The sequence below is a fragment of the Micropterus salmoides genome, unplaced genomic scaffold (genome assembly GCF_014851395.1).
Source record: "Micropterus salmoides isolate LMB-PRFRI ecotype aquatic unplaced genomic scaffold, ASM1485139v1 Ms_hic_scaffold_2, whole genome shotgun sequence".
NCBI lineage: Eukaryota > Metazoa > Chordata > Actinopteri > Centrarchiformes > Centrarchidae > Micropterus > Micropterus salmoides.
This window is the reverse complement of record NW_024041150.1, coordinates 13,190,700-13,262,788: the sequence shown is the minus strand read 5'-3', so window position 1 is coordinate 13,262,788 and position 72,089 is coordinate 13,190,700. Positions and strand designations below refer to the sequence as shown.

General features: G+C 42.3%; 1 protein-coding gene across 4 annotated transcripts; it reads right to left on the bottom strand.

The window, feature by feature from the left end:
- Positions 1-15,162: 15,162 nt before the first annotated feature.
- Positions 15,163-70,747, bottom strand: afap1 (actin filament associated protein 1). Of its 4 annotated transcripts, none has more exons than XM_038730680.1 (18): positions 70,480-70,747; positions 54,987-55,115; positions 53,811-53,893; positions 37,883-37,991; positions 37,522-37,733; positions 37,220-37,399; positions 32,159-32,245; positions 31,477-31,549; positions 24,828-24,974; positions 24,107-24,318; positions 23,381-23,526; positions 22,951-23,065; positions 21,957-22,187; positions 19,316-19,445; positions 17,199-17,363; positions 16,811-17,001; positions 16,558-16,725; positions 15,163-15,670 (listed from the first exon to the last, which is right to left on the bottom strand). In XM_038730680.1, the coding sequence occupies exons 1-18, from the start codon at positions 70,514-70,516 to the stop codon at positions 15,644-15,646; spliced, it is 2,442 nt and encodes an 813-aa protein (XP_038586608.1). In that variant the 5' UTR covers positions 70,517-70,747; the 3' UTR covers positions 15,163-15,643. The 4 variants fall into 4 exon arrangements, with proteins under 4 accessions (XP_038586608.1, XP_038586607.1, XP_038586610.1 ...); XM_038730679.1 differs by having other exon boundaries at positions 31,477-31,552; positions 70,480-70,746; XM_038730682.1 differs by lacking the exon at positions 21,957-22,187 and having other exon boundaries at positions 70,480-70,743.
- Positions 70,748-72,089: the final 1,342 nt, after the last annotated feature.

Below are 72,089 nucleotides of genomic sequence, written 5' to 3'. Positions count from 1 at the left end.
GGTCAGATGATAATTAAGTCTGATTTGTTACAGTTGAGATTGAGGAAGTTGGCATGAATCAAAGACTGGATTTTAGTGAGACAGTAGCAATGGTATTTGTACAGGTCTGATGGTGCTGACTAAAACTCCATAAAAAAGAACTGAACAGCCTGCCACACAAGTTTGTGTGACAGCTCACAATTAGATACAGAAACATTTTGTAACTCACAGTACTGCCTACAATTTGTAGATTAAATTTAAGACCTTTTGATACAAGATAGAAATTAATTAATTGTGTTTTTAAATTAATTTGTGGCAGAATTGTTTTGTATTTGCAAACCTGCAATAACAACAGATATGTCAGATATGACAGACAATAATTACATATACGCTGTACTTTTAAAGGGGCTATATGTAGTTTTTCTACTAAAATGAATCCTTTTTTTATTGCCTGTGTGTGAAGGGATTGTAATCTGATATTAAAATGATCCACTTGCCGGGTTTGGCTATTAACTCTGAAGGCAAGTATTCCTGTTCCTATTTGAAGGCTCCAGGTCGGATTTTCTGTGAAATCCAGTGACTGACACCAGCATGCGCGCTCCCGAGCCACTCGCTTTGTCTACTGACTTTGCACTCAGCAGCGACGACACTGCAACTTACGACATGGAGTCTGCTAACACTAAGAAACGACCTTCTCCCAGCACAACACAGACTCCAACACAAACTCCACATAAGGATAAAAAACAAACAAAAGTTTTATCTGCAGAAGATTGTCAGGCCAAATGTGAATCGGATCAACTATTGCCTTTTACTGATACTCAGGTACACAGCTTCTCCACCTCTCAGTCTCTGTAACTAACATGACCCACATAATATGCAACCCAGAGGAAGAGCCATCCACTAACACTACAGTAAAGTTACTTACTGGTCTAACTGCTATAAAGTGTGACACAATCTCGTTATAATATTCAGTCCAGCTCACTAACGTTAACAGTTGCATTATCATCCAAAACATGTAGCTGTGCTGAAATTGCTGAGCCTCCGGTGACAGATACACAGACAGTAAAGACAGTTACTGAAAGCAGCAGGCGAGCTAACGATGTAGCACGTCGGCTAAATGCAGTGTAACTTTATCATGTAACGAGCATGGATTAGTTTAACATCAAGCCGATAAAAAATATTACTGTAACGTTGTAGTGGGAGTTTACCTGAGTTTCCAGCATGTTGTGTGAAGCTGGCTCCCTGTCTGTCTATAGCCGCTCTCACTTTGCCTTTTTTCAGGAGTACTGTGCCAATATGCCGGTGTCTCGCTGCACTGAATGAAAGGTACGGCGCCGGTGTCCATCCACCTCTGAGATGGTAACGTTGAAGTAACAGAGCCTGAACATGTCTGAGTGAAAAGCCACAGCCTGCATGCTGGTGTTCCTGCGTTTTTTGCAGGATTTTTGTATGATGGATTCTGCTCGCTCATGAGTTCAAGCGAGCACACGCCTGGTTGCAATCTTAAAACCGCACCGCTAGTGGCCGCTGGAAACTACATAATGCCCCTTTAAATAATAACAATAAACTTATACTGCATTCATCAAAACAGAGTTACAAAGTGCTTTACATGTTTAAATACACATTAAAAATATTTCAGAGTAGAGGCAAGTTGAATCAAGGAGCATAAAATTACATAAGGTTAAAGGAAATACAATTTCTGCAACAGTGATACAGATAAAATGGACATTAAGGTCAGGATAGAAATGGAAGGAAGAACTTAAATCACAGTTTTTCTAAATTGCTTTGGCTCATTGTCGAATGATTATTAAACTTTGTCAAACTATTTGAACATTAGGTCAGTTGTTCACGTGACTATAGTCATTTATGATTTATGATCACAAAATGCACAGAGTAAACCTTGCAAATCAAAATACTTTACATTTGTTTGCTATTGAATCATATTTCTCTCAGATGCAATTATACACATTTATTGTGTAAATCTCTACATACTAAAAAGAGCGACCAACAATCACAATAACCTGTCACATATACTGTACATAAGATACATAATAGTTCAGTGGTATCGTTGTAAAGGTTGTCAGATGGATAGACTTATGCTAGATGGGGAAAAATTCAATTTCCTCACAATTTAGAGAAACCAAACACAACTGCTGTTCAATTTAGCTGACATGTAAAACTCATAACCTATCAGTTCTTACAGTTTTGTCACCAATTGAAATTTTCAAAACTAATTGTTCAACCTCCACATCATGTGTCTGCTTCAAACTGGCAGCCTTGATAGGTGTGAAATGACTCTGGCGAGCCATGCTGTCTTATGTATTCCTCAAAAATGCATTTTAGTAGCACACTGGTCTTCTAGTGGGAAAAGGTTAACATAGCTTATGAAATAGTCCATTACTACCAGAATGTACCGGTTACCTTGGTTAGTCACAGGTAGCTCAGTGCTGTCTGCAGCAATTTTTTTGAAATGGTCTCTCTGCCTGGATTGGCTGCTGTGGGGCTCTTTCATGGGGAGTTGGGTAGCCCCGTGTTTGACATGGCAAGCACTCAGCTCAGAACTTGTAAATGTCTTTTTTCTTTACAAGAACAGATGAAGACCAGGGGCTACAGCTTCCGTCGATGATATATTGTGTCAAAAGCTGCGGGACCTGCCTGTCGATCTCTTCTCTGATGTTTGGTGAGGTTCTGTATGCTCTCTGTGTGATAGGTGGAGCATCTGCTGTCTTGATACTGTGTCTGACTATGCTAGCATCCATAGTCTTGGTCATTAGCACTATAGGACAGTAGCAAAGCCTCAAGCTGTTGTCTCTGTTTGTCAGTAAGTGCTGACTAGTTGATGTCAACATCTGGTAATGACTGTTGAGGAGAGGGTTCTGTCGTCGTAGTAACAGTGGCTAGACCTGCATCCACTATAGAGTAGCTGTCCTCACTCTCTCTGCCTAGTGGATGAAAATCTCCTAGCTTAATGTCACATCGAACATGCAGGTCACCATTAGTCAGGTTGATTACTCTGATGTAAGTGAGTCCTGACTGTACTGGAGCAAGTGTGTGTGCTACGAACAGGCCCTGAAAACTAGGTGGACCTGGCTCTAATACACTTCTCAAAAAAATAAAGGGAACACTAAAATAACACATCCTAGATCTGAATGAATGAAATCATCTCATTAAATACTCCTTTCTTTACATAGTTGAATGTGCTGACAACAAAATCACACAAACATGATCAATGGAAATCAAATTTATCAACCCATGGAGGTCTGGATTTGGAGTCACAGTCAAAATCAAAGTGGAAAACCACACTACAGGCCGATCCAACTTTGATGTAATGTCCTTAAAACAAGTCAAAATGAGGCTCAGTAGTGAGTGTGGCCTCCACGTGCCTGTATGACCTCCCTACAACGCCTGGGCATGCTCCTGATGAGGTGGTGGATGGTCTCCTGAGGGATCTCCTCCCAGACCTGGACTAAAGCATCCGCCAACTCCTGGACAGTCTGTGGTGCAACGTGGCGTTGGTGGATGGAGCGAGACATGATGTCCCAGGGCCAAACGCACCAGCATATGGTCTCACAAGGGGTCTGAGGATCTCATCTCGGTACCTAATGGCAGTCAGGCTACCTCTGGCGAGCACATGGAGGGCTGTGCGGCCCCCCAAAGAAATGCCACCCCACACCATTACTGACCCACCGCCAAACCGGTCATGGAGGATGTTGCAGGCAGCAGAACGTTCTCCACGGCGTCTCCAGACTCACGTCTGTCACATGTGCTCAGTGTGAACCTGCTTTCATCTGTGAAGAGCACAGGGCGCCAGTGGCAAATTTGCCAATCTTGGTGTTCTCTGGCAAATGCCAAACGTCCTGCACGGTGTTGGGCTGTAAGCACAACCCCCACCTGTGGACGTCGGGCCCTCATACCACCCTCATGGAGTCTGTTTCTGACCGTTTGAGCAGACACATGCACATTTGTGGCCTGCTGGAGGTCATTTTGCAGGGCTCTGGCAGTGCTCCTCCTGCTCCTCCTTGCACAAAGGCGGAGGTAGCGGTCCTGCTGCTGGGTTGTTGCCCTCCTACGGCCTCCTCCACGTCTCCTGATGTACTGGCCTGTCTCCTGGTAGCGCCTCCATGCTCTGGACGCTACGCTGACGGACACAGCAAACCTTCTTGCCACAGCTCGCATTGATGTGCCATCCTGGATGAGCTGCACTACCTGAGCCACTTGTGTGGGTTGTAGACTCCGTCTCATGCTACCACTAGAGTGAAAGCAACGCCAGCATTCAAAAGTGACCAAAACATCAGCCAGGAAGCATAGGAACTGAGAAGTGGTCTGTGGTCACCACCTGCAGAACCACTCCTTTATTGAGGGTGTCTTGCTAATTGCCTATAATTTCCACCTGTTGTCTTTTCCATTTGCACACCAGCATGTGAAATTGATTGTCAGTCAGTGTTGCTTGTGGACAGTTTGATTGAGTTACATTGTGTTGTTAAAGTGTTCCCTTTATTTTTTTGAGCAGTGTATACCTGTGTAGTCAGCTTTGAGATCTGGCCTTAGCTAAAACAGTCATCTGTGACATGGCAGGGACAACGACTGGAGATTAGGTTACAGTTCAGGGGAGCAGTGTGATTAGCACGGAGGAGAGGGAGTGTGGTACAATTCCCTACTTTTAAGACACCTTCCCTCAAATCTAGGACTGCGTGATGTGCGTGTAGAGCCTAAGCGATTATTGGTTGCATGCTTATGTACTGTTTCTGACCACATGAACAGTGTGGGTGAAATCCTCATTACCTAGCCTGATGGTAATAGGAAGTTTGCCTAGACTGTCCAAATAGTCACCAGTCACTGCCCAAGGGAAAAGTTGAGAGCATTGCATGGCCTTTGTTCTTAGAGATGGAACAGACATCCTAACAGCCTCGCTAATCAGTGATATGTCTGAACCTGAGTCTAGAGAGACTTTGGCAATATTCTCAATGATAGACATCACATAGCGTGTGGAGTTTTTGTGTAAATGTGATAACACCTGTTGTGGGGCCTCAACACCATTAGTAGCGGATGTTATGCCCCTGAAAATGGGGAGGAATAATCACAAGAATGAAAAGAGATGTTTCCTCAGCGAGAACTTTTACTCTAATGAGGAAAATACCGCGACATCCCCTGGCATGTGGGCAGAGACAGAAGGTGCCAGTCTCCAGATTCTAGTCCAAGATCACCTTGTAGATCGTAAATTACAGAATCAAGAACAAAATAAACATTAAGATAAACCACTTATTACCCTTTTATCATCGCCGAGAGGCTTGTTCAAGTCCTCAACATCATCCATGAATGACTGTAGCGACATGCTCGAACATACTAACCAACTCTAAGAGCCGGGTGGGAAAAAAGCATCACTTTGCTATTCAGAAAAAATATTTGCACGCATGTAACACTGGGATTAACTCGCCGACTGCACCTGTAGACTGCGTCCACTGACCAATAAGTTCCGCCAGGTTTAAGCTAGTTGAATTCCTTGGCTAATTAAGTCGAAGATAAAGAAAAAAAAAACCCGCTGCTGCCAGTCTGTAACGGTACTTTCTGGATTGGTAGCGTTCTCCTGTCCTGTGGTAATAAGGGGCTACAAGTTCTTATTCAATAATCTTCTTTATTTAACACCAAGATGCATGACAATAACTGCACACGTTGTGGCACGTTGTCACACTCCTCAGACTCTGTCACACTTCTCTGTCTCCTCCTGGAAACATGCAGGTGGGAACCAAAATACTCTGCTCTGAATTAACACGATTAAGAAATTAAAAAAAATATATAAAAAAATAATTTTCCTATACTGGCACTTTATGCAGGCCCTCATTTCAGCCTCTGTCTGAAACAAGCTGTAGATGCTCCTGTCTCTTTATGGCCTCCCCTCTCAAAGCCCACTGTCTTCTGATTGGCTAATGTCTTATGTGGTTGCCAGGTTGCCGCAGGGATATCGCTGCATGTTCATGTGTGGGCGTGGCCAGTATTCTCTGCCTGGAGCAAATGACCATATATGGAAATCCAGCTCGGAATGACATCATACCGAGCCTTTAGATGAAAAAACAGTTTAAAACAGAGCGTTCAGAACAGGGGGATATCTGAGGATTTGGCTCACGGGGATTTCTTTTAAATACTTTTACCTTATTATTTGAAGCTTTGGTAACATGAACATCTGACATTGTAACATCATAGAAATGCCACAAAATATGAAAAAGCATAATAGGTCCCCTTTAAGTAACCAAAATCTATAAAGTATACTGTAACTAAGGTTACATTTTTAATACCCATTAAGAAAAATTGTTACTTTCAAAGGAGTAATAAGTGAATAATAAATTCTCTTCTGAGTAACAATTTCGGAGTAACTTTCCCAACACTGACTGGTATTATGTCAATGTGTTGATTTTAGCCTGCAAGAAATTATGTAATGGCACAAAGCAAATGTGGAGCAATTTGTTTATACTAGCCTATAGTGATGCAAGGCAGGGGCAGCAAGCTAGATTAGCACAGATCTGCAGCTGTTTGCTTTGTAACGTTCAATTTAGATATAGTGTCGTTTTACCGATACTCAGGTACGCAGCTTCACCACCTGTCTCTGTCGCTGTAACTAACCTGACCCGCATAATATACAATAATGCAACATAACGGCTGTTACAACCTGTCAGGTCTATGAGTTGCTGTGTGCTGTGTTTGTGTTGCTGTGCGTTCAGCCTGACGCTGCATTAATCCCGCAGCTGGAGCTGATCAGCGGCAATCAGTGGGGAACATAAGCTGAGCCAGTGAATCGTGTGGTTTATTGCGTGGTCCGTATTGGTACATGATCTGCTGGGTGCCGATCTTAACTTCTCCACGTGTCTTGCGTCTGGTGACTCTGTGGAGGCAACCGTTGGCCCGGCGTTCCCGACCAGCGTGGTGAGCGGCGGGTGACCTCCACGTCTGCTTCACCAGCGTGGTGGGAGCCATGGAGAGTGTATTGCGTTGCATATTTTCCGCTGAATATTTTGTGTTAATTTTACATAACATACCTCATATTGTCTTTGATGTGAGCAGAGATCGCTTTCAGTTGTTAAACACCTTTTTTGTTACTTTCTTGAAAGAAATACATTTACTTGACACGTGTTTTGGGTCGTCCTTGGTCTTTCCACCCCATTTCTTTTTTCTGTTTATTAGTCCCACACCCTTAGACAAGCCGGGGACGTAACAACGGCACAGGACTACACAATGAAGGACCAAGTGAGTACAGTAAAGTACTTACTGCGGTCTAACTGTTATAAAGTGTGGCAACAAGCTCATTGTAATATTCAGTGTAGCTCACTAACCACTTTCATCCAATACATTTAGCTGTGCTCACATTGCTGAGCCACCAGTGAAAGATGCACAAATAGTTACTGAGAAGCCAGCAGACGAGCTAACAGCGACATGTGGTCTGAATGCAGTCAATGTAATCATGCAATCATGGATTAGTTCAACATCAAGCTGATAAAAGTATGACTATAACATTGTAGTGTTAACCTGAGTTTGCAGCAAGCTTGGTTAGCTAGGTGCATCTGTAATTCACGTTATCTGTGATTTAACGATTAACGATTCTTAACGTTCATAAAATATATACTGATCATTTATCACTATTGATGAACCCCACAAAGAATAGTATAGCATTTAAAAGCAGAACTCTAATGCATTTTCATGCAGTTCTCAGCAGGCATGTAAAATTCGGCATAACACCTGTGACTGTTGACTGCTACTAACTAGCTTGGTTAACTAGGTGCAGTAATTCAGTTATCAGTAATTCTCGGTAACTGTGATTTGGCCAGCAAAAAAAACAGGCTTAAAACTGAACATAGTTACTAGAAAAAATTAACAGCACTAACCTTAAAAGCTTTTTCAACAGCGTTGATTAAATTTACACTGTGCAGTGGATTCTTAAAGAGATAGGAGCATCTACAGCTTTAAACTTTAAATCATGTAAAGCTACCATACAGGAGTCAGAGAACCCCTTTAATGTTTGGTTTATTATCTCTGTCATGTTGATTTGTGGGCGGTAGGCTTTTTTGTTTTTGTTTCATGCTCCGTTTCTCACAGGTGGCTTTGAAGATGGAGATAAACTGGCTTTTCTGGTCCCAGCAAAGGTAGTTGGGAAATCCCCATCTGATACGGATTTCCTGGATGAATATTCTTGATATAGTTTATACAGTCGTTCCAGCCAACTGGTATAGTAGTCCACAAATACCAGCAGGTAAAACATTTTCCTTGGAGCTTCAAAGTAAGCTAAGTCAAACCGGCCGGCTAGTCTCGCCCCCAGGGAGCCTTGGGGCCTGTACCACGAACGAGTTCAACCCAGGATATGTTTTTGTTATCTGGCTTAACTAACCCTAACAATCGGTACCACAAAGCTGGTTATCAACTCGGTAACTCAACCCAGGGTTTCCCAATCCAGCCATGAGCGTGTTCACATAAAAGAGGCGGTGCTAGCAGCAGATGACCAATCGCAGACATGAACAAGTCTACTGGCATCAGTGTCATATTTTACAAACGAGCAAACTGTAACACTACAGAAATGCGACATAGGCCTCTAAGTAGCACGGCTGCAGCTGACACATGCAGGAAGACAGAAAATCGCCGACAGTGTAAATGCCTAAACGAACAGGCGCAGTCTATAATACTGTGTTGATTGGATGTGTTCTTATGAGCTGTATGAAAATATCAGCCTTCCTCTTTCAGCTCGGCATTTCCACAATAAAAGACTCGGGCACTGAAGAAGTGGTCGTTCCACCTCACTTTAAATAACTTCTCGTCACTTCAAAAATGAGATTAATTTATTTAACACACTCAAAAGTGTTCCAAACATTGTTCTAAATTAACTTCATAAAGCAATGAAATGAAAGATCCATTCATGCCATAAAAGGTGCTCAAATAGTGGTTGAAAGACTGAATCTCAACATTTAGGCTGCTGAAAACTCACCTCATTACCTGCGCCCACATCGCAAAAGGTGGGGAGGTATGGCCTACATGACCAGTCTCTGTAGTAGGCCTATAAGAAAGTTACTTACCTAAAATAAATAGCCTATGTTCATATTAAAATTTAGCATCCCTACCAAACTGCTCATTATATTCAACCTAATATAAGAAAAATGAAACCCGTTTTTTTTAACGGCTGCGACAAGCTGTGTGAAACGGACTGGGAGCAAATAAAAAATATTAAACACATTTCAAAGAGTTAGTAGGTTTATCCTACTGTAAAAACCTACAGCAGAAGCTTACCAGGCTTTTTAATCAGTCTCTGTAGGGTGATATCGCTATTCATAGTTTTCACGTGACGTCACACTCCATAGAAAACGCTATTTTCCACTGCCTGCCAACCAATATGCAAATGATACACTGTTACTTTGAGTTTGTTACTTTTTGCGTTGCCAAAATGCTGGATGGTTGTTGAGCTTTTGGATTTACTAATTGAGGAGACAAACTGTAGGTGAGGGATTCCCCAGAAGGTAAACGTAAACACACCGCAGTCAAGCGGCGGCAGGTAGGCCTACCTGGCGGTTTTTAACGGTAGAAATGCGGCAGTGGATGCTGTAACGTTATATGGATCTGATATGCCAACACTTTCAGTTTATCTTTCTTTTTCTTAAGTTGAAAGGTGATCCAAATCAAATTGGACTGCTTTTGCGGCGTCTCTACGGGGGAGTTACGGTGTGAGCAGCTGTGTTGGTGTAGGTCACTGTGCATGTCACGTGACTGAAAACTATGAATAGCCTAAAAAAGGTTAGCCGTTCAGCATAAGTTACCATGGCGATCTACCTCGGTAAGAAGTGAACCACCTTTGTGGTACTGAAAACCCAGGGTTTTCCTGGATAAGCTCAAATCCTGCTTCGTGGTACAGGCCCCTGGTCCCAGTTATTCAGACCACGGCAGCAGCAACAACAGAGCTACAGAGACAGAGGAATGACGGTGTTTCCCATACGTTCATATATTTTTGTCGGCCCGCCACAATATCAACGATGACCGCCACATTTTTTTGTACTAGGCCTATTTAAAATCTTATTTGATTGCAGATCAGCACCATAGCACATTTGCGCAGCACATCCTCTCACTCGTCTCTCTCTCTCATGAACACCGCAGCACAAATCTGTCCAACACAAAGCTGCCAATGTCGGAGCCCAGCTTTAAAAAAGTTATTAGTAATGAGTAATGGTTTAAAGTAGGCCTACATCAAGGAACATCTGTCTCGTGATGTAGCCTACAGAACATTCTCCACTGAGTTATTGCCTAAAACCTACTGTACTTTTGAAAAATAAACTACAGAAGTAGTATGAAAGGGGCTGTTGCTTTATTGTTCTAAATAGACATTACATTGTTAGTGTACAGTTGTGGTTATAGTACTTCCTTTTAATTTGCTTTTATTTTAAATAGTTCCAAAGCAAAAATCTTAGTAAAGTAAAAGGTTTTTAAGTTTGTATCAGTGAATTATAGGAGTATCCTACGCTGTCTTGTCTTCTTCCCTGGTTTCCCCCTGGCGTTGATACTGGTGTTCATTCTGAATAGTAAACCTGTGTGAGGCTGTGTGTTGGAGATCAGTAATTTTCTTGAAAGATATTTAGTTAGTTAAATAGTTTAATTAGGATTAGGTTTAGGGGGTGCCAAAAATAATCGTGACTAGTCGGTTGATCGAATAAACCGTTAACAGATTAGTCGACTACGAAGATAGTCATTTGTTGCAGCCCTAGTTATTTCAGCACTGTGGACACCTCCTGCACTCAGCTGTTTGTAGTGACGTTTCAGGATTTTGACAATGACAGCACTGGCCATGCTCCTTATAACTTTCTGTTGGACTTTTGTACTTTGCAAATACAAAAGTCTAGGTGACACAGTCCGACTCTATAATCCATCACATGATGGTACTTTGCTTTAGACTGCTGCGCAGCACAGCCGCAGCAGCAGCGTGTGTGTCGGAGAGAGAAGCACAAAGAGAACTGTTGAATTTAATGTGTTAAAATATGGAAAGAAATCGATTGAAGGAGCTTAAAATTTGCTATTTACTGCATCTAATCTTATCAGTTGTTAAACCCGTGGCAAAATGAGGAAACAAGGCACATAAATTTGCCAATATAGGGTTCCCTTCTAGACACGAATGCAGTGTGTGTGCTTCGTAACGGTGTAGCCCAAGGGCGCATCATAACAGCCTGCCCTGGGGCCCATTGTTCCTACTTTATGCCACTGCACGGAAGTGTAGCACAGTATGGTAGTAGGACTAGGCAGTATACTCATGCAAACACCAGAGGGCATTGTTGCACTTGAATTCCCTGACAGGTCCTTGAAGAGCTCTGTTTGTGTTCATACACTCATCATTCAGAATCATGATAACCATGAATGACCAAGGATATATTATCATTTCCTCAATAACTGACAACTTCTCACTGAAACGGATGAGTTGCCTCGCCATCACTGCCCCCTTCACCGGAATCCTTCTTCAATCCTGTTAATATTTTCCTCTCAATATTTTATGGGCCTCATTGTTTGTGTCAGTTTTCCAGTGTTAACATTATGTTACAGATCAAAGCACATGAGTAGGTTAAGTCAGGTTTGAACACTGTGGAATAGTTTGTTCCTGTATTATCCAGTATTTCCTGTTTTTATGGTATATGTGATGTCATGGATGACCAAACAAGGGGAGGGTTGTCTATTTTTGTAGGATTGTTTCTTTTGTTTGTTTAATGAAGTGGTTCTCAAACATTTTCTGTCACGCCCCCCTTTGGAAGCCGAAAGAAGTTCAAGCTGCCCGACTCCAACAAAAGTGGATTTCATTTTTTATCAAAGATTAACAACACGGCTAGTGCAAATAAAACACAAAAAATCAGGTTAGCAAAATAGTCCTGCTTGCATCAGAACCCATTTTTTGTTTATACCACCACGAATCACATTCATGCAACTTTAGGTCTACTCAACATCCATGCCCCCCCCCTGCAGTGGCACTATGCTCCCCCAGTTTGAGAACGTATTCTTGAACTTTTGTAGAGCGGTTTGGTGGTAGTGAACTCAGCTTGAAAATTAAGTAAAGAATATTGAGTTCCTTGTATGAAGATTACTGTGATACAATACTAGCTGAAGCAGTCTATGTGTGATTTGAACCCTATATAGTCCATGAGATTGAGTTGGTTTCCTTTTTATTGTTTTGCCTGATTTACATGTGTAACTGCAAATAAATATTATATATTATACCTCTAGGAACTCAAGATGTCTGCTGAGTTTACCTACCTACCACGCCATTTGAGACAGACTAGTGTACAAGTGTCTCAGAAAGGATTTTGGAGAAACACCTTATTCGGGATTTTTATGCCTTCACAGCAGGGACATTCAGATCCATTGAGGATTCCTCTTGTACATCCTCAGCTTAAGAGAGGCTGTAATATTTATTTTTTACCTTAACCTTTACAGCATGCTGTTGCTCCAATTGAGCAACTTATGACGCTCATCCAGGCAGCCAAATGGATGGTGAGTGTCTGAATGAGGAGCCACCGCCATCTGACCAGTGAATGTGAGGACGTCTGTACAGCTGATCCATGCTCGATCTCCGCTCGGCACCAGCATCTGCACATAACTGCCATGGTCTGTGTCAAGTTCTCCGTGCAGTACCTCAGGTAATTGCACATTCCCATTTGTTTGGAAATTCTGCTTAAATGCAATGTCTGACAGTTTCTGCAGAAGTGGCATTAATATGAATACTTACCTACTAATGGTTAAACAGCAGCTTCTCAGCATGCTGCAGTGATGTAGAGGTGGTCAGTACGACATCAGTAGTTGATAGATCATTACGCACCGATTCATGCTGTCTGACATTTCAGTGTATTTGGGCTGATTATTATTATTTGGGGTATTATTGTGTTTGAGACATCAGCAGTGTTGCACAGTTGTGAATCATGATCTTCATCAGAAGATGGAGTTTGTCCACTTGTTTGGAAATGTACACATTTAAATTTCCATTTAAATAAGACTCAACTTCAACTGTTTCTCGACTTGAATCTCAGCCTTTAAGCCAAAAGAAGTTTTGGAAGCTCTGGAAAATTAAAGGAATTGATTTTTATTTAGTTTTAATTAATATTCATAAACAACCACCAATAAAGCACAAAGTCACTGAGAGCAGTTTGTCAGGACGTTTATTCATTTATGTATAGCATGTCTGTCACCGAGGCGGAGACTGTCTGAGAATACAACAGAGTAAAAAATGTATAAGGTGCAAAAACAAATGTATAAGTCTGTAACCCCCCCACAACCCCCACCCCAACGAGGCCAAGCTATGTACAGCAGGTTCACATTTACTGACATCAGACATCTCGCTCAGTTACAAGCCATGCTGAGCCGACAGGGAATCAAAATGAACTAAATACTTGTAGACAGAACTCCCGTACGCCCCCCCACCCCGTCTTCATGCTAACATGCTGACTACACTCTAGCTTGTGGAGGAAACAGAAGGGGACAGAAAAAATTTACAAGATTAAGGAGCAGTTGGGGTCCATGTGCCGTATGTAGCGTTGATTTCCAAACTGCAGTGGTGCATGCTAACGCTACTTATGTCAAAACTCAACACCCACAAGTGAACCATTTATACTTGGCAGTATCAACATGGCAGCAAAGAGTAAGCAGCGGAGGATAAAGCCATTTAAAAATCACCATAAAATGTGACATTGATTAGTGTGGGTGTGTGAAGCAGTCTGAAAATCAAAGTCACAGTCTTTGATTTAGCAGAACACACAGCAATTGGAGTTTACAGCAAATGCCTCTATTTCAGTCAGTGTATTGTTGTTGGGTTTGGAATGTGCCTTTGATACATATGAGCGCTCGTGCACACACACACAAACACACACACGCAGTGAGATCACAGGGCTACAGTAAACCAGTGGCGTGATTAGAGGAGCTGGGCCGAGGCTCTGGGATGAGGGACTAACGTCAGCCACATTGGTTGAGGTTTCTGAGTTTTCCAACGCTAAGCGCCAAATCTAAAGGCGGCCACGCCTCTGGCTGACCTGGTCGGCTTTCCGAGCGCTAACACACACCCGGTCCTGCTACAGCCTAATGACAGCCATCCACCGTCACACTAAGGGATACTTAAAGAAGCACAACTACTCCGTTGAATACTGGTGGCTGCAAATGGTAACGACAGGTTTTACTCAGGGGTAGCCACCGATTATGTTCATTTCCAGTTGTAGCCTGCCAAATCTGTGGTTACTGGTTAACTGCCAGTCTGTCTGACCTTGTGTTCACATGAGTTGTTTCCTGTTTATTTGTTTTGCCCTAACCAGTCCTTTGAGACTGACAGTCTGTAGAAGTGTGATGTTGTTGCGCTATACGAAAAAGGTGGTATTATGCTCATTTTCAGGTTCAAAATCCTATTTAGGGGTTGTACCAGAACAGGTTTACATGGTTTCATCTTAGAAAACACCATATTTTTTGTCATACTGCACATTACTGCAGCTCCTCTTTGCACTCTGTGTGTTGAAGGCTTGTTTTTAGCTATGGAGTGATGCATCTTGCCTCTACATGATCTTTGTTGGGAGTTGCTCATGCACAGTTCCTGGTTAAGGACTACTAGCCAATCAGAAGCAAAGAAGGGCGGGTCAGTGAGACACGGCTTCGGTTCAGCTGTATATCCCCTTAGCAGCTTGGCAACAAAGACTGGAGCAAGAGTTTCAGAGTGGTGAGTTATTAATCTGTAGCAAAAGTATCTTTCATCCATAAAGTTTTAATTGAGCTCTGTCTCTACATCACAGGAACAACTTTATGTCCACTGACTGCTTGGAGGGTAGCTAGTGTTTGGAAGGGAGAGGAGAGCTGTGTGCTGCAGCTCAGTGTGTTTTTCCACCGGTGTTTTTGAGGGCGTGTCGGAGTAGCCGCTTGGCAAGCGTTATATGTCTTTTATTTTTGTTTTCGGATCGAAATTACATAAAAAATAGGATTCACCAGAAATAAGTCCAAACAATTACTGCCGTGTTATTAGTGGTGAGATTATCAATTAAAAAAGGTACATTTTCTGCAACTACACTGCTTTGAATAAACCTGTCCTCTTCAGTGGAACATGTCAACATGTCTCAGATCAGCTCCCTTTAGTTGAGTTCATTAGGATGGTGTTATTTATGCTTCTGGAATATCCCTTAGAGTGGAGCTGCATTAGTACTCAGCTGATGTGTGTTCTGATTATTGTGAGCCTTAAAGATGCACTTTGTTTGCTGAGAACCATTAACGGTGTGGGAATGGATTATGTGGGGCACCACAAATCCTACAAAAAAAACCCTTTAAATATATATATATAAATAAACAAAGGGAAGCTAGTATTTCCTTTAAACATTTACAAATAAATATTTGGTTTTGACCTTTAACCCTTTTGACCCCAAACTGTCAATCTGCTGGACAGATTTGAATGAAAAAACAAAAGGCGGGTGCTTGAAAGGAGTACAGCGGACAGCACAAGTCGGTGCAGTACACTAAGCATGCTCAATAGTAAAAAAAAAGTTGCTATATTAAACCCAGCAACCTGTTTTGGTTCATGTGAATGCTTTGCTCGTGTCCTCCTCAACACTCTCAGACTGTATGAACAGTTTTAAATAAATATATACACAATTTATTAAAAAGACAAAAAGAAATGAAAGTAAGACTCGTGAGGGGGTGGGGCCGTTTATGTTCCGCTCTTCTGCTCCCACTCCTGCAACACAAACAGAGAGCCGCTTCAGAGACACTTTCATCACCAGTATCAGAGGAAATACAATCGTCCTAATCAGTAGTAACAGTACGTGTCTCATCATTCTCAGTAAAGCAGTAAAGCAGAATAATATGAATCAAAAGCAATGTATGTTTAAAAATAATAACATTTTCTGCCTCATCCTGCCTGAGACGGCATCGATTGCAGTTTTCCTGACCAATTTCAATTTACAATTTTTTAAGAGTCTGACCTGGAGCTTCTCTCACTCAGAAACATTTGTCTGTTTATGTTTGACCCTATTCCATTAGGTTATTTCTTTTCTCACCACTTTAATCCCACTTAATTCTCCACCTTATTTTAGTGTTTCCTCACAGACTACTTTATTCTGCTCACCTTGCTTTTCCCTTCAGACACACACCTGCACCTCTCTCTCTCTCTCTCTCTCTCTCTCTCTCTTGCTGTCTGTCTGCTTGGGTGACTTTGCTTTTGGATTTTTCTTTGCACTCCTGTTGTCACAGGAGCAGGTGAGCCGTGTGGAGGAGGATTGTTGTTAATGACAATTCCGAGCGACATCGTCACCACGGAAACACGGCTGATCTTGGCCTAACAGGCATTACAGCGAGCGTCGTCTTCTTCACCTATGATGAAGAACTTGCACACTGATGACCACATGTTTTAGCGTGTGGGTGTGTGGCTGTGACAGTAGTCTGTGTCTGTGCTGCTGTGTGCATGACGTGAAGTCAAGTCGTGTCTCACACCTCTGCTACAGACACTACCAATGCTCTGGTGTAGTGAATGCAAATATATAGCTACAGCTACATTGTTGTGACTGCCTCAGCTAGCGCAATGTTATATTAACCATTGCCCCAGTCTGCATTGTGACCTCTGACCTTGGCCTTCCTGAGGACGTGTCCCCGGACTGGCGAGGCCTTCTGGCCACCCTGCTGCCGGCGGAGCAGGGAGGCGCTGTTAACCGGCAGGGAGCAGGACTCTGTGTCACTGGTGTCGCAGCTGGAGAAAGGAGAGGACTCTTGGGTCCGTCGCAGCATCGCTGGTGACTAAAGACACAGTGTTAGCAACATTTGATGTATGAAGGCACCACAGATGAACCACAGGACAGTACGGGGGCCAAGGGGCTCTAACCTGGAGTCCAGGGGAGCCAGCTTTTGGTTCGATGGTGAGACCCAGAGTGACCCCACCGTTCAGGGCTTTCTTCAGGCTCTCCTTCACCTCTGTCAGCTCCAGTTCCAGGTTCACGCGTTCCTCCTCCTTCTGCCTGCAGTCCTCCTCCACCTTCTTCAGTCGCTCCGACAGCGAGGCCTGTGAACGTTTGCCTAATGGGAGAAGGGAGGGGAGTTTCTCAATTTAATAAACTTGCATTTGGCAAGATGTTGAGCAGAGAGGTTGGAGCTTTTTCCAGACACTTGATTATTTCCCAAACACTTTTCTTTCCTGCTCCTTTAAATTTCAGACATATCTCCTTGAATGACAAGCAGTTTTTCAACAGAAAAGCCTTCTCGCTCTCTCTCACCAGCAGCAGCCTCCACAGCAGTGCGCAGGTCTCTCCTGTCCTTCTTCAGCTGGGTCAGATGGTTCCTAATCTCCTGCTTCTTCTTCATCAGCTCTTCCTCTTTGGCCTGCAGCCGCTTGGCATCAGCCTCCACGCGGTTCTTGCCATACTTACACTGCTCTGCATCTGCAAAACAAAGGTTGGGGGTAAATAACCTGGATACAAAATGATGAAACGGAGTCATCCACCTATTATTAAGTGTTAAAATGAGATGAGGCTGACTCACTCTGTTCTGAACTAAATACAAATCTGAAAAAAAAAAAAAAAAACTGAAAGATACAGTGATACTCCAGGACACGGCCTGACTGGTGATTTTCAGCCCTTTCCTTGATTTAAAATATGAATGGGATTTTCACTTTTAACGGTAGAAATGTGGCAGTGGATGCTGTAACGTTATTTGGATCTGATATGCCCAACACTTGCAGTTTGTGTTCATATCTTTCTTTTTCTTAAGTTGAAAGGTGATCCAAATCAAATTGAACTGCTTTTGGAGTTATGGTGTGAGTCGCTGTTATTGGTATGTTTTTTTGCCCTCCAGGTCACCGCGTATGTCACGTGACTGAAAACTACAAATAGGTTTAAATTAGGTTTATTTTCAGACTGCTTCACACACCCACACTAATCAATGTCACATTTTATGGTGATTTTTAAATGGCTTTATCCTCCGCTGCTTACTCTTTGCTGCCACGTTGATACTGCCAAGTATAAATGGTTCACTTGTGGGTGTTGCATTCTCTTTAAAATGAACAGTTTGGGCAACAATTTAATCTTTTCTTTTCCAAATTTTTACATTTCTTGACCCGTCAGGTTTCTTTATGTAATATTGTGAGGAACTTTCCCAGATCTCTGTAGTTAAGTATGAAAAATGAGACCGAAGTCTTAATTAACCAGAATGATCCTTTAATTTCTCCACTCTTTTTTATTAGCAATAATGTATAATGTTACTCTTTCAGCTGAATTGCAATATGCTATCAATCCGGCAAAACATTAGGATCTGAAAAATCTGGTTATTACTAACTCCATTAGTAAGTTAAATGTTAAAAGATTTGATTTTATAGGAAATTAATACTGTATAAAGATATGAATATAATGCCAGTGAACCCAACCTTAAGGATCTGAGCTGGACGATTGCTGCATTCCACGACAACAAGACCCCAAACCAACACATGGGGGGGAAAGGAGAGCACGGCCTTTATTATGAGGGCACTGGGAAGACATGAACTGCCCAGAAACCCACTGAACTCAGAGCCACAGCCTTAAGCAGTTATTAATTAAACCAGGACCATGCCTTCCCTCACTGGAAAATACAGTGAGGGTAACCATCCACCATCTGTGTGTCTATGTGCGTGCATGTGAACTTTGCTTATGAGGAATCACTCAATCAAACCGCTGCTGACATTTTCAAATTCAATATACCTATTTGACATTGGAAATATGAGAATTGTGTGGCATATTCTAAATCCAACATGACACATATTTGGTATTTCCATTCCAACATCTGGAGCAGTGACAACCCTCCTCGTTCACACATTAGGCAAAAAAACACTATTCTGAACCACATGGATTAACACGACCACATCTCAGCCTCTCCCAGCAATCTGGGCTCCGCTTCTGCTATCGCGTCAGTTTGACGTTAACCCCAACGTTGGCAGGAAATACAAGTCTGGCCCACGTGCATCACATGGATTGTCTCCAGGGTAGGATAGGTTTTGGGTTTTCAAGTTATTTACTCCCCCTACTTAAACCAACTGCAATTTGGACATCCTGCATTTTCCAAATTGCTGTGGAGCGGAGTTTTGCTAGAAAGCAATCAGCAGTGGTGAGGCTGGGACTCGGGAGCAGACACACTGTCTAATGCTCTCTTACAGCACAAGAACTGACCAGGAAAGGTGGACTACGCTCAGAAGTTACTATTTCAATGATATTTCAATTCTGACATTATGGAAAAGTGGACTTTCTGTCCAACGTTTTTAGAGTTTAAGTGTGATAAACTCGTCTGATATCAACACTTAGCTAGTGTGTTAGTAGTAGTTAGTAGTTAGCTAATGAAAGTAAACATACTTTTTATTGGAACTTACTGGAGTTGTTGCGTTTCAGAGAAGCTGTCCCATTCATCCCATTGACTCCATTCTTCTTGGGCTGGTTCTTTGGCTCTGCCTTCTGTTTTGATGCCACCCCATTGGCCACTGTGCCCTTCTTTCCCTTTAGCTGATTGGAGAAGAGCAATAAGGAAATGATTGAGGATATGTTAAAAAAAAAAATTGTGTTTTTAAGGTTAAGCTATTTGCATGTATTACGGGGGTAGTAGAACAAGCTGAAAACACAACACTGACAAATCCTTATCACCAATATCAAAGTTGTTATGGCTAACATGTTAGCAAACAGTTGCACATTTACACATCCAATATTCACATTATAGTCCAATTTTAACTCTCCTGATAGCTCTGTTTTGCTCTCCACCTTGAGGGAAATATCTGTCTCTTTAGCTGCTAAATGCTCCACTATGTTCACCAGCTAGTTGCTAACAGAAAGAGCAGGTAGTGTGCAATTTATCAGACTTTATTGCTAAAATCAGCTGCCTACTGCTGCTGGAAATGGCGCTGTCGAGATAAGTGAACCAAACAGTAAAGTTGAGGGCTGTAAAACCAAAACACAGAGGTTTAAGATGCAGAGAAAGCTGTGTAGAGCTGAGAGGAAGTGCAATCTGATCATTGTTAAAGTAAAAAATATTGACCTGTGCAGCTTTAAGCTGCTGTTTTTGTACAGTAGGTCCATTGTTTGCACTGGTAAAGTATGAAAGAAAATATGCAGTATACTGTATTTATTTTGTGTAATTATTAATCATTCATAGATTAGTTTTTTCCCCCGGAGGGCTGTCTAATAATTTTTATTGACGGTCTGTCTTTCAAGGATGGAGCTACTCTGGAAAAAGAGAAAAAGGGAATCAGAATCACTATCATGTCACCCTGTCCACGATAACAATGCTTTCAAGATATAACTTACTTTCATAGCCTGATACTTTTCATATTGCTAAAGTGAAACCACAGTATGCAAGCAAAACAGCTGCATACAATAGCTTTCAACCTGATCTGATTGTTATGACACATATGGCTTTTGACTTTGGCTTGCTGCAAAGGATACAGTTATAGCAGGAAACTTTACAAACTCATATTGCTTTGGTCTAAAACTCATAAAATCATAAATATGCTGCTTAACCAAGCAAAATAGATCTGGAGTTAAAATAGGCTTTGATATGGAGCTTCTAATATCAAGCTTGACGTTGCATTTGCAGGCTGGCAGTGCTCTACACCTCGATGGATGAAAATGTACTTCTTATACTGGGGCGGTACTTTGTGGTCTTGGAAGCGATGTTAACACCTCTTGGCCACGCCACACTCAGCATACACATCAAAGGGGCGGTGGGGAGGCAGCGGAGCTCCATACAACACTATGTGGTGACTTATGTGGCCACGGAGGCAGGGCGGCACTTCGAGCAGGGCTGTAAAAATATAAATGACCCACACAGCTGATGCTCACTGTAAAGGAGAGGCGGATAAACACTATGTGGGACTGCCGCACACACAGTCCATACATACACACTATACATATCCTGTACTCAGACTGTACATATACTCCACACAGAAGAAAAACCTTTCTGTAGAAGGATTTAAGAAGACAACTTCTTGATTGCTGTTTCAGATTGTACTGATATTAAATCAGTTATCTGTATCAAATCTAAAAAGAACTGAATGGAGCATGTCTAATTGGAGCTGAAGCACATGCTGAGAATTTCCACAGCCTGGACACAGGAGTGATTTCAGACCCAGCCGTGGTGATAATTGAATTACTAAGAACTACAGCAGAGGGGGGAACATGATTCACAGGCTGATGGGGAAAAAAAGGTGGGTTTGTGTGTGGCCAACATCAACCAACACATCTGGTGAGTCAAAGCACGCTCTCCTGCAGGAATAATAACCTCTTCAGCCAAGCACCTCTCACTTTCACTTGTTCACAGTGCATGTGAGTCGCACTGTCGTGATGGTAAGGGCACTTACACAAATATCAACTCCAGGTTTTAAGCATCACTCCTGTCTATTTAAAACAACATGTCATCATGGCTAAACAACAACAGCCATTGTGCACTCTGGCAGGGAAAAAATTAACACCTACCAAACAGACAAAGTTAGCGACTACCTGCGGCCAAAGGAGGGCAGCGCTGCAGAGAGGTGACAGTCAGGAAAACGCACATGATCACGTGTACGTAACGGGCCAGGTGGTGTGGAGGGTACAGCTATTAAACGGTACAAAAATGTGCAACAATGCAATAAAATGAAGAATGATGTCATTATGGTTACTATTAGTGGAACTCGGCATGGTTAAAGAAGGTATCTATATCTAGCTTGTGATGATCAAATTGAAGTTATCTTTAGCTGCTTGTGGTATTCTGCACGTGTGTTTGTAAGTAAGTGAATGTACAGTACAGTACAAGTCATGATATTTTTTTTGCAATTCATACACGGAAATCGTCTTCATGGCTGTTGTTTTCCAGAAATGAGACCAACTTCAATCCATATTCTGAGTTATTCAAACATGAGAAACATACATAGGTGAACAAGAGGCAAAGAAAAAACACCAAACGTACACACATAAAAAAGGTGAACTAACACTAAATGTCCAAGTGTAGAAAAGGGAAACAGTGAGGGATATGGAGTTAGTCACCTGAGCAGTGCCTTTAGTTTTAGTATCAGTGGAGAGGAACTTAGAGGAGATTTTAGAAACAGGGGTTTTGTAGTGACTGGTAGAGGTGGAGGAAGAGGAAGGCTTGGGAGGATGGCGAGTGGCCAGCTTGGGTGAGGGCATGTTCTCATAGAGGTCAGCGTTCTCATAGTGCACCTCCTCTTTCAGCTGGAGCCCCCCTGTGCCGGGACGGGAGCACAGTGCCTCTGGCTCCTTGGGTTAGACCAGGGAGAAGAGGACAGGACAAAAGGAGAGGAGAGCCGAGAGGCAAGGCAGGGCGAGGCGATGAGAAGAGACATAATACATTTAAGACAGATAAAGAACAACAGTATATTGCAGAAAGTGTTATTGCAATCTATGAAATTTATTAAAGTTGCTACTTATGGCATTTTAACATCTCGTAAATCATAGCAGTGGAGGGCGATTTGGCCTTAATTAAAGGAAAACTCTTGAGTTATTTCAAGCTGGCATATAAATATAATATAAATAAATAAAATAAACATGATTTCTACATGAATTAGAAACCACTTGTCTCTGAGTCTGACCAGAAAAGATCAGAAGAAAATAAGTCACCAGGAAAGGCTATTATGACTGCATAGGGATCTACATCCAGGTCAGCCTGCTCGAACCATCGAGTCACAATGGCCACATTTATGGGAAATACTCCAGAAATATACCATATTATTTCCCTTTAATGATACATAATTGTATCATTTTAACTAGCGTGGTCAGATTTATGCAGCCAGTCTCTGGGTTGAGTCTGGTCGAAGCCTGGTGGATATCACCAGATGTTAAAATGCTACATGTAGCACCCTTAATGTTACACAGAAAAGCAGTTAGCAATGACAGCAAAGATCAAAGTGGAGCTCAGCCAAGATTTTTGAAAAACAACTACAAGGGTTAGTGTGTGTTGAGCTGCTTTAGCTTACGTGTTCTGTATGCACAGTAAATCACCTTTGAGCAGGTGAGTCCTTACCGTTCCGTTAATGGGCACATCATCATAGTGCAGAGCCATACCAGTGGGGCAGGCATAGCCGTTGACTGGGTTGTCCAGGTACGGGTTAGGAGAGACAGCGCGCTTACTTGTGAAACTGAGGAGAAATTCATTAATCTCTTCAATTAAGTACTTCTATAACTCAAACAGACCCAATAGTCTATAAAATAGACTCCACATGGATCAATAACTGCAGTGACATTAAGACTTTGGTTATTGAATATTCATCATTTCAGCATCTACATCGCATTTTTACACATCTGCAATATTCACACTGGAAACGATGGCATGTAAAAAAGCACATCGTACTCACTAAGGTGTCCCATGAGCCACTTTACTGCTAAACAAATCATAAAACGCCTTTTGTTTGCATGTTCATCAGTGATCACTAGAGAAAATGGGAATCCCTCACCAGAAGGACTGCTTGGCCAGCTGGATGACATTGGCGGTGGTCTCGACGTCGATGTAGTCGTAGTGCAGGGTGGCTGGGTCGGTGGTGGAGCCAGTCTCGGCCAATAAAACCCCCAACCAGCGACCCATCTCCTCAGAGGAGGAGGCCTGGAGAAGGACACAGTTACAAAGCTAGCCCTTAGGTGGTATTCATGTGTGCATTTGAGGAGGTGGTTAATGTATAGAGAACAGCTGATGGATGCACTATACATGTCCAAATGGAAGCTTAGATTACATCCAGTTCAGTCAGTTTTTCATTAGTTAATGTCATTTCTTCAGAGCTCTTTTGGTTTATTGTAGGAACTTCTTGCATGTTACCACCCATCAAAGGCTTAGTAATGATATGGTTTCACAGGGAAAAGCAATTGAAGCAAATGTCTAGCAGAGGATAGCGTGCAGACTGTGAGGAAATAGAATCAAAACAAACAAAATGGCAAATGGAGGAAGTTTCATATCCACCGACATCATCAAACACACAGACACAAGTCACTATTGGGTGGAGGAGACGTTTTACCACATGAGAGGAAAGGAAAGGAGGAAAACATGAGCAGCAGTGTTTGCAGTGTTAATATATTTTCTGCTAGTTCCTGCCTTATTTAATGGGTGACATTAGCGTTTTAAGAGCTGCCTTTAACACAGGAATACACATCTCTTCATATGCAGAACGGATTCTCCAAACGCGGCTCACCTCCAGTACAGCGACCTCCTGGCCGTTGCGAAGCAGGCGGAAGGCAAAGGGGTGTTTCTGATCGAGGCCGGGGCTGACCTCGCAGCCTCGAAGGGGCAGCGAGGCGATGTGGCTCTTAAGGTCGTCCCGGTCCTTATGGAGGAGCAGCTGGTTGTCTTTCAGGCGGCACCAGCGCTCCCGCCAGCGGTTATTGGACAACACGTTCAAGTAGCCTGTCAATTAAATCAAATACTGTCAGTAAAGACCTTTCCCACACGGGGCTCAAACTTTCAAGTGTTCCTGAAGACAAAAGCCGGTGCATTTTTGTATCGGGACATTGTTGACGGTCTTGTTTATTAAAACAATGTGGTGCCAATCTCCTCAGCCCACAGTTTGTTTGGCTGTAAACAGATACACCCGGCGCTCTTTAGCCTCTCCAGGCGTCTGTGTCATTGTGAACATGATTAAAACGCACTTAAGGATGTTATCACCAGCACCACAGATGTTGCTTTTTGTGTGCACACCCATCAGGAATGCTTTTGAGGAGAAACTGTCCGAAATTATCCCCATTTATACAACTCCCTGCATTGAGACTTGAAAGAGTTGTTGGAGAGAGATTAGGCAGGCGGTGGGAGCATGTATAAACACTTTCACCTTTAGACTCGGTCAGATGACACATGGTACCATGTGATTTGTTTGAAGCCCACTGAGACCTTTGGGATAATAACTGTCTATGTCTTACCACATGTGGGTACGTCTTCTTCTGCGGACGAGGTCTGCTCATCTGTGGACGGCTTCTTCTTGCCCAGTCCGATGATTTTAGTGATCTTCTTCCCCGCTCCTTTCCCCACCGTCCCTGTCTTCTGCTCTGACTTCTTCTTTCCTTTTCCTGGGAGACCGAGACAGAGTTTAAATGAAGGTGACATTAGTAAAACACCATGTAATGTCCTTCTTGAAGGACTGCTGCAGACTAAATGTGCACATTGGAAATGACTAAGATAGATGTTACATGTTCATTTATGTTGATTCTATTATGTTTGGATGCTTTTGCAATACTGAGAAGAGAGAAGAGCAACCTTAGACTCTACTATAAACAACCATGAGTTCAGAATCAGCCACATTGGGTTTAATCAGACCCGTCTGGGTTGTTTGTTGGTGAATTAGACTCAGTTTGCAATCCCAGCATCCCCACTGGTCTGAGCAGGCTGCTTTCAGCTGGCCTACTTTGTTTTCAAAAGAGAGAAAGAAAGAGAGAGCAATGACTGTGCACATTCTGCTGGAAGGAGGGCTAAAGTCGAGTAAGCCAGGTCTTAAGAGGCTATGTCTGAGTTCCCAAGTTATTCTGTCTGTCTGTCTGAATGAGGGAAATAGCTTCTTCTTGGCTCACTTGTTTAGATACTGTGGTCTGTGGTGTATTTAAATGTGTGTCTATGAGACAGAATCAAAGTGAGAAATGAGAAGAAAAAAAGTACTGGTCCAGATACGTGATTGTACATAACAGTACAACAGGACTTTTAGCTTTCTCAAATGCCAGGTATCAAGGAAAGGAGACTGTGGAGAAAAAAATATAAAGGATGTCTCTTCATTAATGTCACCAACATGGAGTGTCTGTATGGATTCTAGATAGACACATGGACGCACACAGTAATGCGCTGTATATATTCACCAGAGCTGGTTTGCACACACAGTGCTCCTGCGTCGCACGAATCGGCACCCAGCTGCTGAAAACTAATGAATAGTAGTCCAGACTGATCCGGTAATGACAGAAACTCTTTGGATTCAATTCTGTTCGGCATCCATAAGCATCTGTTTCAACATTTTTCCATATTGCATTTTCCTCCCTGATATGATGTGACACTACCATGGCGACAGCCTTAATTAATTAGGAAGGCGCCTGCACTCAATTTCAGTTGCAGGGTTTTTCTTGTAATACGAAAAGTATACAAATGCACGTGACACGCGATGCAGGCCTGAGGTGGAAAGCAGACACACAGATGTGAAAGTGATTCGAAGCTTTTTAAAAAAGGAGGAATTCTTACGATTTTTCCCTTCAGGAGACGAGGAGGAGGAAAACTCTGATCAGGTAAATTTGATTCCAGTACATCAGCTCTTTTTGTTACCAGCCACGGAAAGAATGTGGCTGATTAAGCTGAAAAGACAGGATGAGAGAATGAAGCACGAGGGGGTGAAGTAACACCAAGGACTCCGAGTTCCTCCTGTTGTATTTAACAGATAAATCTGTAGTGTTTACTGCATGACATAAAAAGACAATGTCTGAGTTATATATAAGACTGAATGAAAGTGTCCTGATTCAGATTTTCACCATGTGACAGATGGGAAGTGGTCTAATCAGTGTTACAATAGGTAAAGATCAAAAAGCCAAGAGTCAGAGATATGCCTACATCGATGTACACCACAAATCTGAACCTGATTGTGTGTGAAATCTGTTAAGTGTTAATATTTCTGACAATCTTTTTTATAATGCCAGATTTCTATATTGGATTTGCAGTCTGCAAAAAAAGCACAGTGGCCATTGTCGCTGCCTCTGAAGTCTGGGCGCTCTTCCCTGGGCTGTGAATTGCTGCAAGAGGGGCTGGGGTCTTGTAGAGACTCTCACCATGGCGAACGAGCTCCTTTTTGTGGAGCTCTGTGAGGGCCCCTTTTTGTGGGTTTGGTGGGAGGGGCATGCCGAGTGATACGACCAGCAGAGAGAGAGGCGGAAGGTTTTGCATTGTAGGTTTATTTGTAACCAACTGTTGCTATAAATAAAAATGTACAAAATCCTGTTGAATCTGAGCTGAATCAATTTGAAATTACAACCATTAAACTGCACTGATTCAGCTTTAAATCTTCTCGTCTTTTAATAAAAATGATTGAGGAAAGTGAGTTTAATGTTTGAATCAGATTTTGCCTACAGTATGTTACCATAACAATAAGTGAACATTACATCTTTTTACTTGAGACAGTTTGGAGAGAAGTTTGGTGCCATCACAGCCGGGCTGAGCCAGCATTAAGATTGGAGGATGACGACTGCTACATACTGAATGATGGTTTTATACATTTCTATCTAACAAGCCAGAAAGCTTAAGACCTACCTCTCTGGAGAAGTATTCAACAATTTGACATGATTGCATTAAGCTCATCTGGAAGATCATTACTGAGCCCATTTCTACATACTCCACAGCTGCAATTTCACAGCAATGACACATAAACATAACTTACAACACCAAGTCCATGAATCACTGCTCTGTGCTGACTCCATGAAAAGCCAACTGGATTGGAGGTCTGAAATTAACTGCTGGTGTGAAATCTGTTTCAGACATAATTTTGGAAAAATGAACCAATCTTAAAGAGGAACAAAAATAAGAGTGTTAAATTTTAGTTGACAATCCAAACAACTGAGCTGACAAGTAAAATTAAATTTCTCTCCCCAAGGAATCCTGCCTGCTGAGCAAACAAACGGTAAATAATCAGACACTAGTTCATCCTCTTTATTTTGGCATGTAGTTCAGCGGGGGAAGACCATCTCCACGTTAAAACCCATGTAAAATAAATTCTAATGCTCATTCTTCATGCTTCATGCATTATTATTAAAGGCTGACCTTTTCAGGGCTCACAGAGTTTCCCCTCTGAATCAATTATGAGACAGATTAACGAGGGAAATATCTCAGGATTTAGAACTGGGTCCAAATCGAGAACAATTCTTTCTTGGTTTCAAGAACAACACTGATGATGTCCCACCCCTCATTAACTTAACTATTAGTGTTGTGATTCAGGGCTACAATGAATGGCATTTTAAAATTGCAGTGGACAGGAGGGGCTATTCACAGATGGATCAGTGTGTATGTGAGTGTGAGTGTAAGAGAGAGAAAGAGACAGAAGGGGAACTGGCAAGAATGGGTTGAGCAAATTAATGTGCATTTTATAAGTTAAAAACAATAAAAAAAAAACGTGCTGGGCAACAATTAACAATTTTAATCACGATTAATCGAATGATTTTCTGTGATTAATCGCATTATTACGCGCAAAATTGAGATTGTATTTGACACAATTTCAATGTACTGCTATGTACACAAAAGTGCAATAAAATGTGGTTTGCACTTTAAACAAATAAGGTTCTTTTTCCCAGCAGTTTTCCCTTTACAAAGTAGCAATAAAATATTTCTTGTAAATCTCAACTTAAACATTAATGTAATCAAATCAAATATAAAACTAACCATTTGGTTTTATATTTGAGTTGATAGGCGCAGTGTCAAGTGGGCGCGTTCCCGTCGAACTGTCACTGTTGTGTTCACCTCAAGCACACGCCAGCTGCTGAAGTTGAATTTCCTTGAGCTTTTTGTGTGCGATGAGGAACACAAATCACTGGAAGAGAGACTGATCCTCGCTGTCTGTGAGTTTCCAGAATCTATTACTGTTTACTAAACCAAACAGCTGTGTGACTTTCTACAGAGCAATAGTTTATTTGAGGATTTTCAGTCAAGATTTAGAGTTCATCATAGCACAGAGACAGCACTGGTGAAAATAAATAAAAACCTCCTAATTGCATCAGACAAAGGACTTGTCTCTGTACTGGTTTTATTAGATCTTAGCGCTGCATTTGATACCACTGACCATCAGATCCTATTGCAGAGACTGGAACCTTTCATTGGCATTAAAGGAACCGCTCTAAGCTGGTTTAAGTCCTATTTATCAGATCGATTTCAGTTTGTACATGTTAACGATGAGTCCTCCATGCATGCCAAAGTTAGTCATGGAGATCCTCAAGGATCTGTCCTCGGACCAATCCTCTTCACTTTATATATGCTTCCTTTAGGCAATATTATCAGGAAATATTCCATAAACTTTCATAGTTATGCAGATGATACTCAGTTATATCTATCGATCAAGCCAGATGAAACTCATCAGTTAGCTAAAGTTCAAATGTGCCTTCAGGATGTTAAAACCTAGATGACCAGTAATTTTCTAATGTTAAACTCAGATAAAACTGAAGTTATTGTTCTGGGGCCTAAGCACCTCCGTGAGACATTATCTAAAGAATGCTGCAGCACGTGTTCTGACAGGAACCAGGAAAAGAGATTTCCCACATTTCTCCTGTTTTAGCTTCTTTGCATTGGCTTCCAGTAAAATCCAGAATAGAATTTAAAATCATTCTTCTCACCTACAAAGCTCTTAATGGTCAGACACCATCTTATCTTAAAGAGCTCATAGTACCTTACTACCCCACCAGAGCACTGCGCTCCCAGAATGCAGGGTTAGTTGTGGTTCCTAGAGTCTCCAAAAGTAGACTAGGAGCCAGAGCGTTCAGCTATCAAGCTCCTCTCCTGTGGAACCAGGTTCCAGTTTGGGTTCAGGAGGCAGACACCATCTCCACATTTAAGAGTAGGCTTAAGACTTTCCTCTTTGATAAAGCTTATAGTTAGGGCTGGCTCAGGTGACTCCTGAACCATCCCTTAATTATGCTGCTATAGGCCTAGACTGCTGGGGGACCTCCCATGATGCACTGAGCTCCTCTCTCCTCTACTTTCTCTCCCTCTGTATGCAACCTCATCCCATTATTGCATGTTACTAACACAACTTCTCCCCTTTCCGGTAGTCTTGTGCTTTCTCGTCCCTCTCCTCTCTCCTCCTATCACTTCCTGCAGGTGTTTCTGGCTCTGGAGCTGTGGAGTCTGGATCTGTGGTTTCGAGTCACCTGCTGCCCCCGTGTTCCTGCTCGACACCCTCTGCTACAACTATTGTTACTAGTCCTATTGTTATTATTGTAATTATAATCATTAACATTACTATAAATATCTGTACCATTTTTCATTCAGGCTATAGCAACATTACTGTCTGTACCTCTGTGTTTCTATTGTGTAGGCTCTCTCTCTCTCTCTCTCTCTCTCTCTCTCTCTCTCCCTCTCTCTCCTTCACCCCAACCGGTTGAGGCAGATGGCCGCCCACCCTGAGCCATGGTTCTGCTCGAGGTTTCTGCCTCTTAAAAGGATTTTTTTCTTGCCTCTGTCGCCTAGTGCTGCTCTTGGTGGGAACTGTTGGGTTTCTGTAAATAACATGAGTACGGTCTAGACCTGCTCTTTTATGAAAAGTGCTCTGAGATAACTGTTGTTGTGATTTGGCGCTATATAAATAAAATTGAATTGAATTGAAATAAATAGTACATCAACAGGAGGGAATTCGCATGGTAGAGCATCCCCGCAAAACTAGTTGAAGGCCTATCAGGTCAAGTTTTGTAGCCTATAATTTTAAATAGGCTACAGCTGTTAGCAAACAGAAGCCGTTGCCATGGTTACAATCCATAGAGCGCCTGCTGTTTACTCATGGAGTGCTTATCTCCTGTTCACCCGAGGAGCACAGAGCAACCCTGGGGAGCCAAGCGGCTACATTGTGATTTTAAGAACGTTCCAAAGACCGACATCTTCCCCACTACTAACCAGCATGCAGTGTGTAGCTCTCCACTTCACTATGGCATTTGATCGCTTGTCTTGCTTTTGTTTATTACTTCTCCCACACGCTGCATCCAGCGTAGTCTGCTGAAGCCTCCCTCCGCTGCTTGTTTGAGTGGGTGAATTGCAGGATGATACCATGGTCCCATGGTCCCATGACCCATGGTTTGACTGTATGTGTATTCAGAGCCAGTAAGATGCGGACTTTCAAAATAATAATATAAAAATAAAAACTGTGTTAATGTGAGATAAAATAATTGTAATTAATTAACGGGGTAATATCACGTTAATGTGCCCAGCTCTAAAAAAACCCCAAAACATCAATGTGTGGTGTATGGGACATAAAGACTATATGCTGCTTTTAAGAAGTAATTTACTCTGACCTATTTATCAGAATAAATTTTTACCCTTTTTTGTTTCTCAATCTAATGGAATTCAAAATGCTTTTCTCATAACTCGGGATCCTTCTAATAGATAAACATGTCCATGGTAGACAGGGATGAAGGATTTGTAAAATCATTAATGGAGGTCAAGTTTCAACACACAACAGCAGATGCTACATTACATTTTCAATGTGTTCGGCCAGATAGAACACGTTATGGATCTATTTCTTTGGAGGGTAATCTTATATTTCTGTATGACTCATCTGTTTATCTATTATGATAACAGAGGTGGTAAGCCTCTCTATGATTGTCTAAATAATAAATCAGGGTCACAATCAGCTTTATTATTATTATTAAGTATCTGGAATGTGACTCTGGTTTTTGGTTGCTCTCAGTGGACTCAAACACAGCTCCAAAAACAATTTACAGGAACAAATATACAGCTGTTGCTGTCTCATGTAGTGCCTTTAATCGTTTTACGCGAAGGTCATTTAAGTTAGTTAAGGGTGTCATATTTCTGATGGTAATAGAGAATATTTGGTTTTTGCTGCTGTGGACTCACCTTGGTCCTTGCCTTCACTGTGTCCGTTCTCATGAGTCACCTCACCATCGGAGCTCGGCCTTTCACACGACGCCTTCTGGCAGGCAGGAGGACCATACACAAGAAGAAGAATGGATGCACAAGAAGGAACAAAGTGAACAAATCTGTACTTTCCTGAAAAAAAAGCAGGTTGACGAGGGCATGAACACACAAACGCAGCTGTCTAATTACAATGTACATTTTAAAAACCCTTAAGAGCATCTGCAACATGTTATAGATGAATAATTAGGTTGGGCTTGTGTTTGCTGTGCCAACTTGGGAGAGGTTTGTCATTAAAGAGCCTCTGATGTGGATCATTTTCCACCACTAAACGCACATGCATATATACAAGCACGCACATGTGCGCCAGGGTACAGTATGTCTCCAGCCATTTTTCCTTCAGCTCCCTACATTTCCCCTCCTGTGCCAAATGGAACAAAGTGTTATTTGACAAACAGGTTTTATTACGCAGTGTGATTGTGTTTGATTACGCCAAGAAAAGAGGCCCTTACGGACCGGAGGGATCCAGGTATCTTACCAACCTGGAGCCAGCTCCAACATGGAGCCAGCTATTTGAGCCCAACCCTACTACAGAAATAATCATTTATGGGAAAGTACAAAAATCTGCTGATAAGAATACAGTGTTTGGTCTATGGTGTTTTACCTTTTCCAGTTCGGGTCTGTGCACGGGTGATCCAGATCCAGTTCCATCCATGTCTACACTCCCATTAACACACACCTCTCTCATCACCTGGACAACATAAGCAAATACAAATGAGGCTGCCGTTCACATTAAGCAAGTGGAAAGTCCACATATCCTGACCATCGCCAAGGGACATTCGGTGGATTGTTGGGTCCTAACTGTGATCACAACACACATCTGGATCTGTTATTTAAAAATCTTAAAATATTTCCTCACACCCTTGCCACATAATTAAACAGCCTAAAAAGCATGCCTGGGGTAATGTGGGCCTCCTCTCTCATATCCCATCATGCTACTGAATGGCAGCCAAGGAGTCATAAGGCAATACAGCCATGCAGAGGAGTAACTACAGGAGGTAGAGAGCATGCATGCAAGTGTGGAGTTGGTGGAGGGTTGGGGGTGTCTGCTACACACATTAGATACCACAGAGTTTTACTACGTCCATGGAATCCTTATGCAGTACGGTCCAGTAGGGGTGAATGAGATCTGCAGGGCTCTGGACGGGGCGCCAGTGTGCATTACCGTGACCTTTTTGCACTTCAGACCTGGCAACCCACCGTCAGATCTGGCAATACCAGAAGTGTGGCGGTGACAGGGGTGTGTGTAGATGAGCGGTGGGCAGTGGGAAATGAGATTTCAGCAAGATAATGCAGTCTCTGACGCGCGCACACAGACACACAGACACACAGACACACACACAGACACACACACACACACACACACTCCCCCCTCGTCTTCTCCACAAGCATTTTGAACCATCGCAGAACTCCTCAGCTCATTGGTTTTGGCTTGGAGGGAGCGTAATTGGGTTTTGCGGGGGAATGACAGACTGTGGCTCCATGGGTTTGGCACAGAGAGCGGCTCAGATGCCGGAGAGCGGGACAGACAGCAACATCATGTCTGTCTTCCACTGGAGAGCTACGTTGCCGGGCTGGGGTGCTACGTAGGCCTGTTGATGTGCTACAAATCAAACTTGAGGAGGCTGTGGGACTGTGTGCGGTAGTTTTGGGTGCTGAAACACCATTTTCAATAAAGGAAAATGCTGATGATTGACAAACTGCTGCTGCATTCTTAATGCACTGAAGTGGTTTTAATACACACATATCAAATTTTTCATGCTATAAAATGAACTTGAAGCCAACATACACTGGACCATATCAAAGGGTAGTGACAATTTGAAAACTTTATGTATTCCAGCAACAGCTAATCTGAATAGTATTTGATGCCATTACTCACTTGAGATCTGGCAAAACATCAAAAAACAGTCAGTCTTTATAATCTACCAATGCTGAGAGCTTTGCACTCATGACAGGGTTTGGGTTTTGGAGGGAACTTTAATCATTTCCATAAAAATGATGAAAAATAATTCTCCATGCTCTGTGAGCTTAAACCATTTGCCTCTGGCTGCACTCACCATATACCATTCATGCATGAGAGCTGATGGTCTTTTTTATGATGGTAATTTTATTTGTTCCTTTCTTTATAACTTTAGGCTTTATCTTTGTGCTGCAGAATGCTGGAGGAGTGTAGAATAGCTGCGCTACTTCTTAATTTTTTCAAAGGAAACTGAACCTAAAGGGGTTTCTAGCTATCGTCTTTCTGTTGGGGGTGAACTGCTCTCCTTGGATTTTTGTAAAATTAATTTTATTATTGTTCTCTTTTGGGCCATGTTATGCATTTATGCATGCAGTAGAGATGACCCGGCCAGACACAAACCAGGGGAGGTTTTGGTCCACGCTTGGCACTTTAACTGCAAGGCCAGCAGGACGTTCTGTTCCTTTACAGTGATTCCACTGCTATATCGAAGACACTTTGCAACTGAGCAATACCTCCCAATATACAGTGCACAAGAAGTCCATAGACCTGAGTAACCAGGCTCCTACAGTGTTCAGTGACACAGTGATACCTCTCAGAGTTTCTGGCTCAGTAACACAGGATCTATAAGGTCCCCTTTTATAAATCTTCAATTAAACAGAATTCTCTTCAGGGGATCAATATGTGGAACTCCTTACCCACAGAACTTAAAATTGATCACAAATGGGATCATTTTAAATTGAAATTGATTTCAATGAGGGATTAGTGATGTAGTCACGAATGAGGCTGATCAAGAGGCAGGCATTGCAAATTAGTTTGGGCTATAAATGCAGCGGGCTATAAACTTGTCCCTATAACAATAAACATTTAATATATACCATATTGGGCACATACACTGGGTGGCCGTGCACTGTCAAGCAGTTTGCACCAGGGGTTGGCCGAAGGGGTCCCTGAAAGCACACTTAAGCACATAAGCTGTGAAAGGTGAACGTACAACTTACTTTCCCCAAACTTGGTGCAGAAAAACAAGGAGAAAAGGAGTTAGGAGGGAAGATATGACATCAGTCAGAGATGGGAAGAAAGTCAGGTCATACTGTAGCAGGAGACAAAAAGAAGACTGGAAGGAGGGAAAAGGGGGAGAATGTGTACAACGACTTGGAAGGTTTAGGGGAATGAAGTAAGGATACAATATGGACATGTGTGTTCCATAAACACATCGTTAGCAGACAACGTCTGGGAGAACCATTACTGTAACTAGCGGGTTTTGGAAACCCTCAGGTACTCTCTTAGCTTTTCCCTCCATCTTCTTTCTTCTCCTCCTCTTCTTCTCCTTCTTTCTCCTTTTTTCCCACTTCCTTCCTGCTCTCACCTTGCTTCCTCTTCCCTCTTCTTTCTTTTCATTCTTTACCAGCTCTCCCTTCTTCCATCCCTCATCTCCTTTTGCTAAATGTGATTTAATTTGGCTTCGCTGTTTGCACAAGGATACGCTGCTGGCCAGCTGATTCAACCAGGGTGGGAAATGTCGTAAGAAATCTTTGTTTCCATTATCCAAATTGGTAAAATGAAATGCAAGAGCGATTGTTATTGAAGTTTCAGGTCTCTGTGCCAGAGAGGTGGACAAAAAAAACAGAAAAGCGGGAGAAAAAGAGATCAAGAGACAAAAGAAAAAGACAAGAGGGCAGATGGAGCGCCCGGGGAGTTAAACCCTCTCTCACTCTGCCGCTGACGACACAAATACAGCACATGGACTTTACATCAGACTTGATTTGCAGAGCAGGGTGTGAGCTCAGAACCTCCGCCAACTGGATGCGATGACTGCTGACTGCAGCGGCATGACGAACTACATGTGCATCGATTAAGCAAACAAAACCACCAGAGTGATTGCGAGAGTGAAAAACAGACTGACATAGTGTTATCAGTTCAATGTGTTTCCAACATCCAGGCAGCTGACTAAATATGCAAGAGAAACCGTTTCTCCAAGCAACAATTAGTGCAGTCCTTACCAAAGTCTGGGTGGTGCAGAGGTTTGTATATTTTCACGGGTCTGGTTGCGACTGCCTGCAGACACCTCGGCCCCGACGAGGTTACCTGCCTCAGCCAATCAATAAACATCTGCTAATTACCATGCAGAATGAGTAACTGAATCAAGTAGAAAAACACAAACTGTTTAGATCTTTGTTTCCTTAAACATGAAACTATTGGAACAAACACTGCAAATAATAAGACTTGTGTTTCCATCATGGGTCTGTGGGCCAAAGTTGCTTAAAAGAGTCCAAAAGCATGATGGTAAAAATGATTTGGCATAGGCCAGCGAGCACAAATGATGACAACAAAACAATCTTACAAATTGACGGGGGGTGTCTTAAAATAGCACATAATACATAGTCAAGGACAAACAAGAAATTCCAGGAGACTCAGAGCAGAGGTGAGGAGGAAGAGGGGGCTGTGGGGTTTCCTTTAAATCCAAAGACCAGATGAAGACCGTCTTTCCTCCTGTGATTGAAACAGAAAGAGGCCAGAGGTGCTGGCACCACACAAACAACAAATAGACGCAGGGCTTGAAAAGCAGAAAGCCCCGGAGGCTATTTGATCTGCAGGGTGGGTTTATTTTGAGGATGAAAGAGAAGATCAGAGTGAAAGCAGCAGAGCCATCTGTTCATAACAAACCAGTCACACAATATCAGGAAAACCTGAAGAACAACGCCACGTTCCTCTACTGAGAGCTGCTCCCTTTATTACAGCGCGCCTCTCTCGTCTTCACCTCCCTGACAACAACTTCCGAAATGAAACTTTCAGGCTGATCCCAAGAACTTCGCTCCGGTCTGAATTATGCTGCAGTCTACAGTGAGGGCAGCAGCTGTGTTCAACAGCCCTCTACTTGATGCAGTGAGCCACGTGAGGCTGTGGTTGTAATCATTTAGGCCACTGATCAGCAATCATTGTGCTTTGAGAAAGGCTGCTTTGGTAAGAGAGTTTGTCCTAATATACTGTTTAAATATTATCGCTGAGGGGTAGACCAAGTACACACAAGTACCACTATAGTAATTAGTGACTCTTTAATAATATAAATAAATTGTAATGCAGTCAAAAATGTCTGTTATTTTACAACAGCACTGAACGAGATTCAGCCAATGAGAACTTAGATTTTTTTAAAGCTATTTTAAGCTGAGCTATCATTAATTAATTCAGCAGCCAGTGTCCAACTATCAAAGATTGTAGAAATGACACTGCTAACACCACTCTCCGGGATCAAATGGGTCTCAGTGGTTCATTTGAGCACTTGACAAAACTCAAGGACAACTTACTTGTTTGTAGTGGGGCTTTCAACCTTATCACATGGTCTTTATCAGCAAATGAAGTTTTTTTTGTTGTAATGAAACTGTAAATGTTCTGCACTTTTAGGATAGACAGATATTCATCTGCTGATTAAGACCAAGCGACGTGGCTGAATGCTCCAGAACAAGCAAGCATGTGGACCATGAGTGCAGAATGTTTTGTCATGCGCTGTAAAATGTTTTACATTAAGCATCACAGACCGTTACCCGGTCCAAAGTATGTGAGTGGCCTTTGAATGGAGACAGAATGAAATGTCTAAATCAACTATGTTTTCTTTAGCATCATGGAAGCATGTCTCTGCTCAGACTGCTCTTTTTCTACATTAACGCAATAAGGAAATATGTAGCAGGGGTTTGGGGCTCATCGAGTTACCTTCAGCCACTCCTCGGCCTGTTCTTTGCTCTGCACAGCCAGCACCAGGGCGTCCGCCCCCTGGTGGACGATCCTCAGTTCGTGCTTCTTCTTCTTGCCGTCTTTGGGGATGTGAGTGATGCTGCACCCTGACAGGGTGAGCTCCATCTGGGGGGTGTGGTCTTTGGAGGACTTATAACACTGGGGGAAGAGAAGAGGGGAAAGTTAGAAGAACTTTTGTCCGACACGTATATAAATGGATCTTACTGGCAACCCTTTCCACTGAACCTGGGTGTGCTGACATGCACACAAGTGTCCCTCACCAGCAGCTTGTTATCTTTGATGACACAGAGGAGTTTGGTCCACTGGCCAAAGCGCTTCTTGCGCAGCAGGAACGCACAGATCCGAGAGTCCTTCACCAGATCCATGGACGCCTCTTCAGATGGCCACTGGTGACGCATCTTCTGGCCCTTCCCGTCTTCCTCTTCCTCATCGTACGACTCATAGGAGCTGCTCATGGCGTCCGAGTCATAGTCTGAGAGGGAAGTTGTGTTTGATAAACTGCCTTTTATTTTTTAGTCATTAAATTACAAGTGAACATGAAAACTGGACCAAAAGCTATAATTTGTTTTCACGAGCCACTGTCTGTACGTACGGCTATGAGTAAGTGCGTAAGTCACTCACTGGAGGTGATGTATTCAGGAGCCTTTCCCGGACTTAGAGGAACGGCTTCCTCATAGTAGCCTTCTGGAAGGGAAGAGCTGGGCAGAGGAGGAGGGCCGTTGTTTGGAGGCTGCAGACAGAACAGACACTTGTATGAGTATGACGCACATCGATGGACTTCTCTACTGTTTTCAGCGCTAAAACTAAAACGAATATTTTAAGGAACCCATTTATATTGTTTACAACTGAAATATTCAGCTTAGTTGCTTAATATTATTTATTAGTGTTTTGCTACCTTAGTGGTGCCCCCCAGTACCCAAGCAGTGATCTTACCCCCCACATTAATGCAGCTCCTGCCTTTGCCGAGTGATTTGTGCTTCAGTATTGAGGTGTTTAAACAAGACAAATGAATGAACGAAAGTTTTTTAAGTCCAATAATTGTAACTCTTATCATATGGATCAAAATGTACCAATAACCACACTGCTAATTGATTAAATTTTTCTGTCACAGGAATAAACAACCAAGTAAATTGAGAGAGTTGTACACTAAAAGAAGTAAAGATCTAAAGAATCGTCTCGCTGGTGAAAACAATCTAAAACGAACATCTGCAATTTATCAAGCGTCCGGCTTGTGAGACAAGAAACAGGTTGCTGTAATGTGTGCCGTGGGAGAGGAACAACTTCCAAGAGCCCTTCTTTAGATCAGAGCGGGACAATAAACAAAAAGGGAAGCCATCTAGGATCTTATCAGGGCCTTACAAGTGTCACTGCAAAACAGAGGCGGCTTCTGTGCACAGACATACTGTTAACGCAGGATGTGAAAAAAGAATAGAGGAGAGGGAGAAAGCATGCTTGTGAGGAAGAGAATCCAATCATTTGAAGGTAGCGTGTGCCAGAAAAAACCAGCGAGTGTGTGGCCAAAAGAAGACTAAAGACTCTACAGAACGGTGTTGATGTTATTGCATAATGAATAGTTAGGCCTTTAATGGATTTAAGATATTTTATGGTATTATACTACAGAGCTCATGTAAGGAATGGAGAGAGAGACGCAGGGAGAAATGGTAGATAGAAATGAGGCCTCCTTTGTTTGGACGTGTTCTCTTTGGCACCACACAGTCCAACAAATCCAGTTGTTAGAGCGGGGATCAACTGCACAGCCTGACGTGATCCGACTTGGCCAGCGCAGTGCACCATTTCTCTAACGTTTCAACCCCCCCCCAAAAATTACTAAACTGTGGTGATAAGCTTAAAATGTGATCATCTCAGAGCGCATTAACAAACATTGTCTCACTGGTTTGAAAACATCAACGTAGGATCTGCATTACAACACTGCAGAAAAAGCAAACGTAAATGTAAAGTGACTGAAGGAGTGAATTTTAATTCGTTGTTGCTAGCTAGCAATGTATACTCCTGGCTAAAACTGATCTCCTGAGATTTTTTAAAGGTACTTTATTGTCACACAAAATTGCATCTGCATTTAACCCACCCTCACTGTATAGCTCCCAGGGACAAACTCCAGAGTCCTGGTCAATGGCACTGACTGGAGAACCAAACATGTTTTTAATGGTTTGGGGAAAACGGACCCGGAAGAAACCCATGTAGACAACATGCAAACTCTACACAGAAAGGCCGAGGACGACCGGGGTTCAGACCCAGGACCTTCTTGCTGTGAGGCCACATTGCTATCCACTGGGCCACCACGCCACCCTTCTTCTCTTTGTATTTATGAAGTCAAATTTATGAAGTTTTACTCAAGTTGAAACATTTTAAATTGTGATGATACATCTTGGCATCACTTGTGTGTGCCCGCTCCCATCTTCCCCTATAATTTAGTATTCAATCGTGGTGCCTTGAGAATTTAATTTGCATTCAGTCTGAATACAATGGAAACATCGACAGTGACATTTCTGGCTGTATGTACCTGTAGGCTGTGTAACTGCTCCTCATTGGGTTATAATCCCTGGATTTGTATGCAGCCAGTTGGCCTTTTTCACAGCAGACATTTTGAGTTGTTATAGTAGGTAAAGAAAGGTGTTACTAATAACATTAACAACAGCTCTGTTGTGTCCCAGTAAACCATGACAGCGTGACAGTGAGTCGGCATGAACAACACCAGGACCCTGAGACTGAAGCAGCTAAATGGAATCCAGCCATCATAAATTCTGTTATTACACCTGTGCGTTTCCCTTCTCCTATTGTCCTCTGTGAAAAAGGCCTATCTGCAGTGTTTGTCAAATGATTTAGTGGGTTCCTAAGAGACTATGTGTGACGTTACCAATGGCCTTTGATCCAAACTAGTGGAAATAAGGATTTTTTTTACAGATGTAAATTAACATAAAAAGATGCTTTTAACTGAGCCCTGTGGAATATAGCATGGACCATTGAAAGCAATATTTCTTCTGGAGCCTCATTCTAATGAGCACAAGCCAGGACCAGACAACTTCAAAGTGCGTGAAATGTTGTCAAACTGTAAAGACTTATAAGGCCACACTCCAAGTCTCCCTGAAAGCCCTTTTCACAAGGACCATGACAAGCAGCGAGGGCCGCAGACTTCTTTCCTCTTATGGAAAACCACTTTCAGTTCTCTTTTTATTTTATTTACTGGTGGCAGTGCAGATTTTCCGCTGGTTATAAAGGGGAGAAACTCCATAGCTGTTATGAAACTCCATGTGCTACGGGCCATTGGTTATAGCTGACCCAATGAGGCGTCAGTGCTGCAGTGATGTCAGCATCCATTGCTGTAGCAACGTGGAACATTACAGTCATTCTGCTAGAATTTTGGCTTCACTGTCATGAAAGACAACTATTGAATAATAGTCTAAACAAAGCGTATCACAGAATCAGAGAAGATGACCTGTGACTTTCTCGTTGGTTCATCTGTGAATGTTAGAATTTAGATATTTGGCGATTCTGTGGCTAAGTATAGATATTTAATAGATGTAATATGTGTCTAAGCTGACTTTGGGTGTGCAGCTGATAATTCTGATCCTACTTTTGTCGTGTGAATTTCACATTTGCTTTTCAGTGGTCTTCAGCTTGTGGAAAAGGCAAAAGGTGTAAAATGCTAAAGTCAGACGGCAAAACATGGCTCAACAACGCCGCCATGGGAGACTCTCGGCTGCCTGTTTCACCAGCCTGTAACTCCATGTCCATCTGACCTGTCACCATCTCCAAAACCACCAACAGTGTTATTACTCCTGTCAAATCAAACATGAAGAACTGGCCTACTTGTTAATATTTCAGCCAACTCTTATCCATTCAATAATAAGTTGGGAGTCCAGCCCTAAAGAAAGATAAATGCTGTTAAACACCAGGATTAAAACAGTTTCAAACTCCCTGACCTTCCTCATTCTATTTCATCCCACCTTCCCAATCATTTTCTTTCTCAAGCCAAGTGCCATGGTTTTCCTTTCCTCCATGTTTCTGTCTTGTTTCACTTTTGCACAAAAATGATCCATCTTAACAAGTCATTTTGAATCTATCCTGAAACCTGTGATTTCTCTTTAAAACAACACTACGGCACTCTTGGTTCACCGTGCACAATGCAAAGTTGAGTTTCTTCTTCTTCTCTCAGTCAATACATCCCCTCCCCCTGCATCGATCCTCCTCTTCATTGAGTCGGTTTCTCTCTTTTCATCTGTAAGTAAAGTGGCGGGCCAGGCCTCTAGCAGAAACCTTATCACACCTCCTTAGGGGGAAGCAGCGGTTCGGTGAACTCATTTCTTGGCGTGGATCCGCTGCCTTCCAGCACCGCCAGCGTTCTCCTCCCTACCTCAGCCCTTGAAAGAAAAAAAAAAATCCCCCAGAGAGGAAGACAGAAGGAAAGAAGGGCAGGGAAGCGAAAAGAATGAAAGTGCTCAACATCGACGGCCAAACAATGAGGGCACAATCCCAGGTTTAAGAAGTGGATGTGAACGTAGACTTGTTCGCGTTGGTGGAGGGAGATTGTTGATATGAGGTCTGCAGCTTCGTATCTCACATCATAATGACTTCCTTTCTTACTTTTAAGTAACAATACCATTAATAATCATGCAGAAGCAAATTGTTTGGTTAAGCATTTTTCCCTGAGTGCAGCAGAATACATTACACTACACTCCAGAGAATGTGATCCCATTGCTCTGCTATGTAGTGACTCAAAGCTTTGAGGCACTGCAGTGGGGAGAGTGTGTCTGCATGCACTACACACACACACACACACACACACACACACACACACACACACACCTGTAAACACAGGCACATATAAACAACATTTCTTTTGCTTTAATTCCGTGAAAGAACAGCACGGTCGCATCACACCTGCAGGTCAATCAGGCTGAAAAGCACTGATGGTTCAGGAGTCCACCGCAGCACGATGCAAACCGCCCCTCTGCTGACTGCAAACACACACTGCATAAACGCCAACAAGTAAAGGCCCAAATCCCTCTGCAGTCTAGCTGTGATGAGCTTCAAATGCTCCACAGATCTTCATACGGCAGTATCCTATCTAGCAGAGATCAGTCAAGTCTTCACAAACCAGGGTCTTTACTGACAGATTTACAAATTCAATAGAATATTTTGACCAAAAACTCTAAACTCAAGGTCCACTTACTAGCTTTTTCCTCAGGTATTTCCAATTGACTTCAAAGTACTTACAAAAGCCATTATTTCCAATACCGAGAGCAGATACGCTCTCAGAGAGCTGATGTTTCACCCAGTTTAACATTTTTAAATTCAACTAAACTGAACACTGACTATATACTAACACTATATGTTAACTCCTTAGCGTATGCCAATGGCCCTGCTGTAAAACAATTACTGGATGGAAGGATGTCAAAGTGTCCATTGTTACATATTCATTTTAATACATGTAGACATGGGACAGTTTATGTACTACTTGTATCTGCCTGCCTGTGTTTGAGAGTTGTTGTCAGAGAGTTGTGAAGTGAAAGTAAAGAAAAACACAATGAAAGGAACATTAGAATAGCGACTCATCATTTTTTCATTATTATTTTCATGCTTTATGTAACTCTTAACCCACTTAAAGCAATTACATTTAGTTTCAAGGAGGTTTTCATGTCTTGTCATGGTATGACTGCTGTTCCTCCCTGACAAGAATATATTTCTAGAGGAAGTACTGCTGCAACCATGAGAAGAGCAGCATGTACAGGGCATGAGCATGGATGCATATCAGAAATGTCAGAATTCCACAGTCAGTGTGTAATTAGGTAGTGGTAAAGGAGTCCTGACCTTAGTTTGGATACTCTGAGTGGGAGGTTTGTCTGCTGCCTCGGCCCTGGCCTGAAACTCTCCAAACATTTATGTCAAGTATCAATTTTTGCCCTGCGTAGGAGGACTGGACCTGAATAAATGTTTCTGCCACAGTGCCAGTGGGACACTGAAATGGATAAACTGACTGGACACAGGGAAGCCATTCCCTTAGGAGGGGCTTTGGAAAAGGAAAACTTCATTTCCAGTGATTCTTGGCAAATGACCCAATGTAGAAGCACACGCAAAATGGATTTTTTAAATTTAATTTGAAGGCAAACAATGCTGAGTGAAACCAGTTTGACTTGTATGTATTGGTGAATGACCACGTCACTAAATGAACAATGTATTTTTTAAATGTTTAATTTGTTATACTGATGGTCAACAAATGACATAATGGAATGTACCTAAAAGAGTTCAAATACCTCACTATGGTAGAAATCTATCACATGAGTGTTATTTAGGGCGTCTAAGGGTCATACACACTTTTATGTGGCTAGCAGCTGAAGCACTTCCAAGGCCTGGATGGACCTGACACTGTCCTGGTTGAACTATTAGGACAAAAGTTGAATAATATCTGGTTCTTTGACAAAACATCAAAAAGGTACAAATCTATGAATATAACAACATAAAGACAGAAGACTCCCAAGGTGCAATCAAGTTTAAAATGAAACCCCAAAATACATCCAGCCATTTACCTCTGTTTACTTTTGGATTCTGGGTCAATTCGTCAACTACGGTGTGGTTTTTTGCTCTAAACTGTAACAGCAAAGTGTTCTTAATTTTGCTGCAGCTACAGAACCAAAGTATGCATGTTTAATGCTTTCAAACTGTACCATTCAAGAACGGTGTCAAGAAAGAAAGGAATTTAAGTTACTTCCATTTGAAGGACACCTTGTTATTAAATTAAATATTGTCCTGACCTTCATTTCCCTCCAAGGTAAGGATTATCGGTGAAAGACCTTTTGAGGGTTTGCTCAAAGCTTTATTTTTTCTGAGGAGGGTTTTGCTGAGGCCTACACCCTTTTCCAGCACCACCCTGCTTCAGTTATACACACACGCATCTGGGAGCTGCACAGTGCAACCACAGTCTTCTACTGTTGGCTTCTGGTCCCATCTCTGCTTGTAGAGCGGGAGGTTAAGTACCATGCTCAAGGTCACCTGGATTGTAGTTATTTGAAGGGGGGGGGGTTATTCCTTCACTGTTCTTGACCAGATTTTTTCAGCTGGTCCCAGCTGCTCCTCTCTTTTCCAAGCTACCTACACCTATATTTATTCAAGCACATGTGTTTTCAGTCTCTTGTCAATACTCAGATGAACCGAGAACTGACCGAATGTTTCAGATCAACTGCTGCGGTATCAGCATAAACCTCTGAAAGGTTTTCAAGTAGTGTCCAATAGTATGACCCTTAGTATGACCCTGCTGTAATACAGGCATAGAAAGCACAGATGAGACAAAATGTGGACAGAAATCCATGTGCACGCACCCCCCTCCCTCCACACATTCTTCAAAGCTTAGGCATGAGGTCAAGCTACGGCAATGAGTTACAAATTCATGCCAGACGGCAGGAGAAGATGAAAGCCCAAAGAGCAAAAAGCTGTGGTGCTAGCTACCCATCAGCCTCAGGGTTGACCCAGCACGTCCTGCCTTTGTCCCGGGATAACCTTGAGACTACTAGCTTGTAAAAGATGGAGTAATGGTGACATCTTACAGCTTTTACTGGATGGAAAACTGGAAAATGTTGTAGTGACAGTTTACTTATCATGGTATATTCTGGCCAGGTTTATTTCACTCATTTTAAATGAATGTACTTCAAGTTAGTCTTCACCCTGTTTGTATGTAAAAGAATGCATCGATGAAGCATCTCATGGGAAAAGGCAATTGCATTATGTTGGATAGTCAGATACACTGACATTGAGACATGCCAGGAAAGTGTACAAATCTGGGTTATCAGTTGGAATATTACAAATCATAGCATACATATAGTATAATAGTAGCTTATTTCTTATTTCTACTTCATTCTCTTTTCCTTGCACACACCTACACCGCAAACACACCTGCTCGCCCTGCCTCTTCCTGCCTCTCTCTTCCTGTATGTGTCTGCTCTGCTGACTTTCTCAGCAGTACGTTTCAGTCCGAAAACACAGAACTCATCTTCTGGATTTTTCCACCTGCGATTCCATTTTCAGCAGAAGTGTGGAGGAGGCTGGTTAACGACGTGACCTATCAAAGCGGAACCAATAGCACAGTAAAACTGTGTTTCTGAAAACATCTGAGGCGGGAAAGGCAGTAAGAGAATCTTGATTCATATTTGACCAGTACAGCCTAGTTTGACAGTTTTGGGAGCCTGGGGCGTTGCATGGGACGGACCTGCGTCCACTACGCAGGTCCAGACAACCAATCAGAGCAGCAAAGATCTGTCTGAATGGGAAGAGGGCCAGACGTATCTGCCAGAGCAGATGAAACATGAGCTTGATAGATGCGTCTGGTTCCCAGGCTATCATTGTGTGAGAGAGGAAAACATAAAAATCACTAGCATGGGAAGAAAGAAGAAAGTCAAAACTAAAGTCAAACTACATTAAGAGGCTAGCACACAGATACTAAAGCTCTGTAAAAATCCCCACTCTGCAGGACTCAAGGCCTCATCCAAGCGCAAGACCTGCCAACCTCTGTGATACACATATAAGTGTCCCACCTCTCTGTTTATACACGAACCACCCATGCTAGTGTTACCTCCGACAAAACAAAAACTTTCTCACAACTCCCATTCCATTCTTCACTTTCCCTCCTTCCTGCCTCAGGCTGGCGCTGTAAATGTGTATTTTGCAGGACAGGTGCATTCACCAGAGTGCCGTTACTGACGGATGTGCCAGCTTGCCGGCTGTACTGAAATAATAACTGCAGAGTGAGATTGGGCTGGGTGTTTCCTGCATTTCTCTCACCTCACAATGAGGTCTAAATGTGGGTCAGCAGAAGCTGGTGGGAGCCGGTTGGGGCTGGTGGTCCACCACTCTTGACCAGCTTTGGAAGGGTGGGGTGGCCCTGCTTTTGCTGGAAGGGAGCCCTGTGTTATAAAATAGGTCCATAACTGGAATGGAATTAGTCTACTGTACTAGAACTGAGAGAAAGTCATATTGAGAAAATATTAAAACAGGACGTCATTGTTGGAGTCACGATAAACTAAAGCTTCAAATGATGAGGTAAAAGTATTTATAAGAAATCCCTGTGAGCCAAAAACCTCAGATTTCCTTCTGTTCTGAACGCTCCGTTTGACGACACACGGAGCTACACGGAGCCGGTATTCCATATATGGTCATGTATGTGTTTAGATTGTTTCAATGTCACTGTCTTGTCTTTGAATGGTTGATTTAGATAGTTACCACATCATAGGGATCATTATTGCACTGTTTCCTCCATTCCTGTGTGCTGCACGTGTAGCAAACCAGCTGTCCGAATGACACCAGTCGGATCTGGACCATTATTTCACGATATAGCTATAATTAGTTGACCATGAATATCAATAGAGAATTCCGTTAATGGTGAACGTTCTTTTAAACTGTAAAATCTAACCTAAGGTTGGCTTGTTAAATCTACCGTTCTCTTGCTGTCTTTCTCCTTACTCGCCTTTCCCCGCCTCTCCTTGGATGCATGTTGCGAGGGCTCTGGTGTCGCTAAAAGATTCTAGAGTGTTCCACCAGCACGTTTTCACTGTCCTGTCAAACTAAAAGCCTTTGCAAAGTTGTGTAATTGCGACTGCACGACATTTCATAAAATTCTGAAGCAGCGGTGGCAATAATGTTGCAGCGACAGTTCTTTGGACAATGATTACATCACAAAGACATGCAATGAATGGACATTTCCAATTAAAGGTATTGGTGTTGAGCAACAAATCTGTCACCAAAAAGAGTCTATTTCTTTTATCTATGAACAGTGAACTGTATTACTTCTCTAACCGCTCTGCTTTATTAAGTGACTTCGATCACATCATGTGTCGGAGAAAAAAAGCCTGGCATTGTAAAAAGCCTTCTAACGCACTTGAGTGGGGGAAAAAAGTAGTGAAATTGGTTTTCCATTCGTGGCCCAGTTTCTCAGTAGGGACTTTTTCCAGAGTTTTAAGTAGACTGAAACAGTTCGGGCCCTCAGGATTAACCATGCTGTGGGCATGTGTCACTTAGTAAAGTCCCGCTGCTCACTGCAGTTAAGACTTAATCAATCTCCAATTTGCCACTTGTTTTGTTACACCAGTGACAAAGTGCAACCCTTTTCAATATGATCTGTTAAACAACCTCATTTCCTGTCTCAAGTCAATCACACAAGTGTGCTGATGTCACTGAGTGCTTTGCTGTGGTAGACCAAGCCACAGAGTAGGGGAACCCCACTGAGGGATTACGTAGAAATATGAAAACAGATTCATCAGCACCAAATGGAGACCAAAACCTGCCACGCAACAAACTCCCACAGACAAATACTCTCCGGAGTCGTACAAAAGCAGGAATTCAACTGTAACCGTGTGATTGGGAGCCAAACGCTTGTTGCGCATGCAATCCATAGCTTGACACAGCACAGTGACACATTTACTTGCTACAATGTGTTTCCCCTTCAGGCTAGAAAACATTTGGTTTGGCAAAATACAGCAGGCCTACATTTATTACAAATACAGACAGGGCTCCACAGTGCGAGTCTTTTACTCGCATTTGGCCCTAATAATAGATATTTGCGAACTGCAAAAATGATTTACGAGCACAGTATGCAAATAAAGACTACAACCTACATTAATCTTCCTCCTGCCCACCTAGTCTGCAAACTGTTTAAAACATATTGGGGCTAAACGATTCAGAAAAAATATCTAATTGCGATTATTTGATACTGCGATATTATGTGGGCATCCTGGCTACTAGAAAGAGCACATATGGATGTGCTACTTCTATCCGCCTCTTCCTGAGAGCAACACATTACCGGTGTTCTGTTTGACATCTGTTTTACTGCAGCTACTGTTATAGATAGGCTACTGTTGAGTAGTCTTATTTAAATAAAGTGTGGCGTGGGTTGTGTGGGTGCTGCTGGTGTATCGAGTGTTTTCTCTCATCACTATGATGAGTGAAAAAAGCTTTGACAATATTTTAAGGCCAATGCCGAGCGTCCATATACCAGGGTCTTCACTTCCATAGTCCTCCACTGGTTTTGATATCATAATTACATACTGAGTATAAATATTCACATGTACACCTTGGAAAAAAGGTTAGCATAGAGCCCTGAAAACACAAAAACCACCAGTGATAACTAACACTACATAAGATTGCATGGAGAGTAGACTTTGACTGGCTACATGTGAATACAAAGCTTGGGCCGAGACACAATGCTGAAAGTGCTTGGGGGTGAGTGGGTGGGCCGTCTGATTCAAAATGAGAATGGGAGGAAATGAATTCCAAATGGGACCCAGACTGCTATGGATAACACTAGTGTGTATACAGTCTATCACATGAACACACTTCTGTACATTTTTTTGACTTGGGTAGCGAGGGAGGGTCTGTTTGGGGGAAGACGAGGGTTGGAGAGGTGGACGGGGTGGGGGGTGTGGTCGTGCCACAGCTGTCCAACATCAACACACATGGAAATCATTTGTGTCTCAACAAGAGGACTGGTCCACATTCTCCTGCAGCGGAGCCGCCGTGGAGCCTCGAACAGCCCACAGGATGCAACTGGTGATGAGACTTAAATGCAACCGTTGCAGAAAGCATCAGAGCTAAAACAATTAGCAAACACTGCTTCAGACCTAAATCATGTTTCATTCATTTTCTTGTGTTGGTGTATTCATTTTGAGAATGACATTTATTTGTTTTTGCAAATGATCTATTCAAATGTCACACGATACTGATGCTCTCACATGCAAGACACTAATTAAAAGGGTTCATGGCCATTAGCTGGGGTATTTAAACATCTCTCTATGTTCATTTCCTTCTTTTTGTCAGGGGACAGCAGGAAGTATGTAACAAATAACCAACAATTTCAATTGCTGAAAAATCCTGTTCAGTGATGCAGCTCTATTCTCCATCTGAATGCACCACTGCAGCTTTACAGAAACACCTAATTTATGTTTTATTTTTCAGGACTTTTGATCAAACTACTTGACAGCTGGATGGAAACCGTTCATGTGGCTGAGGCAGTAAGCTTGCTGATGACAGGAATGTACTTCATGCCAAAGATTAAAGGGCAATATTACTGTAGCATAAATCTTGAATATGAAAAGAGACAGAAAGAGAAAGAGAGAGATTCTTCTAGTCCTACAAGGCTTCAGTGGGATTTTGTCACACTTAGTGGTCATTATAATCTAATTAGAGCCAGACCTTGTTTTTTGTGTGTGTGTGTGTGTGTGTGTGTGTGTGTGTGTGTGTGTGTGTGTGTGTGTGTGTGTGTGTGTGTGACATGTAACACGTTGTAAAATGGCGCAGTGATCCTCTTCCTTGGATCACTCAAGTGATTTATAGGGTGAGGGGTGTGGAGAGGATCAAACTGACTTGAAAGGTTCCTGCTTCTCTCTCTGAGAGTGTATGCAGTATGTGTGGATAAGAAAAGCCAACCAGTTTGGGTACTTTAACCAAACTGGTGTAACTTTAAACACACACACACACACACACACACACACACACACACACACACACCTCCAGACAACACAAGGAGGATTGCTGTCATCATCATCTTATCATACACCACACTGGTCCAAAGGGAAATTGAAATTACAGTTGCAAAAGTCTTCTTATTAGTCCTAAAAAGTTCTTTTATTAGTTGATTAACAGAAAATGATCATTAATTTAATTTATAATAACTGATTATAGAGATGTCTTTTACCAGAGCTAAAGGCTTTAAAAATCACATTTAAAAGTGTTAAATATAGACACATTTATAATAAGTGTTGCCAATGTGGTACTTTTAACTCTATGGTTTGTTGTGTCTTTATTGGAGTCAAAAAACATTTCCCAATCTTATTTCAGGGTATTCATTTTAAACTCATTTATGGATACGAGATAAAACCTAATGATTTATTCTTTTTGTAAAAAGGGTAATTTGACACAGAAATGCCAACAAGCAAGAGGAATAAAAGAAAAAAAGAATCTCCGCTAAATAGTCTGTTGTATGTGTGGCACATGTTTAACCCAGGACAGGAAAATACCCATGTCTTAGTCTGTATGAATTGGATACATCTTTGCTATAAGACGTTAGCAACCCAGAAGCTTAATGTGGGCAAGAATTATTTTATGTCCACATGATGACCTAAAGACACATAATGTGTAACTCTTTCTAAAAGCTGTGTGTGAATGTAATAAAACCCCATTGCTTACTACAGTATGCACACAGGTATTGTATCAGCGGTGTGTAAAGGGGTGGTGATGGCGCAATGGATAAGACTATGCCTTTGATGTGAGAGACCCAGGTTCAAACCCCCACTGTGACCCATACACCATTGTGTCTCTGAGCAAGACACTTAACCCCTAGTTGCTCCAGAGGCGTGCGACCTCTGACATGTATAATGTCATGTATAATTGTATAGCAATTATAAGTCACTTTGGATAAAAGTGTGATGAATAAATCTAATAGATAATAAGGAATCAACATGCTTAGATGTATTGTGGATATCTGGGTCGGGGTTAGATGCAAAGATCCCACGCAGGGCTGAGAAAGTAAAATATGGCCTAGATAATGTGTAACTGTGGACAGAGCCAGGCTACTGGTTTCCTCCTGCTTCCAGTTTTTATTAAGCTAAGCTTACAGTCTCTAGTTTAAAATGTCATGTTAAGTAAGGGAAATTTTAAATTATGAATACAAACTGCCATTCTACATAGTGTACAGAGTTATGACGTGAAATTATAGTAGTACTAGTTCTAGATACAATAATTATAATGTGACAATCATCATCAAGTGTTAGAATAGCTGAGATCGTGTTGGTTGTTCGTGGTATGTGTTGACAGTTGCAACATTTGTTAAACTTTCATCATATCCAATATAATTAAGAAATAAATATAATTATTGTTTTTAGGTTCATAATCCATTTATCGGCTTATGGAGTATAACCACCAAAAGAAACTGAGCCAGGAGAATTGTTGCTTGAGTATATTGGAAGACGTCACTGGCTTGGAAGGAGAGGCCCCGTTCAAAGAGTACTCAGATGCACATGCAGCATTTTGCATTTCTGTATTTCTACCTCTTAGTGACAGAGTTTGTGGTATGGTTGGGAAACAGATATGTGTGTTAGCAATGCATGCTAGCAGGCTACACCTTAACATGTGAGGTGAACACATCACTGAATGCATTACCTTACAATGCTTTTAGACCAGCTAGCCTAACAACTAAAATGGGTTGATTTAGCCGGGAGTTTGGTCAAAACACATCAAAAAGTACTGACACTGTGTTGAAGTACCAATGTAAATGCGGTGGCTATATAACACCTAGTCCTGCTTTTCTACCACGGAAGTATTGGAAAATGTTTCTGACTGGACAGTATCTAAACAACTAGCAAGTTACACAGAGTTGTAAAAGCCTAAAGTAAGATAAAGACAGCGCCCTACTTCTCTGTTCATATCCACCTCTGTTGCTAGGATAGTGATTGTTAATGCAGTGGCTAAAGTTAGCTGTTTTATTATCCTGCACTAGACATAGAAGAGCTTGTCAGGAGGTAAAGGGGTGTGTGTGACAAACTGCGGAACAATTCCACACTGAGTAAATGCGTCGTGGAGGTCTGTAGGCCTGTAATTTCATTACTTCCTCTTTTGTGTTTAATACACAAGCAGAACTTTGTGTAAATGACAGTCCTGTGTTTGACTAATTTACGATTAGTACACTAACACTGTCACAACAACACTAAACATTTACAATTGCATTGCCAATCCACAAGACTACTCCAAACTAATTATTCCTTATATAACAGGGAGTAATCAAAATGGCCGCCACAAGCTTTGGAGTTGACAGAGCATTGATGTAGCTTCTAAAGCCGCAGGCTCTCAGTCTTGCAGAGAGTGTTGGTTTGGCTCGGCACTGAGCCTTGACGGGTCACAGACAGACCGTGGCCAAGGCCGTCTCTTCCTCCTCCACACTCCTGCATTCTTCCACCAGATCTCTCTTGTCTATTTACTGCACTTTGTCACCAGCAATGACCAGACTGACGCTTTATAAAATATTCTATTCTGCAAATGAACTGCATTTGACGCGTTAAACCTGACAAAAGGTGACAGGGTCGGAGTGTTTCCTCTGCACTAAATCTTATTCTCCTTTGTTTCTTCAACTCCCTTCTCTGTTTACTCCCTTCTCTTCTGCAGCCTCTTCCCCTCTCTCTCCCTTCTCGCCCATCTATCTTTGTGTCCATTCCCGCAGGCTGAAATTTATACAACTTAAAGGCCTGGAGAGTGGAAAGAAGGAGCAGAGCAGACTTTTTTCTGTCTCTCTGGCTGGACTGCGCATCCAGAGGTCAGTGTGGAAATGTGATGAATGGTAATTTCAGCACAGAGAGACAACAACAGAGAGACAGAGAGCTGGAAGAACAGTAGCTGGGTTTCCATGCACGTCCATTTGTGAGAAATGTACTTTATTGTGGTGATTCAGCACAACCTGTACATATGTTACTTTTAGATTAAGAAAAAATATACAGGCTATATTTCCACTTAGTATATTTAAGCCTTATAATTGTTGGCTTCACTATAGAAATGTCCTGAGCTGATCCGGGCGTATTTATAGATCGGTATCAGCTAATAAAGCTGATCAAAAGCCGGTCCTCTTTTACTGGATTATGCTGTATTTTGTCCTCTGCAGAGTGCCAGTGTTACGCTGCTCTCCTTATATAGACGTGAAAATTAGAGTGACGAATCTGTTACTAAAAAACAACAAAACTTGCTTTAAAGACAGGACCAGCGGAGGGAGCCAAAAACTTGAGACCTTTCTCCCCCTCACTCCCCCTCACTCGTATAGTTTTCCGGGAAAACCTCGGCTGTGATTTCCAGACACACACTGGGGTCACCGGAGGAGGCTGAGGCTGTGGACTGGTTCTAATTACAAAGTGCACTGTAAGGCCTTGTGCCTCGGCGTGTGTGAGACAGCGAGTGAGAGAGGATGTAGAACAAGGTGTTGTGGCTTATTGTTATGGTGAGAAGGCTTTGAGAGCCATCACTGCCACCTGCTTTCCATCAGAGGCATCTGCTTTGACACACTGCCTGTGATTCCTTGCGCTGGGTCTCTTTACACTTGCATGCTCCTCTGTCACTCACTATATCATTTTCTCACATACACACACACACACTTGTCATAGTAGAGATGTTACAGTCCTCTGTGACGAGTTTCTAATGTATCCTCAATTTGAGCTGCGTCTGATGTTTTCTAAAATAAGCCATGAGAAGATGTCCAGAGCTGTCCAGAGCTGTGAGCCGTTGGTTCAAATCGGAAGTTTGTCAGCGTTGCCATGACAACAAGTAAACTTTTTGTGGTTCTCCTGAGAGCTGAGCCCGAATTACAAAGGAAACAGCACTGTTAACAAAGTGACGCCTCTGTCCAAAGCACGTACTGGACGCAAACGTCACTGTGTCTCTTTCTCATAACACAACACATGCTACAAAACAACAGATTGTAAGAGGATATTTCACCCCAAGCATGCACGGTCAAGTTTTCAAGATTTCTCTGTAGGATTAAATCTTGCCTGTAAGGTCAGAATAGAAGTCTTACCAGCCAGGGGTGAGGGATCTCAGGGAGGGGCATCTGAGGCGGGGCAGGCAGACCACTGTGGATCTCTGACTTGAATGAAGGCTCTAGGAAGGCGGAGCAAGAGACAGAAAATGAGAGCGTTCTTTACTGTACATATGCAGCGGGCACTTTGAAATATTACATATTTTAAATGTCAGTAGCTGCAACTGGCAACTTTGAAATGTGTGTGAACATAAGGCATGACAAATTGAGTTCAGAATTAAAATACAAAAAGAACCTTTGACAAACTATTTTCACTCCCATAATACAAATAGGCAAACAATGTGCAACCTAATCTAGGAAACGGAATCACAAACCGACCTTTTGCATTTAAATGAAGTCATAATTTGAATCACTTTAATATTGGCTGACAAAGACTTCCATATTATTACATAAATGACTCTGGTGATTTGAAATTATATTAGCCCATTGCAGTATTTACAGTGTGACATAGGAAGTTCTAGATGCATACAAACCATCAACTACAGTTGTTACAAATATTAACACCAGTAAAAAAACAAAAAAAAAACCCAAGTTGTTTTAGCTGACTATCAGATCAGATACAGTATTTGTGATTGTCATATATCATATCATTGTTGAGGAAAAGGGACTGAAAAAAAGATTTTACTTAATAGTTTTGATTTGTTACACTGTTTGTTCTGACCATAAAGAAAAGTTTAAAACCACAATAAACCATTTGGTTTCTTCAACTTTCCCTCAGGAGCACCTTGATAACATTTTTGGACGTTATCACCCAGCCCTAGTATCACAGAAGAGATTAGTGTTACTATCACAGGTGACAAAGAAGAGAAACAAATCCTCACATTTAAGAGGCTAAAGCAAGAGAATGAGCTCTTTCCACAAATGATCCTGGCGACTCCACACACCAGGCTTTCCACATGGGACTTCAGAACCATTTTATAGCTGCAGTCATCCCTGTAGGGATCATGTAAGTTTTATCTGCACTGTGACAGTGAGATGCCATCTAACAAAACTTCTCTACCCTCTGCATGTGAAAGAGTGCACTGATAAGCCAAGATCTGGAACATATCACTGCACACAGGTTATGTCAGGTATGTTATTATGTAAGTGCCAACTCTAGATAGTGGCAAAGTGTTTCTGAAGAGTTTTGCGGTGCAGTGTGGCCTGTAATCTCACCTTTGTCTGAGAGCACTCTGTGGAGGATGTTGGAGAGGTGCAGCTTCCTCTCTCGAACCCCGGCACTCAGATATTCCCTGTCCAGCAGGTCCAGGAACAGACGAAGCTCACACACCAGCTCCTCCATTGCTGTAGCACAAACACACACACACACACAATATTTAATTTGACAAGCCATCATGTATAACATTTGTTCCGATATACACAGCAGTGTCAAGTCCAACGGGACACGAGCAGTCGGATGATGGGACAGGCTGTAAACCAGGTTAGCTTAACATGCAGACGTACACGTACGTAATACTCCCTTTTAACACAACTGCAGTCAGATGCAGGTAGGAAAGAGGGACAAAGTCATTGTTTTAAGTCTCAAGTCTTGGTTATGAGACAAGAGTCCCAAGTCAAGTCCTAGTCCTAAACTTGTCTTTTGAGTCACCCTTCACACACGCCATGCCATTTCACATCTTCAAAATCAGTAGCAGTGAAGTAACAGAAGTAAGAAATGTGTAGACACATGTATAAAATTGTAGTAAACACACAAGAGCTGACCCCGATTAGTCAGAGAACTGATGTTCGACAGGAGGAGTCTGATGCGACTGCCAATCTCACAGTCGAATCTATGCAGAAGAAACGAGGATCATCCCATTTTGGTTATATGGGGCAGCTCAATGTCTGATGTTACACAGAACTACCGGTTTTCTCCCAGTAAGTTAATATACGGCCTATTATGATATAAATATCAACATGTAATGTTGTAAATAAACATATGAAAGAAAGAAAGAAGCTTTTAATAAATAATTTGTGCATGAATAAATCCAAAGTTGTAACCATAACCCTTAAGGAAGTACGCGCGCTTGTGTGTGTGTGTGTGGGGGGGGGGGGTAGAAGAAGCAGAGAGACAGAGCACCAACAGCGCTGGACTTTGCGGCACGTTCGAATCATTTATCACCGTTGATGAAGTGATCATCTTTGGTCCTTAGCTGTCGGTTGCTGATCTGCACTGAAAAACATACCTGACATACATAAACATACCTGCTTTCAGTTTTTCTGTTTTCAGAAGAGGAGCAGGATCCTTTTTAATCTCCAGTCTTGAAGAGGACATCAAGTCATTCCAAGTCAAAGGGCTCAAGTCCAGCTGAATACACTAAAGCGAGGCCAAAGTCATTGGCCTCATGACTCGAGTCAGTACCTGTGTACAGTAGGTCCAAGTTGAACAAGGACGTACAGAAAGTCTGTAAACTGTGATGGATGCTCCCAGCGGACAGTTTGGGTTAGTGCTAGCCTCGATTTTCTCTGAGATACTTAGGAGTTCCCCTGTCTCTACAGCTAACTTGGTGATTGTATTTTAGTAATGTTATTTCAAATGGAAATGATTGGAAAAATTAGACCCAAGTGGATTTAAACCAGAATCATTCTTTAAACCTAAATCACCCTGCTGTCATCTGGCAAGCCAGTTATTCCATCGCATTTGCCTCTAAAAATAGACGTGTGAAAAATACACAAAGACTACAACCTTTCGTAATCCCCCACACTCCAACATTAATAAATGACATGGCATTTCTTTTGTGTTTGTTTTGCACATTACCATACCGCTACCTTATATTTTTATAAGTAACTACAGGTATTACATGAATATACATATAATTTAAAAATGGGAATATATGTTCTGTTGCTGTTGTAGAATGACAAATAAATGTATGTTGAACCCTGAAATCTGTGTTAACAGCCAGAAACAAGAGCACAAGAGTGCTACAAGACTAAGTTCATCAAACCTGGAGAGGAACACAAACTAGGACGAGTCATTAATCAGTTCTAACTTCCTGTATGTGTTAGATCGGGTCATTGTGCCCTATGATCCAACATTATACCCACACTGAACAAAAGCAAACACAGTTATATAACAGATACGTGGGCAGCCAGGTAGAGATGGAAAACAGAGCTTTCAGTCAGTCAATCAATCATCCAGCCAAACAGCGCTTCATTCTAGCATAGAGACCCAGACCTGGCAACCCGCCTAGCTGCTGGTGGAAAACCCTCACAGAGCAAAACAATAGGAGGGAAACCAAATATAGCCCGAATGGGAGGTATGTGTGTGCAGTATTTGACTTTGCTTATGTCCATTCTCCTGCACATACTCACATCTGAGAGCTAGCTGTGATATGGATGGCTTCACGTGGAGTTCATAAGCGTGACTCGGAGCTGCCACGCTTTGAACAGCAACGCAAATCGCTCAGATAACAAGCAACACCTGAGGGTTCTAATTGTCAACATCTGATTGTATCGAAGGCAACGACCTGACACTGGAAGCAGCTGCAGACTGAAGGGGCAAGTGTAGTTAATGGAGATACGCTTATTTTAATTAGGCCTGGCCGGTATCACGGTATTAAGGCATACGAGGGTATTTAGAAGTTATGATTTTTAATATGAGCAGGGATCATTTCTCGTAATGACTGTGTTAAGTACGTGCAAGAGAAATGGGAGAGTACTTTGGTGAATGACCCAAGGAAGGTTAAAATCAAGGCCAACTGGACTTGGCTGAAGATGCTAGAAGATGTTTCATCCCTCATCCGAGAGACTTCTTCAGTTCTGACTGACTGGTAGGGAAACTCAGCTATGGAGTCGTTTGCCATAATCAGCGATACCACTGCTTCGTTAGTGCTTGGTGAATGACAAATTTCACAAGAGCAACAAAACAAGTGATTTACAAGTGATTTTATAAGTAACTACAGGTATTCCATGAATATACATATCATTTAAAAATGTGAATATATGTTCTGTTGCTGTTGTGCAGCCCTGCGTTGTAGACTGACAAATAAATGTATGTTGAACCCTGAAATCTGTGTTAACAGCCAGAAACAAGAGCACAAGAGTGCTACGAGATTAAGTTCATCAAACCTGGAGAGGAACACAAACTAGGACGAGTCATTAATCAGTCCTAACTTCCTATATGTGTTAGATCGGGTCATTGTGTCAACAGTACATCAAAGTACCATAGTAGTTAGGCTCAGTATTTGGAGGGGTTTGGTTGTATAACCAATTAAAATCGCCTTAATATCGGCACATGAAAAACCAATTGCTGATTATCCCTTCAATCGGCGATAAGCGATCCAATATATCATCCCCACATAGGTTTGATTCAGAAACCAGATTGAAAAATAGATTGAAACGTTTCGATGCAGTTCATTTTATAGTCCAAACAATTATTCAAAAAAATCAAGTAATAATTCAAATGAATCCTTAATGTGTTGCAACAGTTGCAGCAGTGCAGGTTACTGCTGCACATTTATAAAACCCCCTAAAACGTTCCAACAAATTACAACACGATGAAGATTTCAAGGCCACGATATCTGCTGCTTGACCACACAAACATCCGACCTGGGTGGGAGTACATCAGCCGACCTCACAAGCTGTCAGACACATGGAAATACAGAATTGGACAATAGACACCAGCGACAGATGATGCATATCAAAACTCTGACGCCTATTGTTTGTTTATGTGAATTGTGCAGCCATAATATGCATTCTTTATAGACCGCAGAGTTCCCCAAAGAAGAAGCCCTGAGCCCCTGCCAAGCCAGCCGTGATATGTTCATGTTCTCTCCAAATCCTATTACATCTGCTCAGTCAACATTTGGACTAGAAGCACAGGAGGTGATCTGATTTGACCCAAGCAGTCAAAAACTAACCAGCCCTTCACCCACTCCACATGTTGGACTCAGGTTAGGGATTAGAATGTACTGAGAAGTCTTTTGTGCAGGAGCTAGATGTTCTCGTTTCTTCAAACCTCTTTTATCTCCATCAAAACATGTCAGAATACTTGATCTACCCATAAATCACTCTGCCTATCACACACTATTAACAACAGGTGAGACTGCCGGTAGCTGGCACATGACGGAGAAGATGCAGATCTCAGTGTTATGACCATGAATTCTCCCAGACATTTATTATAGGTTTCCAGCGTGACCATAATTCATTGGGTATTGGACAACAGCTCTGAGGCTGGATACACAGCCACTTTCACACATTCCTCACATAATCTGATTATCCTACAGGAGAGAGGGAGAGGGAGGTATGGAGGGAGTGCATCAGAGTACCATGAGGAGGAAAAGAGAGAGGGAGGGAGACAGAGAGAATGCAGATTTGGAAACAAATTGAGGAAAATGATCACTCCACAGCAACAAAATCTTACAGTCAATATTTACAAGAAGGTATTTGCTGAGGTACTAGTAATGAAAGGGAACAAATCCCTTCAGGTTTCAAACTGTGGAAAGCCTTCAAAGGAAGAGGGGAGGTCGTTATATCTACAGTTGACTATGTCTGGGTGTCCACTACGGGTGGGCAAAAAAATGGATACAGCAATATATCGTTATACATTTTTCCATGATATTGTATCGATATTCCAGCCCATCATATCAATACATAAAAAAAGAAAAATAGAGTTTTGATGGTTAGCTCAATGCTAACATATAATGGGAATCTCCATTAACGTGCTAACAGACATTAGCATCGCTATAAACTACACATTTTACTTCACATGCTGACCATCCTGAGTGACATACTATGCAAATACTGAAAGTACAAATGTTTCCTAAGCTCTGTGAAATAAAAAAGAGCTGCTAACTTCACTGTCTTGATCTGCTACTCTGCTGCTTAAGCACTCCACATTGACTAGCTACCGCAACCCCAAAGGGTCAAAACTCAAACCCAAAATTCCCAGTGGCCTAAAAATACAGCTATCAGGTGGAGAAAGTCAGCACAATGCTCTGTCTCAACAATTATCAATATAATGTGCTGTACATGTTAGTTTGGTACACAGCAATTTCTATTTTCACAACAAAAATAAATAAATCAGTAAATTCGGTGAATTTTCATTTTATAAAGAAATGTTTTTTGTAATGATTTTTCATAGTTGCTCTGTAGTTCTGTAGTTTTCATTTACAGACTGAAAAGCGTGCGCTGCAGAATTGTGCTGTTTCGGCAAATTTGCAGCAAATAAATAGAGAACTTTTTCACAGGATTTTTTTATTCATAGACAGATATCGTGATGTATCATTTTAGGATTGTCTAGCGATATATCGATTATCGCAGAATTGCTGTATTGTGATATAATCGTTATTGTGAGCCATGTATCGTATTGTGAGGTACCCAGCACTTCCCACCCCTAGTGTGCACGAGTCGGACTGCATCCCGTTACTGTTGCACCACGGTTTTGTTCAGTCTTCAGCCCGGCGTCAACTTCCACTGAAAGCATTTCAGGAGCAGAGCATGTTGTTGGCTTGTTATTAATTGGTCCTTTTTGTGGTTGTACTAGGCCTACCGGCAACTGCTCTCTGCTACTTGGTTTTGTTTGTTTGAGCGTCTGATTTTGCTGACTTGTTTAGATTTTGTAGGCCATGTAGTGTGATGAAAATGATTTCTGTTTTAACTGAGGTTATTTTTGATTTACGATCGGGAGTCTGGACAAGGTGTTTTCTTTTGAAAATTGACCGGATTCTCTATGCTGTCTGTGTATGCCTGCCTGTCCAGTTCTCCGTTTGGCTAACCTAATCTGTGTTTCTTCCCACCTGACCTCTTTTCAGAAATCTCACCACGTTCCCAAATCTCAATAATTAACCTGGTGATGACAAGATTAACAATTAGGAGAAAGCAATGTGGATAAAAGAAAATTAATCTGCAACTATACTGATTATCAATCAATACATTTTTCAAGGCAAAAATACCAAACATCTGCTAGTTTTAGCTTTTCAAAGTGAGGCAAAGTCCTTATAAGCAAATCCTGCCACTCGGCAGCCATCTTGGTAACGCCTCTGAGCAGTTATTTCGGACTAATAAGACCAGGTGTCTATCTGAATGAATGGGGAGAGAGCCATAACTGATCAAATCTGCTAAAAACGCTGAAAAGGTTTGATGACTTTGCCTCAAAATAAGGTTTAAAAAGTGTTCTTCCCCACAGGTTATACTTCTACCACACATGCATAGTAGACCCTTACGTCAGTGGAACCACACGACTGGCTTAATATGTTTTTCGCCCCGGCTGTTAAAAGCAGACATTTGACTTGCTAGCGGGAGAGGCGGGATAACAGGCTTTCCCTATAGAGCTGTATTGAGTGGCGCGTCCCCTCTTAAAACACCGCAAGTGTTCATGGGTGGTTTTTGACATTCCATAGACTAAACAATGAATAAAAAAAAGAACTGTTACCTGCAGCCCTGTAACAACGTACTGTATGGCTATAAAGTCAACTGAGAAACTGTTTATGGATAAAATGAGCAGACAGGCCTGTAATGTAATGAATGAAGCAAAATGAATATTAAATAAAGAAACACTGTCATGTGGATGCAAGAATCCTAACAAAAAAAGAATAGTTTTGCCATAAAGCTGTACTGTGCATTGATTTGCAACATGTCATACATCATACACTCAGAGATATTAAAGTAGTAGCAACCATGGTATAAACTGCAGAGAAAACCCCCTGACCACTGGCTAATGTATATCGTTTCCTGGTGCAGGCATGCTGCCAAACTCTAGTTACTCAGAGTTCTAGGAATGATGGCCAAAAACAAAGAATAATCCGCTCCTTTAAAGGATCACTGTGTAATCTACATTCAGCAATCACTACTGCTGCTAACAGCAACAACGATAAGAGCTCTCACAGCGTCACGTCCGAGAGGCTGTGGAAGCATCTTTAAACCAAAGTGTCAGTGATAATGTCAAGAAGAACAAAGGGGAGGAACACTAACATCCCCACTGCAAAGCTGCTCCCTCACACACGCTGGATCACTTTCACCTTGCCTGGTTTTCTATTCCAGCAAGAGCAGCCAAGTGCTCTTTACTGCTCCATTTACTGCTTCACAGAGCTTTGTGCATCCTGTGCAATACACAGCCTCCACTGGGGTGGTCAGAACACTAACCCTGCGTGTGCATGTGTCATTAAAACCTAAAGCAAGCTCTCTAGATCACCAAAGACGGTGAGAAGGACCACCCTCAAACAAGCCTGAGGGCGAGCAGAGAAGTACTTCGTCGTGCAAACAAACCCACCCACGCCCTTTCTGCAGAAACTCCCTCCTGTCTCTCGCCCTTTGTCTTCTTTCAGTCAGTTCGCCCCTCACCTCCATTTTTTTCATGCTTTCCTTCACTTTGTCATCCTTCACTTCAGTGCCATTGAGCAGGAACATGAACATGCATCTGTTGCAAACTTTTGACAGAGCAAATCCATTTTTCCAACACAAAACACATTTTGGTCACTTGCCTGATATTTGCAAACACATGTCGCACTTACACTTTCTATTGTATTCTAGGCATTGCAATTAGCCCGTTTTCACATTTGCTGTGTCAACACTAGGTTTGCCTGAAAAATGATAGTTAAGTAGATAAGTACAAAACCACAGAAACACCTAGATATGGCAGAGGGATGTTTTCACTGTGAGGTATTCACACTGCCTGGAGCTCAGGACAAAGGGGCTTTTCCTGGGTGAGGTGTGTGTGTGTGTGTGTGTTTATGCGAGGCAGGCAACGGGGTCATGTTTGGGTCTTGGAGACAACTTGAGACCCTGAGGCTCTGTTGTTGTTGTCGGTGCAAAAATGCTTAGCCAGATTAGAGGGAGGAGGCTTTTCTGCCCTCTTCCCAGAATACAGCTGTTGTGATTGACGGCACACTGAAAGATGCTGTGTGTGTGTGTGTGTGTATGTTTCAGGTGTCTATTTCTTGTTACCAACAGCGTATCACTTTGGGGATGTGTTTAGTCTGGGTATTTGACAAGTTTTCAGGTCAGGGCCTGCCTCCACACAGGGCTGCTCGATTATGGCAAACATCATCACCAAGACTGTGCGTCATTAAAGTAAATCCGACACATTGGTTTTTCCCTTGAGAAAATGTTTCCTGCTAATTACAAACCATCGTCGTCATGAAGCCATGCGACTCCTGCCAATCATCATGGGCTCTTAGATAAGTGAGGGTTTACATACATCATGCAAGTCTCAGAGTCTTGGCCAAGACTACAAACTCAAGTGAACTTGAGTCAAAGCCCTTATTCTTATTAGAAATGTTTTTTCTGGCAGCATGGTGAGAAAATGTCACCTTTTTTTCCACGCAGCTCTGCTTGTTTCAACATCGCCACACAAGACACTGAGGCAAATCACTCTATTTTAGGGCTGTCATCCCTAGAGCTGGATCGAAACCCATTTTCTCAAGTGTCACAACTGGAACATACAGGGACTGTGTTGATACTGCTGGAATCCGTGCATCTTCCAGCTTTCCAAATCAGTCTGGTTGCTACAAACACAATTCAGTACTTGACTAAATGTCCTGTTCAGGTGGTTAACTTTGGATTACATTGACAGGACACAATTTGTATATAAAACTACAGAATATGTTGACAGCCACATCTAAAGACGGATCAGCACATGGCGTGTGACATTAACATTAGGATATCCAGCTACCAACAGCTTTTCCATTTGCACTGTTTCTGTTGCAGGTGACGGCTGCCCCCAGCGGCAACCCACTGCTGACGTAGCCACCAGCAGATGCATGACAAGCCCAAACCGTTTAATGAGCCAACCACCCAATCATCTTCGGTGAGCACTTTCTGTGCTTCTGGGAAACTTAATTGCACTGTGTGGTTTAAGTGTTACAGTAAGATGGTGGCTTTTGTTAATTACGGTTGGTTTATGGTCTGGCATCGTCATGGTTACTGCCTCCAGCCACCACAATACAGCAGACCCATGATTACATAAGCACACACACACACACACACACACACACACACACACACACACACACACACACACACACACACACACACACACAGGTTTATCAGGTGAGCTCTCACACACAGTAGTATTTCACGGCTAATGAATATCATCTGAAAAACACCCAACAGTCACAGTCACTACTTACTGAAAATTTACTGTGGGAAAAATCAGTTCATTGGAAATCAATGAATTGTTTCAGCAACATATTCACTAGTTCCAGCTGCTGAAATGTCAGGATTTTATCTGATCATATATTGAATATCTTTGCTGATGAAGATCATGTGATGTGATATGTAAAAGCTCCAGAAAAGCTACTAAACGGAACTTTTTCAACTGCTGTTTCCAAAGTAAAGATTAAAGTTTAAACCTCAGCTTCGAAACCAACACAGGCGTGGAGTCCTTTCTGTGCGATTCCATGACCAATGCATCCGCTGATGAAGATCATGGTATGATCTGATTGAAAGCTCCAGAGCAGCTAAGTGGACGTTATTTTGTAACTGTTTTCTCCACTGAATATCCTTGGTTTTGAAATTTTAATCTAACTAAACTAAACTAACAAACATTATGCTGCCCATTCAGAACAGTTCATATAACAATAATTGACGAATTAAGTCATTTCTGAGATTAAAGCAATAATTCTGACTTTAAAGTCAGACAACTCGCATGAAAACACTGTTTAGTCTCCCCATGTGTGGTTGAACTCTACCTGGAAAAAGTTGGCAGATAGATGAAATTTCATAACTTTCACCTGATGGAACATTTTAAAAAAGGACTTGACAGGTGAATGTAAAATAAGGTATTCATTAAGAGAACTGCCCCTCAATTGCATTCATGAATCTAATGCACTTTTTTCCCCTCACACTGTCTTTTCTTCTGTTCCTATAAGGGAAAAAAAGCCATTTGATGTGCACTGCTGGTGAAAAGCTGTGAAAGCACTAATACCAGTCAGAAATGTTTCAGAAAGGGTTTGTAAAGCCTCGACTTGGATGTACACCAAGAGAGAGGGAGAGTTACGAACAGATCAGAGGACAGGCGATTCTGCATTAGTTTATGATGAAAGACAAGCTGTCTCGCTCTCTCCCCGTTTCTCAGCTCTGTAATTATGAGGTTTGTGTGTTTTCTTCGTTCCATTGGACATGCCAAGCCAACATCACAGAGCAAAGGCTGATTGCTATCGAACAGTACAGGTGGTTTACCGTACGAGCAGATGTTTCCCTCACCGCAAATACACATCTGCAAAACCCTGATCTGAAGGCGGGGCGAGGGGGGTGGGGGGGTAGATGGAGGGATAACACAGTGCTGATGGAGGTTTACAGAAGATATGAGAAAAGACAAGGAAATAGGGTGGGAGACAGAAGACTTGTCCAACAGCAGGATACAAACGGGATAGTGTTTAGGGAGAGCGATGATGATGCTCCCTTTGGTATCTCTTCAAAAAGATGATGAGAGGGTGCTCTGCTAAAAAACCACAGGCCAAGCAAATAGAGATGGAGTAAAGGGAGGAAGAGAAGTGTTTAGAAGCTCCAGCTTTGGGATTGTATCTTTTGGAGGGAATAGAGGACATGTGGTTTCCTTGATTGGACTGGGAATGGTAGCAGGCTGGGTGTGAGAAATGAGTGTCACATTGTACAGAACCTTTTCATTTGTGAGGTTATGAACGTTGCAAATCCACTAAGCCATCATGGGATCATTTATCCACTGATGCAAGAACTCAGTCCAGATATACAGTATGCAGGGCTCTGGAATGATCACAGACTGCCCACTCATGCTAGCATACATAAAAATGATCCCAGTGAGTTCCACGCAGTGTGGTATACTGATTTTACACTTGGGACTGGATTTGGATCAGGACTAGGTTTCTCCGGGAACCCCAAGTTGAGGTATCGGGAGGAATGGGAAGATATTAAGTCAGAACGGTGCATCTCCAATTTAAATGTGTTCAGCAGCACTTAGATTTTATTTGATTATTCTTTACCATCTGAGAAGCACTTTTAGTCAATAATAGATTAGTCAGTTGGGGGAAAGGGGTTATTCTAGGAGGTCACAGTGGAGCTGGCTCAACACTGTCATCTGGTTTTATGCCAGCAGCATCTTATCTTTAGATGCCCAAAGAGTCTTGACTGTGACTGACAGCTCCAAGCCTTGTCATCCATTAACCCGCATTGTGTCCCGCCCACGGTACCAGACCGCCATGCCCCCAACCCCCAGCACCAGACACACCCATATGGGCGTCTGTGTGAGTGTAAGCATGTGTGGCTAAATGACAGTGGCCAGACAGGCAGATCCAAATACAAGTCAGTACGCCACATAACACGCAGATTCACGTCAACACATGGGAATTACACGTGCAAACATAGTATGTGCTCACAGGAGGGTCCACTTATCCAAACCTTCTCCTCAGCCCTTCCTTTGTTGTTGTTGTCTCTACAGGAGGACCTCCCTTCTTCTGACAGACCTCTTGCTGTGGGAACCCCCCGCATCCTCTACATCAACCCAGTTACATTAGCTACACCCCAGCCCACCCCATCATGGCAAGCCACTAACGCAGCTTTGGTCTTGTAATCCTAAAAGCCTTGTCCAAGACAGACAGGCAGACAGGCAGCCTAACAAGCTAACAGGCTCATCCTATTACAGCTCTAAGCCTATTAAAGACGCCTGGTGAGGCTCACCAGAAATGATCCTCTCTTAATGGACCCAAATTACCAGGGTAATCATCAATGCCAAGACTAAATAGGTCTATTTCAACTGTTAGTTCTACATTTTAAGGCAGGAGTCCAAAGGTAAATGCTTGGTTGATGATGTTAAATCAGAAGGCTGGTTGCCAGTTGTGTTAAAGCCATATGAAACTGTGCTATTTGGCATGCAGCAGGGTCTCTTGAATAGTGCTCAAGCTTGGCTCGAGATCCCAATCCTTCTCCCCATGTTTTTCCAGATGGATATTGACACAGGGGCAAGGCCGGGAGGGCTATGATTAGTCGTCCCGAGTTTAAAGTCTCTGTTCCCGCATGCCAGTTTACTGACAGGCCGGCTTTGGAGGGAAAGAGGGAGAGATTACAAACTCATTTCTCCTCTCCACACCCACCACCCCACCAACACCACCATCAAAATGGAGGGGCTCACACGTCTGAAAGCTTTTAAACTTCAATCATCATTGGGGAGAACGGGCTTTCCGAACGGCGGCGGAGAGGGAAAGCAGAACCAAATGGGCCAAAACGGTGACACCATGTAACCGTTGCGCCCACATCACACAAACTCCAATTAATTGCTCGTCGACGCAGGGTTTCCGTGAGGAAAGCTGCAATAATAAATGGTAATAAACACTTAAACACTTGTGCAGTTTTGCCCCCAAAGCATGGCACCCTGTAAGTGGGAGAGCTATTGAGCGAGGACTTGCTGAAAGGGACCCTTGACTCGCCAAGATAGCCTGCTGTGTTAACCATCATCAGCTCCAATCAACATGGAGAGAAAAGGAACTCAGGGTCCGGTCCCGGTGAACACTACATCAAGTGGCCTTCATAGGGCTCAAACACAATATTTATAACAGTAAAGGTTTAGGGAGCAACTACTTCACTTTAACGGAAAGCAAACTTCTCATGATCGTTTGGGAGCCTTGGGAGCCATTTTGGTGGCGTTATACCCACAACTAGTAACAAAGTCACCAGGCTCCTAGCATCACATATTTTGGGAGAATGTGCCACTGAATTTCCCTGTGCCACTTTCAGGTATGATTCAAATTTTGAGTGCAATGCTGCCTAACACTACAACTTCAAGGCCTTAGTCGTTACAAGGCTAACTACCACTGGTAAAGAATTGGCTAATGGTTTTCGCCTGAAAATGTATTCCTCCAGGAAAATCTGCCAACCAAAAGAGTTGGGAAACTGGGTAAACTATGTGGGTTCACCATCTATTACATACCTGCATATTAACCAAAATCGTATTGGTTAAACTCTCGTCCAAAACCAAAACTAAAACATCATCTGCTACATTCTCGTGTGCCGCTTAGATGTGATTACAACCCTCTACACAATGGATGTCTGTCAGAACCTCACCAAATGCCGGGCAGAGACGCACCGCCGGGCTACCTGATACCCTGCAGCTGCTAGCAGAGGTCCTGTTATTGTAGGACTCCATTCATTGCTACAAGCAGGAGACATTAGAGATATGGAGCATTTGTGTTTTCATTCCAGGATGGTGTTAGGATCCCTCTGGCTGCGGTGTGGAGCTGGACTATAAATCTGACTGGGCACTGGTAGTTGAGCTTGGAAATCTGATAAAATAAACTAAGTGGAGGAAAAGCAATGCTAATAACTTTTATTAATAAAGCTGTGAACTGGTGAAGGAAAAGAAAAGACTCGTTCAAACCTAGGCCATATCGAGACAAGGACAGAATCCCCATGTTTATACCCCACAGGTCAGCAGTTAAGAGTTCCTTAGCATTATTTACAGTAAGTTTAAGAACCCTACTGATCCATTATTTTAAGTTTCAGTGAAGCATGCAAGATAACATGTGTTGTTGATGTATCTGGATCTGTTGTCTAGCAACGATGAGGTAATGAAAACCAGACTTGTTTTCAGTGTCACAATGCTAGAAAACAAGGAATTGACTTACATAACAGTGTGCTATGTCAGAAAGATGAAATGTTAAAAGAATGCCAAAAAAGCTAATGTTAGAACCAGCTACATGCTTTTAAAGATCGGCTGCTGCACAATAAGTCATAAGGAAGCATGTCAGAAAAAAGATGAGTTTTCACATCAGGGGTCAGTGAAGGTAAAGAGGAACCTTGCTCTATTGTATGTACCGTCCATTCTGTAAAAATACGCTACTGAAATCTGTCTTGAGTACCATCTAACAAAAGATGTCCTCAGACTGAATGCATAGCTTGAAGTTTTAAAGTCCCAAAATGTCTTATTTCATATTCATGGGGCATGCATTTTTGCATAAAGCATTAAATTACCAGATGATTGAATGGAGTTTGGCGTGAGGGCATACTAACTACATAGACTATCCAGTGTTTCCCATTAATTAACAAGACCATGGCGGCCATAGTCTAATTTGCTCCGCCATAGTTTCAAAATGAACCGAAAAATATTTTTACATCTCATGATATATTACAGTCCTCTAACGTTGTGTTTTGTGGGTGCTGCTCCGCACTACTGTAGGCTCGCACGCTCAGACACTTTGGCCTCCGACTCGAGACAACCACTTTTCTTTTGAGGTAACTATGGTAACGTTAACGGTCTGTTTCTGTCACTCGTTTGTGAGAAGGTGATTAAGCAAGCCGCGCCTACATTTGGAGTGCACACGTATTAAAGCCTTCATGGTAAATCCACTGTAACGGACCAGAGAGAGCTGACAGGCAGGTTAGCGACTTTTTCCTGTCAGTTTGTCTCTTTACAAAGACAAGTGTTGAGAGTCTGACCTGAAGAGAGGCTGTGACGTCTTCATTTTACGCGATATGAGAACCACATACAACATTATTTATCAAGTTCGGACTCTGGTTGGACTTAATGAATTTAGCATGAAGATACACACAACGTCTCTAAATTGTCCTTAGGTGTGACTGTGAGTGTGAGCGGTTGTCTGTCTATGTGTGGCCCCCAATGGGCTGGCGACCTGTCCAGGGTTTGCCCAATGTCAGCTGGGATAGGCTCCAGCTCCCCTGCGACCCTGTACACAGGATAAGCGGTTGGCGATGGATACCCACAACGCCCGGTTTTCAAAATAAGGTTTCTATACAGCATGGAAATAAGATTAACTGGATTATATTCACAGAAAGTATAAAACATATAATATGTGTCCAATGAAAGTAAAAATTTTTTTTTACTTATTCTGTCTACTGTTCTTTGATTCAGGGTTTTTGGGAAAACATTAAATAAATTTGTTGACTTTTGTTGCTGTTTCATCACCATTTATAGCAATAAAATGAGTTTATGACCAAATAATTTATTAAAGCACAATATTGTTTACAAGCGTACCAAGTTCTTCATAGATAGCCTCTTAATTTTGAAACAAATTAATGTATTTAACTTTAAATTGTACAAAACTTTAAGGGGGTTTATGGCCCACCCACCATAGTCTCTTAAAGTCCTGTGGGAAAACACTGCTATCGATTGATTACAGTCCAAAACCGTAGGGGGAACAGGGGGAAAGAGCGTCTCCTCCCGCTGTCAGAGAAACCACCCTGCCTTTTAGAAACACCGCTCAACTCAAACTCACACCTCTGACTTCTTGAATTAAAAGTGACAATGTGTTCTATAAACACAAAATTCATCTAGGAGTCACGTGGATCTAATGCGATGTTTTCGGCGCGGGGTGGGTGTGCGTGCGTACGTGCGTGCTTAGAGCAACACAGATCAAATACAAAAGCGTCCAATAAAATGGGGCAGTTTTATAACTTAGTGTGACATTCTCATTATTACTCTGAATAAGACTATACGCGTAAATGTTACAGAATATGGAATAATACATCTTCAGGTACAATATGCCACGGAACACAGCGGCATTATGAATGACTTAACAGTTAACTTCCAGGAATAACGTTACCAAACCAAACCCCGTATCGACTAGCTAAAGAGGCACAAAGGGTCACTGCGAACATGCTAGCAGCTCATGGTGTGTGTTATGGCCATTAAGGAGATGCTATGTGAGATAAATAATAAAGTCACTGCAAACTGCCGCGGCGCTTTTTCTCCTACGGGAATGTCCTGTGAGTGGTCAAGAAAAAAGCCCCAGGTCGGGCCACTCACCCCTGCTGGAAGTGAACAGAACAGGGTCGCTCCTCATCGTGAAGTCAAACTCATCTAATCCGACCAACGACACTCAGGAGCAGGCGCGTGCCCAGCGGCTCCCCGGCAGCAGCACACTCCACTCGGAGACTTCAGGCCGTTTGTGGCTCCACTTGCCTTTTACACCGAACCGGCCACTGAAACGTCTCTCTTTTCCTTTCAAACTTCTTCTCCGGGTCTTTTTTTTTTTTTTTTTTTTTTTACTGCCCCTCCTTCCTTTCCCCGTTCTCCTTCTCCTCCCCTCTTCTTCTTCTCTCTCTCCCACAAACTGCCTGCATGGATATTTATGCTGCATTTAAAGACCATCGGAAATAAGGCAATTCCCTGCCTGGATTATGGATTTATCACTTTATCGCGGGTCAAACTATTGCATTAAAAATTGTGACTTTATTATGCTTATGTAATTATATCCTTTTCTTACGTAAACTATTAACAGTGAAAAATACACGGTTCACTTTGTTACAGGCTGTGTCCAGTGTCTCATGAGCAACTATCTTAAATCTTAAAAACTGGCTTTTAGCTGCTCATGGTGGGAATTGCTGTGTCTCTGTAAATAATATTACAAAGAGTATGCTCTAGACCTGCTCTAAAAGTGCAATGGGATAACTGTTGAATATTGTGACCTGTGATCTGCACATTGAACATTAGTATTGTTTTGTACTATCTGGATGTTACTCTGGACAAAAGTGTGTAAATGCAAATGATGCTGCTTCTGTAAAACTCCTGCACTGTTGCGAGAGTTTGGTTTACCAGGATGAATTCTAATGCTGTAACCTCAAACCTTCAGCTTGGTCTTAACCAGCTTTAGTTTCACTTTGTCACATTCAGGAGAGAAGGGACGAAACAATAAAAGAGAGTAAGGCTGTTTTTCCTAATTACACACCATTACCATAAGCTGCTGATTCTCCCATCCCCAGGGGCAAGAGCCTGGCTGAGACTTAGTTCAATATCCCATCTGCCAACAGGGGAGAAGGGAGAAGGGAGAAGGAAGGGGGGTGGGGGGTCAGAGCGACGCTAACCAATGCTGTGTTTTTCTTTTTTTTCTTCAGGACTACACTTTTTCAGAAAGAAACATGAGACCGAGGGAGGGAACAGTGTGGAGAGAAAGAATAATGTCCCGGCTCACCTTTCAGTTCCACCAGTTCAAGGAGAACCACAGAATGGCTGAGGCTGTTAAAGCATAATCACCATAATGGTCCAGTAACTGACCTCACCCTGCAGGCTATGTGTGTGTGTGGTGCTCAGTAGTAACTTTACTTTAGTACTTTAGTATATGACAAATAACTTTTTGTTAATTTTCTATTTATACAGACGTAATACGTGTCATGTACAGTATAATGAAACTGAATGCATTGGTGGCCACAAAATGGATGCAAATATCGTACATTAGGTGCCTCCTTCTAATGCTTTGGCCAACTAACATTTGTGACAGTGTTGAGTCTGTCAGACAAAGTAAGGTTTATATTTTTCTTACATCCAGACAATGACCGCAAAAGTTGCATTATATTAGTAAGAGTGGTTAAACACTGCCTCCAACCAGTTAACACCGGTTCATTTTACCTATGACCACA

Bases quoted from the DNA above. Each gene is read 5' to 3' on its own strand.
- afap1 (XM_038730679.1), bottom strand. From the start codon at position 70,516: ATGAGGAGCGACCCTGTTCTGTTCACTTCCAGCAGGG. The intron at 53,894-54,986 runs GTGAGATTACAG...CCGCCTTCCTAG, and splicing joins CAGAGTGCTCTCAGACAAAG to AGCCTTCATTCAAGTCAGAG. The intron at 31,553-32,158 runs GTAAAACACCAT...CCTGCCTGCCAG, and splicing joins ACAGACCCGAACTGGAAAAG to AAGGCGTCGTGTGAAAGGCC.